At 35.4% G+C, this 72089-nt stretch overlaps 5 protein-coding genes and 1 long non-coding RNA gene across 9 annotated transcripts in view; 3 read left to right on the top strand and 3 right to left on the bottom strand.

Annotated features, from left to right (window-relative positions):
• Positions 1–17915: 17915 nt before the first annotated feature.
• Positions 17916–18263, top strand: LOC132644574 (uncharacterized). Its single transcript, XM_060361165.1, has one exon. The coding sequence runs from the start codon at positions 17916–17918 to the stop codon at positions 18261–18263; it is 348 nt and encodes a 115-aa protein (XP_060217148.1).
• Positions 18264–18268: 5 nt separating this feature from the next.
• Positions 18269–20639, top strand: LOC132598537 (uncharacterized). Its single transcript, XR_009566596.1, has 2 exons — positions 18269–18744; positions 19802–20639. It is a non-coding gene; the product is annotated as an uncharacterized LOC132598537 (long non-coding RNA).
• Positions 20640–33682: 13043 nt separating this feature from the next.
• LOC132598535 (glutamate--tRNA ligase, cytoplasmic) lies at positions 33683–42977 on the top strand. Its single transcript, XM_060311465.1, has 6 exons — positions 33683–33972; positions 35459–35534; positions 35679–35832; positions 36569–37665; positions 38000–38467; positions 42510–42977. The coding sequence occupies exons 1-6, from the start codon at positions 33839–33841 to the stop codon at positions 42753–42755; spliced, it is 2175 nt and encodes a 724-aa protein (XP_060167448.1). The 5' UTR covers positions 33683–33838; the 3' UTR covers positions 42756–42977.
• Positions 42978–45223: 2246 nt separating this feature from the next.
• Positions 45224–47666, bottom strand: LOC132598534 (nectarin-1-like). Its single transcript, XM_060311464.1, has 2 exons — positions 47414–47666; positions 45224–45946 (listed from the first exon to the last, which is right to left on the bottom strand). The coding sequence occupies exons 1-2, from the start codon at positions 47529–47531 to the stop codon at positions 45408–45410; spliced, it is 657 nt and encodes a 218-aa protein (XP_060167447.1). The 5' UTR covers positions 47532–47666; the 3' UTR covers positions 45224–45407.
• Positions 47667–56970: 9304 nt separating this feature from the next.
• LOC132600110 (nectarin-1-like) lies at positions 56971–57964 on the bottom strand. Its single transcript, XM_060313221.1, has 2 exons — positions 57779–57964; positions 56971–57644 (listed from the first exon to the last, which is right to left on the bottom strand). The coding sequence occupies exons 1-2, from the start codon at positions 57906–57908 to the stop codon at positions 57109–57111; spliced, it is 666 nt and encodes a 221-aa protein (XP_060169204.1). The 5' UTR covers positions 57909–57964; the 3' UTR covers positions 56971–57108.
• Positions 57965–61385: 3421 nt separating this feature from the next.
• LOC132598533 (flap endonuclease 1) overlaps positions 61386–72089 on the bottom strand; it is a 12561-nt gene continuing 1857 nt past the window's right edge. The window contains exons 4-19 of one of the 4 annotated variants that reach the window (XR_009566594.1): positions 68639–68698; positions 68496–68549; positions 68359–68407; positions 68114–68161; positions 67348–67413; positions 67127–67177; positions 66637–66756; positions 66477–66561; positions 65814–65895; positions 64735–64849; positions 64587–64643; positions 64432–64478; positions 64138–64189; positions 62926–63091; positions 62250–62370; positions 61386–61658 (exon numbers count right to left, since the gene is read on the bottom strand). Coding sequence is in view for 2 of the 4 variants with exons in the window: in XM_060311462.1 (XP_060167445.1) it covers positions 62930–63091; positions 64138–64189; positions 64432–64478; positions 64587–64643; positions 64735–64849; positions 65814–65895; positions 66477–66561; positions 66637–66756; positions 67127–67177; positions 67348–67413; positions 68114–68161; positions 68359–68407; positions 68496–68549; positions 68639–68698 (1048 nt within the window). In the remaining 2 variants the exon portion in view is untranslated. Of the gene's footprint in view, positions 61659–62244; positions 62371–62925; positions 63092–64137; positions 64190–64431; positions 64479–64586; positions 64644–64734; positions 64850–65813; positions 65896–66476; positions 66562–66636; positions 66757–67126; positions 67178–67347; positions 67414–68113; positions 68162–68358; positions 68408–68495; positions 68550–68638; positions 68699–72089 lie in introns of those variants that run through there. The other 3 variants (XR_009566595.1, XM_060311463.1, XM_060311462.1) reach the window with 3 other exon arrangements.

Raw genomic sequence — 72089 nt, 5'->3', positions numbered from 1 at the left:
TTGTGAAAAAATTGATACTACTAAATATATGCATCTTAATATATATTGGTATAGAGTGTGTTTGGTATGAAGGAAAATGTTTTCATGAAAAACAAGTGGATTTCTAACTTATTTTCTAGTGTTCTTTTTAAAAGGTGTTTTCAAACTGTATTATAGAAATCAAACGCAAGTACATCGGTAATCAGAGACAGTGGGATAGTATCCCACTCCATCAAATCAGACATAGAAGCAAATGTTCTAGCAAGACAGAGGACAAAGAGAAAAATGGTAACTTTTTTAGAAGAGTTGCACATTCAAAGACTAATGGATCAAAACAAGAGTAATTCACCAAGTTTCCTTCCAGAGCTTGCTTCACGAGTAGATTATCAGTTTCCACAACAAGTCTCGCTGTACTGAATCACTTCTTTAACCAAGTAAGAGCCCCAAGCACTCCTATGACCTCGCCCAGCAAAGGGCTAGCAACACAACCGAGGATTATTGTTTTTGCAGCAATGAATTGACCTTAGCGATGGCATAGCTCATGTCTTTCCCCGCCAAACCTGTATGGATATCGGAAGAGGCATTGGTATTACATTTGATTGTGGAAAGCGGAGGCAGTTTCCATTTTCTAGTATTTGGTAAGTAAACAAAAAGTTATTATTCTAAGAGCATTTATATGTAACTTAGCAAAACATCTTTGGGGTGGAATGACGTGGGAGTAGGGGTTCGGGGGTGGCGAGTGGTGGAATGGTCAAGGGGTGGGGAGTGGGGGCTTTGGGTGGGTGGTTGGGAGGAGACAATGAACTTGAAATATTCCTTACTTATGGAACTTGTTTTCCTTACTTCTATTAGGGAAGTCTTTTTCCTCATTTCTAACGAACTTGTTTTTCTAGAGAAAATAATTTCTAAAGCAATTTGGTCAATCAAACATGGGAAAACTGAAAAACGTTTTTTGGAAAATATTTTCCTCCATACCAAACACACCCATTATCATCCAGTATTTTGTACTCTTTGACCCGACTACCTTATCTAATTAATTAAAAAAAAAAATCACGTTGCATATGACACATTAAAAGAGAAAGCGCTCTTTACCACGAGTTTCTTCATCCCAAGGATCAAACTAGAAGTATCTGGTTTAAAGTTGAAGGTAGAGATGTTCAAGAAAAATCGAACCACACTTACAAAATCAAATCAAATCAACGAAAAAATCTGAAATAATCTATTACTTGGTTTGGTTTGATTCAGAAAATAACAGTGTTTTTATTTTGATTTTTACATGACAAACCCACACAGTAAGATTGCTTTGCAACCTTAGTGAAAGAATTTTATTCATTCTACCACATCCCTCATTAAAAAGTTGAATAAAAGAAGGACCCTACCGGGTTCGAACATGTGACCTCTTCATCTGAAATCAAATGCTCTACCATTGAGCTAAGGACCCTTATTAAATTTATTAAATATTAATTTCTTCTCCTATAATCATCTGTTATCATATACATATTAATTAAGTCAACCACAACTAAGACGTTCTAAAAGAAAGAAGATACTACTTTAGAGCAGAAGTATCTTTCTTTAGCAAAATAGATGAGTGAGCAGTCCATGTGACTATTGTATGACAGGGCTCTACAATAAGCTAATACTCCATTACAGCTGGTTTAAACTTTGATTAATTAACAAGATGCAGGCATGCTGTCTCTATAAGGACTTTTTGTACAATATTTATTTGAAGTCTCAGTAATGATGATCTAACCGTAGACTCGTGTCAATATGCTATTCATTATTTGATTAATCATTTTTATTCCTGAAGTTTGCTTTAATTATCTTAATCTGGCGATAGATTACCGATTAGCTATAATAAAATAGCAAAATCCCCTAATTTAAAAGGTTGCGGGTAAACCATTGAATCTTATAAGTGGTTAAGAATATTTTCAATTCTCGAACTAGGGTCGGACGATCAAGTGAGTTGAGGTTTACTTCTGACTACAGTAGTTCAGCTCAAATGAATTTGAAAAAAGACAAAAACAAAAAATAAAAATTTTTGAGGTCATAATTCCTTCAATTTCTTGACGATTTACTGTTGCACGCCACAGTGCTTGCGTAACACAAAAAGTCACGTGGAATCAGGATCTTTATTAAAAAGATCTAAAATATAAAAAATAAATACGAAAAATCGAAGGAATTCAACATGTAATATATATATATATAAAAAAAACATAATTTTAATCATGTACATATGTAATTTTCTGGCAAAATAAATTCGGATGAACTCCTTGCACCCCTTTAGCTCCGCCGCGGAATGCCACGATATATTTCTGGATGGCTTTCTTAATTAACCTACAAAGTTTCACCTTTTTAATACATTAGAGGAGGACCATGATACAGCGTGTACGTTTGACCAAATATTGCTAATATATAGACTTAAATAATTAAACCAAAACAAATTGACTTAAAAAAATAGTGAAGGCATAGAAGCTATTTTAAACCAGCTAGGCTGAAGCAGCTTGTATTGTACGTACATTATGGACAAGGGCAGTGTAAAAACTTAATTGCGTGTGTTTTATTTTTTCGTGGTCAAAGTTGTTAATTAAAAATCTGTAACTAGCTGTCTTACAGAGATGCCTATGGCCTACTGGGAGAAATAGGAAAAAAAAAATGGTGTTTTGACTGTACGACAAATATCGGTCGAATTGGAAAATCTCCCCCTTTCGATGGTGAAAGTCAAATATGTCAGCTAAAAGCTTTAGGAAAAAAGTATTAAGCATTTGGACATCCGATTTGAAATCATGAGATAAAATCAACATTTAGACATACATTACATCTCATAGTTTCCAATCATGGTTTGAAATTTCAAATCATCCAAAAAGACGTAATTTGGGGTTTCAAACCATGATTTCAAAATTTTTAAATATAAAACTTGACCCACAAATTTATATTTTATAAAAAAAAAATCCATAAGTTAATAAATATTTTTAATAATTACTCTCACCAACCATTTACCAACCTTTATTTATGTCTACCATGTGGGATGATTATATTAAAGACTATTTACATTACTATTCATGTTAAATTATCTTTTTTATTGAACTAAAGTTTGATCAATTGATATTGCATTTGTTAGAAAGACCTTCTAATAGCGTATTAATTTTATTATGAACTATGACTTGCTCATTTGGTAAGATTGTATAAAAATTGAGAATATTTTAATAGTTTTCACAACTTATAGGGTTTTTATGTCTATAAGAAAAAATATAACTTAAGAAATCCAAATTGCATGTCCAAACATGATTTCAAATCATGATTTCATCTTATGATTTCAAACCATAATTTCAAACCATATTCAAACGTCTCCTTAGTAAATTTTACTCCTTTCATCCCAATTCAAATGTCTTATTTTTTTTTTATTTTTTTTTTGGTTTGTCCCTAAATCAACGCCCTTTTCTATATTTAGTAAATTGACAAGTAAAACATCCTACATGACAAGTTTAAAATTACAATATTCAATTAACATTTTAGTACATTAGACACATCTTTAATTTAGAAGCAAAAGATTCAAAAATTTCTTTATATTCCTTAAATTATGTTTCCCGTCAAATTAAGATACTTAAATTGGACGGAACTCGAAAGGAGTAACTAAAGTATACAACAACAACAACAACAACAACAACAACAACAACCCAGTGAAATCCCACATCGTGGGGTCTGGGGAGGGTAGAGTATACGCAGACCTTACTCCTACCAAGGTAGGACGGCTGTTTCCGAAAGACCCCCGGCTCAATAAAAACATAAAAAGAAGTCAGATAAGGTTAAGAGAATCAAAGCGATATGAAATGAAATAATGCAAGCGACACAGATAACACAGGATAATCAAAGCACAGGAAATAACAGATAATAACAGAAATCTGAGCAGAAGAAATTATATTGCAATAATGCGACTACTAATAAGAACGGAAAACGAGACTATCTACTAGCATTCTACCCTAATTTGGGTCCTCCAAACCCTCCTATCTAAGGTCATGTCCTCGATAAGCTGTAGTTGCGCCATGTCGTGTCTAATTACCTCTCCCCAATACTTCTTCGGTCTACCCCTACCTCGTCTGAAACCATCCATGGCCAACCTCTCACACCTCCGCACTGGGGCATCTGTGTCTCTCCTCTTCACATGCCCAAACCATCTTAATCTCGCTTCTCGCATCTTATCTTCCACTGAGGCCACCCCCACCTTATCCCGAATATGCTCATTCCTAATCCTGTCACTCCTGGTGTGGCCACACATCCATCTTAACATTCTCATCTCGGCAACTTTCATCTTTTGAACGTGAAAGATCTTAACCGGCCAACACTCCGCCCCATACAACATAGTCGGTCTAACCACCACTTTGTAGAACTTGCCTTAAGTTTTGGTGGCACATTCTTGTCACATAACACTCTGGAAGCAAGCCTCCATTTCATCCACCCTGCCCCAATACGATGTGTGACATCATCATCAATCTCCCCGCAGCTTTGCAGAATAGACCCAAGGTACTTGAAACTACTTTTCTTCTGGATGGCCTGGGTACCAAGTCTCACTTCCAAGCCAGCCTCCTGAGGTGCTTCACTGAACTTACACTCCAAGTACTCTGTCTTGGTCCTACTCAGCTTAAACCCTTTAGACTCCAGAGTATGTCTCCAACTCTCCAGCTTAGCGTTAACTCCGCTACGAGTCTCGTCGATCAGGAACTAAAGTATAATGAAGGGTAATTTAAAATAACAATAAAAGTTAATGGGTAAATTTAGACCTTTTCCTAACATATTTTAACATGTGAAACCATCTGTTAAGATTTTGACTATGCTTAAAGATTCTCATTCGTGTTGGAGTCACAGTAAGGTCAAATACAATGCGATTGTCACGACCCGGCTAGGGAGCCGCGACGAGCACCAGGTGCTACCCCACCCGAGCACCCCCTTATCGTACATAACATAACATCTAGGTGAACCATAAGTCAATTCGTGTTTTTCTTATCGTTAATCATATTGATCCCATTAGACGACCATCATCATTTAACATATCATAGGCATCTATGCCACATCATAAGTACAAGGCCGACGTGGCTAACAAAAGATATACAAAACATGGGCCGACATGGCCGAACATCTCTACCCACATACACATGACTACGAGCCTCTAAGAGTATGACATATCGTATGAGCGGGACAGGACCCCGCTATGCCCATAATTATATACACAAAAGAATAAGTACCCAAAAGCTACGGCTCCGAAAGAAATGGAGCTCTGCTATGCAATCTCTGAGTAAGCAGCTATGGATCAGGTCTGTGTCCCTGTGCACCTGCGGGCATGACGCAGCGTCCATAAACAACAGGACGTCAGTACGAAGAATGTACTGAGTATGTAAAGCATGATCAACATCAATATAGAAGCATAATAGATATCATATGAAAATAGCATAGGAGGGGAGACAATAATATCATCATCATCATGTCGCTTACTTGCATACATCGTCGTTCGTATCCCATAATAATACTCGTACCATACTTGTGCTCATATTCGTATACATGTCCTTATTCGTATTCTTATACATAGTCTTATCACATTCATATTCATATTATATACATAGCCATTTCATATACATAGCATACCCGACCTCATAGGATCGGTGTCTTATACATGTTTGGCCAACCAAGGCTCAAGGTCATACATACCTGGCCCTACCAAGGCATCAGGGTTATCCGTACCATCTGCAGAGGTGTGCGCTCATTTCGTAATCGTATACATACTTAATACATAGTCATATACATATAGTCTTACCCGGCATCATAAGCTCGGGGTCTTATCATAGCCCTTCATAGGCATACATATACATATATCATAGCTCGTAAGCATCTCTAATCTCATTTTACTCTCATCATCATTACCATCCTCATCATTATCGTTACATCTACATTATAGACTTACTCGTCATACGAGGAACATAGTATAATCATAATACATATCAAGGGTCGTGAGCTTATGAGCTCGGAATGTCAACCATGTGAAGACAACATACTCATATAGAGGAATTAGGAATTTGGCCAAGAACCATGCCTTATGAAAGAAGGGTTAGCCTTACATACCTTTCCGTCGAACTATTCTACACTTGCACGTTCCCTTCCAATGCTAGCGTTTATACCTTCATTAATATCATAACAATGGTCATTAGTCATTCACATTATCCACATTATCTAGATTCCTCAATTTGCTTCTAATTCACCCACATTCATGGTCATAACACCCATCTTCGTCCATTCGTCTAAAGTGTTTAGTTCATGATCTTAATACCATTTATAACACACTCATATCACAACACAACAACATTCATAACTCAATTCAAACTATTTCTCAAAATGTCACTATTCATCATTCATGACCTAGTTGACCACATTTTCTACAATCCATGTATTTTAATTCTCCAATACCTTAAACATCTTGTAAAAATCATGAATCTTACCTTAGAAGTTATAGGAACAAGCTTTGGTTGATAATACTCCTCTTTGAGCAAAACCCTAGTTTTTCTCCATTTGCATTTCTTGACTTGAATGTTCCTTGATGATTCCCTTATCCTTGATTCACTTGTCTTAAAGTTATTGATGGCTTATAATCCTTGAAAACTCATATAATAAATGTAGAGAGAAGTTTTAGAGAGAAGTGGTGTAATGTTGTAATGAAATAAAATAAGTCTTGATCCTCATATTTAATGAATTGGAAAATCTGTGCTGGGTGAACAGTGGTCGTCCATGGAGGTTTACGGTCCGTATTTCAGTTTACGGACCGTCCCTCGTGGTCGTCTTTAAGCTTAAGCAGGACCAGAAACTTTGGCCTGCATGCATGGTGATTTACGACCATGGTTTACGGGTCGTAAATCACTTTACGATCCGTCCACCAGGTCGTGTTTAGCCATTTCCTCGGCTGGCAGAAAGTTGAAGTTGGGCATGCCAGTTTACGACTTCAAGTTTACGGACCGTATTGCACTTTACGGTCCGTATTTTGCACTATACGACCACTGGGCAGTTTTTGCCAACTTTCAATTTTTCTCATTTCTCGACTTTTCATTCTAATCATCCACATCCCTTTACATACATTTCCCATCAAACATTATACACTCGCACTCCTCGCACACATCATTAGTTCATTTACTTAACATTCAATGGCTCAAAAGTATAATAGTGGTAATTTAAAACATTCTATAGTAAAGGGTAAATTTGGACATTTTCACTATATTTCTTCGAAGAGGGGAATAGAAACTGATAGAAGAAAAAATTAAGTAGATCCAGATCATTTGTCTCAACCTTGGAGTTAGATAGAAATAACAGCAGGATGAGCTAAAGTTAGGCCAAATTAAACCTCACTAGTCACCAACTACCAAGAAGTAATAGCTTGTTTTACCAAATAAAGTTAGAAATTTACCTACTTGGTATGTCACATTAGCTTCATCAAATCAAATTCATTGGACACAAATTCAATACTAGCATCCTACTCGTGTCCAGACAGTCCTATTCCGAGCTACTACCACTAGTCCACTACCTCGTCCAATTTATGTGACGTTCTTTTTTTTTGGTCAATACAAAAAATGACTTCTTTCTATATTTAATATGCAAAAACTTAACTATTAACTTCCTATTTTACCCTTAATGAGATGATTTATAGCCGCATAAATATCTATACTTATTTTGAATCACATGTTTGAACAGCCTTTCTTTAATTCTTAAACTTTTTGCCTAATATCTTGACGTAAATTGGGACAAAGGAGTAATTAAGACCATTATTGATCCCATAGCTTGTACCTTCGCTAAGGCTATTAAATCTTTACAACAAAGTTGCCTTTTATTAATTATGTTAGAATAGCCTAACTAGGACAGCTTAAATACTTAACGACCTTTTAATCCATACTTAACATTTGTAATTTAGACCTCAATTGCATTATTATCTTAGCTAGAAGTGAATCCCTTAAGCTAAACTACATTCAGAAGATCTCGTTGTTTATCAAATAGATTGATTAGCTCCTAGGCCTTGACCAATCTCTGTCCATGGACGAAAATTTCCAAACTAAAACTCTGCCAAATACATAAAAAAAAAAAATGACTAGATCTTTGTCTTGTTTCTGAATATAAAGCTGCAAAAATTCCACATCTTCCAATCAAATCATTGGCATTCCATTTTTTAATATTTTTCCACATTAATCATTGCACATGCCAATAATATTCCATTCATCTCATCTGCTAATCACACTACCAAAAGAAACAAACAAAACTCTGTAAGAGAGGATGATAGTGGCTATGCAGAATATTGAGCTGGTATGTTAGTTTAAAACTTGAAATCCATTGTGCTACCCATGTGTCCAAAAGAATAGGATAGCATCTTTTTTTCTTTATATATGCAACCTACTTAGTAGTTAACACTATACCTTATATGCAATGCAGTGGTTCTAAAAAAATGTTTTCTTTTCCGTTATTTCTACCTCTTTGAAGTAATACAAGAGCAAGATTCTCCATGTGCTAACTGACGGCGAATTCTTTCTCTTTTGACATTTTGTTTTGCTTCTTTCTTCTATAAATACTTTGAGGAAAATGTTAGTTTTTGCATAGACCAAGAATCGTTCAAATTTTGTTGCTATTTTTGATAATGGGGTTTCAAGGAATTAGATATGAGAGACTTGTTGAAGAGAAGGTTACAATAAGGCCTAGAAGGTGTTGGCTTATCAAGAAAATGAATGGAAGATTTAGAGGTTTCAAGTTATCAAGGTCTAGAAAGTTGAATTGGAAGGCATTTTCTTCTTTGGTAAAATTTCCAAGGAGGATTGCTAGAATTTATGGGGAGATAGTGAAAAGAATGAAGAATATGGAAGATGTATGTCCTGCATTTGTATTGTCTTGTCAATGGGGATTTCCTGTCCTCTCTCATTCCCCTGTAAAATGCCCAAAGAATATCTTTTGATAAGCCTACTTTTAACAACAAGAGTTTTACAAGATGAATTCATTCTTCTTGCATTTGCCCTTAGTTTCTATACAATTTGTCTCCTTTCTTTTCTGGAATTTGTTTAAATATCACTATTACAAGAAGTGGAAAGTTAAAATATTTAAAATGGTGTCTCTGTGTAATTGCAGCTCCATATTTCAGTCACAGCAAGGTATGGATACATTCACACCTCGACACTTTCTTTTTACACCTCGAATATATATGTAGAAAGTGTTTTATAAGTTATATAGATCATCGGTGTAAATAATTTTTGTATCATCAATCTAACTTTATTTGTTGTATCAGATAACCTATCTTATATCATTTAGATAACCTAATAGTGTAAAAAAAAAAAAAAAACTTTACTTTCTGGATATCTACAATGATCTGCTAACCCTCAAACTTAATATAGAGGGAAAGTTGTTCCTATGCCAGTAGCTAGTCAGTATTTGGGATGAGGATAAACTTTATTTAATTCAAAAGGGATTTGAATGTTGCTCGTTGGATTGAGGTATTGAATGGTTTAGATTGTTGTTGAACACTTGCACTACAAGAAAAAGAGCGTTAAGTATTTCGCCACATGTTCTCTTTTAAGTTTAAGATAACCGTCGCTAAAGTGTATATTCTCAATCGTTCGGTAAAAGTTTCTATATACTACTACAAGAAATTTATCGAATGGTTTAGTAAATCCAGAGTTGTAGAATGGACTTTATACTTCAATCAATGGCCCCGTTCTGCCTAAGATTGTTTTTTTGTTTCTTTTCCAATGTTTGAGTTGGACGAATCCAATTTGACTTTCAAAAACCAAGTTTATTGGTCTTTCACATGAATAATTTAGATGACATAAGCAAGTTGAGTGACAAAGTGATTGTGAGGCCATTTTCTAGTGTTCCCAATTTATTTGGCAAGAAACAAATGATTGTGTGAGGATCCTAAATGACACTATGCACTTGGCCCATGTTGTCAATGTTTTCTGGACTCAAATGTCAGACCAATGACAATTGATTCATGCTGCTAAGTATACGCTTGTCTTCGTGCTCCCTCCATTTTTCATTATTTAAACTTTTTTCCTTCCTACCAGATATGCAAAGGGGGAACATAATGGCATAGAAGTATGGACAATGGACCTAATCATTCTGCCACTTATTTCTTGGTTGCAGATATGCCAGTTAGATGTTGTAGGAATTTGTGTAGTTGATGATTAGCATGAGGTTTAATTAACTGACCCTGCTTCCACTACAAAAGAGGAATAAATTGCTCCAAGTACCTCTATAATATAATTTAATTGCAATTAGTCCATGATTTCATGTATTTCAATATCAAATACTATCTCTATGTGTTTGGAGAACACTTGAGTTCGAGTTAAAAGTATTTGGATGTTCAAGCTGAAAATTTTTTTTGGAAGTTAAAGTTATATTTGAACATGAACTTCACTTGAATTTTTTTTGTTAAAAGTGATTAATTTTATTAGTGGAAGCAGAAGATTTGAAAAACTTCACTGAAAATACACATCCAAATCAGGATTCTTATGTTTCATTTGATGTTCAAATAACATTTCACTTTTTTAAAAGTTCTATTACATAGGGGACCAAGGAAGAAAAAGAGAAGAGTGTGAATTTTGAATCCACATCTATTATGCGGAAACTCTCAGCAGTACCACTAACCTAAAAATTCTAAACGTCATTGGTAAAATAGTAGTATATGCATATACTGACTTCTGTGTTTCCACACTCCAATTGCAGCAGAAAAAGGGCGACTAACCGTTATATTTGTAAACGATTTCTTTTATATAGGAAATTCTGGTTTTGTCGTGACTTAATACTTATATTTAGCAGAAACAAGAACTTAAGCTTGATAAATATCATAGGAAGTTAGCAACTAAAGTAGGTTAATTGAGGGGCTTGGGAAAGGCTAAAGTAGAAATAGGCAAAAGTAAGTGATCGCAATGTTAATGAGTACAGAAGGCAATTCACAATTTCAAGATGTACAAATACTTATGTACAAAAACAAAAGGAAACCCAGATTGCTGCGTTAAAGTATCCGTCCCCTTAAAAAGAAACAGTAGCTTTAACCTAGATAATTCATGATTTAAAGTCAGTGCATTCAGAATAAGTATGTATGAGCTTATTTTATTATATGTATACATTTAATTTTTTCTTGCATATGTAATTATGTATACATAGTTCGAGCGGAAAGCAATCAGTGATCCAAGTGAACTCACATAACATGTTGTAGATCTGCCTCTGAGTTTGAATATTGATTGATCATCAAAACATAGCAATACTAATCTTTTTTCCGGGTGGATAAGTACATACTTAATATCTAGGAAGACCATTTAACGCACCTTTAGTAGCCAAACCAGTCATGCACAAAACATAACTTTCTTTAAGGCTAAATTTAGGCGAAAAAATGTGACCCTTCTTGACTTTGAGCTGAATCTTCTTCACTAATTTCTTGCTCATAGTATTGCTTCGATTCGTCTTCATCAACTTGCCATTTTCTTCACAAATTTCTGGCTCTTCTTTAATGGTTTCGAGTTTCATCTTCAGTATCTCTTCAATATCCATTATTGGTTGTGTCTTGAAGCTCTTTGATCTGCTTGTACATGATGGCACCATCCACCACATTTTTCTTGACCCTTTTCTCATTAATTCTTTTTCAACTCAAATATGATCTCAAGCTAACGAGGCACTTAATTAACTCCACGAACAAATTAAAGCTAGCTCTCCACTTTGATGAATTTTAAGTACTTTCTTTTTATATGATGATGATGAAGCTGAGAAAGGAACCAGACCAGAAGGTGGTCAAGTTTTTTTTATTGATTGAAAAAGTAGCCAGAGGGCAAAAACAGGGGACCAGTTCAACTTTCAAAAACTAATATTTACTGGTTATCTTTACAACTATAGGTGTGATCATAACAGTGGTTTTTATAACACATTCAGCTAAGCATAGTAGTTTTTCTTTTGTATACTTGATTCTATAATTTTATAAAATCATCCGACAAAGATGACCTACAACATAAGTTAACATTTTAATTTAGAGTACTAGTTCTAATTAATTAATCTAAAAAATACAGTAAATAACTTGCAATATTGATAAAATAATATTTCTTTTGAAGTATATAAAAGTTAAATTCTTGGTGTATTCACTATCAACATAGATTTACATTTTATTAAACACAGACAACATTATCATGGATAAGATCATGCCGCATTTCTTATGTCTCAACATATAATTGTTATTGTTCCTTCTTTCTTTTTTATCATCCTCTCTTTTTCCCTTTTTCTATTATTCTGATATTTTTTTGTATTATCCAAAATAAAAGTATACGTCAAAAGTAGAAAGTCGAAGTAGCACAATAATTAAGAATGGGTTGTCCTTATAAATCCGTGCCTAATGTCCATTGAAGATGTCAAGAGAAAATACACGGAAACAAATTAGCTCTCTCTAATATATACAGATATTACTAACTTCTTTTGAATTCCACGTTGATATTTACTTGTACAATACAAACTTATATTGCAATACACTTGAGTGTTAGGTATTGAAGCCACCAAACCTGGATAAAAATTATGACCAGCTTCAACTCCTTCCAATTTTATTACGAAGCAGGCGACTTGGTAATTCGTTGAACCTATCAAACATATTTTAAACGACTTATATTTTGAACGGTACTGAATTGAGCATTGAGAAAGACACTTTATGAAATGAGCGTTAGAGTGGCTAATTCGATTTTTTTTTGTTAACCAAGTCCACCACTCAATTGTCAACGGAAAGTTCTGCAGAATCTTATACTATTAAAAATCTTATAATACTGATGTGAATGGCCTCTTTGATCAGGGGAATTTGTACAAATGACATCTTTGAGGTCACAATTAATACTTTGTGCTCGTTAGTTCGGTGGATTAAATTTGTATGAAAGAAAAATTATAAAACCACCTTTAAAGGTTGAATTTATCATACTTAACTAATGGGGACAGAATTTAAAGAGAACATAAAAAAGGGGAAATTACACCCAATAACCTTGAAAATAGGTGGCCTTAAACTTTTGACCTTTGTTTGCCTTATAAGCAAACTTTAAGGTCAAAAGTTAAAAATTTGATCAAGGGGAAAAATTTCTAATTTTGCCTATAAGGTAAGAGTTCAAGATTACCTACTTCCAAGAAGGGGTGTATCCAGTCTTATAAATGGGAGTTCAATTGAAAATTTATGTGTAAAAATAACTAAAATTGTAATATATAGTAGATATCAATCCATAACTTTAAAAATATAATGCGTTCAATACTAAAAAATTTAGGATTGAACCTATAGAATTTAAATCCTAGATCTGTCTCTGCTTCCAAGCCTATTCTTGTAAATTAACCCCATAAAAAAGGGCTATGCAATGCAATTAATCCTTTTGATCGAACATGAGAGTAAGCTTTTCAGCCCTACAGCCTTATCTCATACCAAAAACCCAAACTAAAACTAAAGTTAAGCCCAACTCGTTAAGTAGCCTCGCCAATCATTTTCACATTTGTAGGTATAAAAATATGGTCCAGCAATCATCAGCCGACCCAGCTATTCAACTGAGTTGGCAAGGGTCCACTTTCGAACCCACGTGGGCCCATACCTTTTTTTCCCGACCCGGTATTTGGTACCTGTATCGAAGCCCAACTATATTCAAATTCTAGCCGTGTAGGGTTCCCAAGGAAGCACTCTCTGTCAAAGATTTTTTTCATACCCAAGACTTGAACCCGAGCAGCTTCATCCAGCACCACATGTTTTGGTGGTATATGGAGCCATACCTCCCAAACATATTCCCAATTGCTCTCTTATTTCTTTCTTCTTTTGGAATTTCTAGACGGGTCGCTGCTTTCCCAGGGACCCAACATAAAGGAGGAGAAGGACCTCCGTTGTAGAAATAGTAGTTGTTGAATCAAATAAGTAACTCTTTCGTACTTGCAATTTATATTAAGCCATAATAATTTATCAACTTAGAAATAACAAAATAAAAATAAATATTGATCAACTTTAATTAAGTGATAAAAGTATTTGTGAAAAGTACAAAATGTGAATTTATTAACTATTGGATGCAAGTGATTTTTTTCCATGAGAAAACGGTGAAGTATATCTTTCAGAAGTTACGTTTCATCGAATTTTAATTTTGTAGAAAAATAACATCTTAAAGAATCTAACAGAGAAAATACTTGCGAGTTAATATGATAGTTTTTTTCGTCATCTTTGTACCATCGAAACAAATTTCTATTAAAATTTTAGATGTGTTTATTTTCACTTTACTCCAAGCTCCTATTTCATGTAAAATTTATTAGAACTTAATTCCTGTAAAACATAACAGTACAATTTGAACCAGTGAAAGTAAATCAATGTTCCCAATATTCTAATTCAACGAAACAATCCCTTTATCGTTGTAATAGCGTTTAGATTTGAGAATAGGGTTGGTTTGAGTTTTATTGTCCTTGAATTTCATTATGAGATATAGTTAAAAGTGCTGGATTTTTTTTAAAAAAATAATCAATATATTGGAACAAAAAAGTTATTTATTTGTCACAAAACATATTTTTGAATTATTGAGAAAAAGACCGACTTAATTTTCACGCTATGTTCTAAATTTAATCCTAAATAAGTATCAATTACATTCATTATCTTATTAGGTGTATGAAACATGACATTTGTAAATTTTGACCACTTACGTAACGCAATATTTTTACCATGCGCTCTATTTTGGTCCTCCCCATTTAAGTAGTATCCGTCTTAAGTTTTTTTTTTTTTTTTTTTTTTTGCACGAATATCCAATTTTTAGATAACTTTCAGACATTAGTGACTGCTTCTTCTCCCCTCTTCTAGCTCAGTCGCACGCAGGGGTGATTTTAGGTGTAAAAAATGAAGCACGTGAACACATGATCTCGTTGTAAAATTGTGTATTTTATGTATATATTTTCTAAAATTCGTATAATATTATCTACTGGAACACATGTTATTAAAAAGCTAAATGGTGTACTGGGTTGAAGATTAAGTTATATACTTAGAAGTCTAGGGATCAAGCCCCACTTAATACGTTTTTTCCTCTTTTTTTTTTTTTTTTTTTTTGCGGTGAACCCATGTTCCAGAAATCTTAGATTCGCCTTTGGTCACACTTGTCTAGAATTTTAGGTAATTTTTACAAGTAGTCCATGCATGACTGAAGTGCAGGCATGAAAAAATTAAAAGGGTGTTAAATGAGTTTCTTAGATTTGTTGTGTATTGACAAATTGATGATTGAGGTTTGTTGTTTATGATATAGGGAATTTATGTTTTAAATTTGAGCTTCTTTAGAGTAGATTTGGTGTTGAATCATGTGTTGGATTATTGGAATTTCAAAGACAAATTATTAATTTTTTGTTCAGTCGCATATGTCTGAAATGTCGGCTCGTTTTTACATGTATTTCGATCATTTATGACTGAGGTGACATACACGAAAAAAAAATTGATAAAGAAGATTCGGACAAACATAATTGAATTGTAACCAATTTTTACAGAGCAATTTGCAGGATTGCCCTTCGCTGGGGGTGGTCTTTAATTTTTGCCATTCACTAAAAATCTCTTAGTTTCGAGTTCGAACCCCACTCTGTCAAAAATTTTAAAAAAATTCGCAAGATAGAGTTTGGATTCGCAAGGCTTCAAAACTCTGCCTTAAGGCAAAATTTTGGCTTGAAGGTAAAATTCTGCCTTAAGGCAGAGTTTTGCTGAATCCAAATATTTTGCTTGCGAAAATTCCTTTTTTTTTTTTTTTTTTTACTGTGCTGGGATTTCGAACCCAGAAACTCGGGATATGAGGCGAAGGACAAAAATTAAAGACCACCAATTTGAAGGGTAAAAATTAAAGACCGCCCCAAATGAAGGACAATCCGCGCAAAAAAAGATTTTTACATGCACCTCAGTAAAAAATGTCTGAACTTTGCCTTAGCAAGCCATATCAAATATCAGGCGAAAAAGTCTGATGTTTCACCTTCACAAGACCACACTTTCAGACATGAATGTCTGAAGATGCTTCAGACGTGACTGCCTCGAAGCGGCTAGACTTGCAAAAAAAAAAAAATCACAAAGCGGACATAAGTTAAATGACGACCCAAAAAGCAGATATTTGTGCACTCCGTCCTTACGTAACTTAAAAACTATACATAGCGTTCTCAGGACTTTTGCATTTTTATTTTAAAACCGTTAAACATACAATAAAATAAAATTTTGTATGTTAAATTCAGCAGTTATTTTCAAGTAAAATTTATAGCCATAGCCGACCCTAACTTTATTTCAAAGTCCTAAAAAATTCTTTCAGTTGGGGCTAAAAATTGGTCACTTGATAAGGGGGATTCATAATTGATAGAATGATATCGATAGGTAAGTGCAAGGCAAGAAACTGTTCCCGTGTTCCTCCCGTCAATTATGGAAGAAAAAAAGAAAAAAAGATTGAAGTTGCATTCCGCATTTTCTTTTGTAAAAAAGTACAAAATAAGCAAGAGAGAAATAAACGAATATTTCTCGTCCAATCAACTCAAACAACTGGAACAATTATTACTCCAATTATTATCAAATAAAATGTTCTATAATAATACTAGTAAAACTTCAGTGGAATTTGCTTTAGGTCTAAGGACACGGTTTTCCTAGGTTGTTTAGACTTTCAGGCAAAAAGTGATAAGCTAAGCAAGCACGTTAAAATGGATAAGTTTAAATTTGTTTTATTGTTTTCACAAATGACTTGCTAGTTATATATTCAACTTAATAAATTAAAAAATTTAGAAATTTAGATTCAAAAATTACGCTTTTATTTTAATTATTATTAATTCTACATTTAGTTCGTATTTACTCAAAACATATTATTCTGAATTCATTTAGAAATATATGGGCATAAATATTTTGTTAATAAATAAGAATCTTTCCATATGAAAAATAGAAATCATAAAGGTACTCTTAATTTTCTATTCTTCTTTTATGAACGAAGATCGTAAAAGATAACTATCAATAAAGTTAATTCCTTATACAGTTCTACACTCATAAGGATACTTCTATTAACACAATTTTAATATTGTTTATCAAATACTTGTAGGATTAATCCGCAAAGTAAATGATCACTAAGTGAATCAACTAAAAGCCCTAATTGAAATAAATGATCTATCGAGTTCTTATTCATTTTCTAAGAAGGTGAATATCTTATTTTATTTAGAGAGTATTGTATCTTCGAAATACTCTTTTACTTAATTTATATCTTGAAGTACCAAAACGTGTTATAAATTATTGAAATCATATACGAATCTATTTTTAGTCAACCATATAGAAATAATGTATCCAAAATCCCCAAAAACAAAAACAAAAAGCAAAAAGAAACTTCATGTATGCTTTAGGAGTATGTACAATGTGTAAAACTATTTGTTTCCACTATGAAGGCGTAATAAACCAATCCTAATCTCCTAGATGTGTAAGCAACGTGTGGCACCAGTGTAGCTAGTCAATCTATATTTATGAATGACTTCTACACAACTTAAACAACTCCTATGAGCCTATCAAGTAGTATCAATAAAAACAATCTCCGTCAATAAAAATTGATAAATACCTACCAAGAAAATATATAAAATGAAAAATAAAAATATAACACGTAATGAGTGTGGTCCACCTGTCAAGTAATGAAAGGGTTACCCGTGAGTAGAACCCGAAAAATTTGTCGTCAATAACCATATCCTGCAAAACTCCCGAGTCCTCTCTTTTCTCTCCCTCCTGTATTTTGTATCAGAAATCAATTCAATCAAATTCAAATCAAATTCTCACACACTTTTTTTCTCTTTCACCTGTACTCACTCTTCGTCATCTACTATCTGCACCCACTGTACATACCAGATGCTTTGCGTCATATCCAAATACACTAGAGGTCCCCCTACATTTATCCTTGTGGTCCAATCCCCTGTAATTTCTTGATTTTATGTCTGCTTCCACCAAGAATCAGAAGATTGATGATTCTAAAGAGGAAGATGATCAAAGTAAGGATTTTGGGAAGAATAAGGAGAAAAGGGTGTCTTGTTTTCGGTTTAGGAAGGTTAAAGAAAAGTTTTTTAGGAAGAAAAGAAAAGGGGTTTCTGGTAATTTGGAGAGAAGAGGAGGAGGGTGTTATTTGTGTTTGAAGAGACCGATTACTTCTGATTCAGGTGGTGAGTCACAAACGAGTGATCCTAATAGCCCCAATTTTACTAATGATATGTTAAGAGTTTTTATTGAAAAGAATGATTTTTATTCTAAAGAATGCAATCCCCATTTGGATGTAGAGTCTTAGCCCTCCTCTAATCAAGATGGTAAATGAAATCACTGGATGATACAATTTACAGTTTGGGTGATAGAAATCTGAGGCTTCAAAATGCCAATAGTTTGTGCAATGAAGCAAGAATTATTATCATGGTCTAGTAGTTCTTGGTTTGGTTTGCCTGATTTAGCACTGTATTTGAACTCCGAGGGGATGAAATAATTCTGTAGTTTTAAGTTTGTGTTTATTGTTTCTGGTGTATGATTCTCATTTTGTGGAGTTGAAAATCATTTCTATCTGATTGAGAGGATAGCTATTAGAAATTTGGAATTGAAATCCGAAGGAAAGTTACGTTTGTGGATAAGATTTTTTACTTTGGGGGAATTTCCCTAAGTGGAGGAGAACATTTTTCAGAAAATGGGGCGTATTGAATGTAAATTTGAAAAATGATGAGGAGAAGCCCGAGGAACTATCCATCTAATTGTTCTGTGGTAGATGGCAACTCGAGTCCGAGGTATAATGAAACAATTCTTTATGCAAATAAATCAGATTTTGCATTGATCACCTTACTTCAATTGTGTTCATCATTCTATTCTTATAGCCATAATTTGTAAAGACTACTGGCCACAGTTCACATTGTATATGAAGGTGGAAATATTGCATATCAATCAATTATGTGATTGAGTTTGATGTTAAGCTTTCCTTTGAGAAATTCTGCTAGTTTCCTGTTCTGTTATGTCTTCTTTTGTTTGTGTCTGTACTGATAAGATGTCAATGACTGAACTTTCTTGAACTTGATAAAACACATTGATGGATATAAATAGTATCACGGTGAAGCCAATATTAGAGCACCATGGCCTTATGGCAAAACAGATGGACCTTAAATGTCCGAAACACTTTGTACATTCCTTCCTCAATGTGTTTTGGTATCGAGTATAAATTTGAAGTATGATTGATTACTGAACTGACCTTTGCGACCTTATTTGAGATACCGTGTTTAATATGTTTAAAACAAAAACTGTATTGTGATGGTATATTAAGAACTTTAGGCAATCCCATATTCAGTATTCTAAAATTGATGGATAACATAATTGATGGCGACTTCAAACTTTGGCGAGGGCATGGGTAGGAGATAACGGAAATAAGAATGCTTAGAAGATAAACGTAGGTATGCCTGTAAGGATGATCTTTGCCTTATTATGTACTATGAAATACAGCAAATAAAATCGAGATGACAAAGGAGAAGACACACCGATTTGTTGCAGGTGGGTTATTAACTGGAAGGAATTGGTAGTGATGTATAATATTTTGACATTTCAGTCAAATTTCCTTAATTCTGTCTCCATGGGATTTATATAATGTTTTCGCCAATTTAATCTTTGTGGAGGTCTTTTTATTTTCTGTCACATGTTTGCCAGTAAATATTCTGGTATTAAAATGTCCATGTTATCTTGTCACTCCTCAATTTTGTCACTGATTGTTCTGGAATACCTTAAGTCTGGTTTCAACTTACCATTTGACAATATCTATGGCGAGCCTGTTAATGGACTCACGGGAAACAACTGTAACAGGGATGTCGATTGAGTCAATTTTTGTCTATGCTATTCATAATAAAGGATTGTGCATTTCAGCTATCAATATTTTAAAGAATAGCAGTAAGCTCGTGTTAGCATCTAGTTGAAGGGTGGCTACTCATGAGTCGTGACGAAGTTTGAAAGCACCAGTATGCAGGTCTTTCTTTTGGCTTCTAAGGTTCTTAGTTTCTTAAGGGCAGGAATTCTAGGACCCTTTTGATGAAGCTGTTGTGACCCTTGTAATGTTATTCGAGGAACAATGTTGTTTTTGAGTATTCGGAGAAGCTGCAGATCATTCTTAGGACCCTTCGTAATGAAGCCATTGTGACAGATTGTCATTGAGTTATATTAAAGAGACATCCCATTCCAAGGTGTTTGAAGTTTGAGAAAAGACATTCCTAGTAAGATGCGGTGCTGTTGAATCATCGCATTTTCTTCAAGAGAAGTATGCTTTCAGTCTCTCTTCTTCCCTATGTGTTATTTGGGGTTGGAGAAGTTGCATTCAGTCTTTCATCCTATCTTCCCAATTGTCCTGGTACCGATGTTAAAGCAGAAAGAATAAGATGCTCTAGCATATTTGATTGTGCAAGCATAAAGGAATATCGAATAGCACTTTGTTAAGAAAGATACCTTAAATGTCAAAATCAGGATGCTCGGGATGCAATTTCAGGACTTCTTTTCATTTGTTTCTTCTAAATTTTCAATCAATTATCTTATGTTGTCAGTTAAATTTCTGTTCCTGTAGCGTTCACTTACTTCCTTACATTGATTCCTGAAATTATAGAAGAAGATCGAAGAGCAAGATGTAGGAAAATAAAATAGAATGGTTGTGTTCTGTAACACGTTTTGATAGCTTTTACTGTTCTTGAGTGTAGATTTCTAGTGGTCATTTTCTCACAGTAGAAAGCAGTTCACCAAGTATATAGAGTACAGCATATCCTTAAAAATATTCTTGGACAAGTGTAGGAATTAAGTTAGCTTTGTCCATAATGCAATAGAATTAATTATGCTTCTTCAATCTTATCTAAACCCGTCAACCGGTTCGGTTTTACTGGTTCAAACTGGTAACCGGACCGGTAAAACCGGAACCGGTTAAACCGTTAACCGTTTATTATATACCGGTCCGGTTTTAATTTTTTTGGAACCGGAACCGGACCGGTTAAACCGGTGGATTTTTTTTTTTTTTTTTTTTAAATTGTAGCTGTTGGCAGCCCAATGGACCGTTGGGCAACGGTCCATTTGCAAAAATGACCGTTGCCAAACGGTCCCCAACTCATTTTTTGCCCCCCAAACTTTTTTTTTAACACTTTAACCCATCCCTATATAAATCTCTCTCCATTTCCATTTTATTCCACACCATTTTAGTCTTATTATAGTTTCAATTATTAATTTTACAATTATAATATTGTTGGTGGAGTTCGTGATTTTGCAACAATCCGAAGTAGCTTTGGTGGATTTGCAATTCTAGCCGCCTTCATTTTGTTGAAAATTAGTCCGGCAATTTGGTACCTTCGTTCCAACTCTATCATTATTTTTCGCAATTTAATTTACGCAATTTAATTTGTTGCAATTCATTTTCTTGTGATTTATTTGAGTGTGATTTAAATTAATTCTATTTAATAATGGCGAAGAGATTTAGACGTGGTGCCGGTAGTAGTGGTATTGTTAGGCGTGAGCCTAATGAGGAAACATTTGTGGAAGAAACACCTAATTTAGGTATTGATATTGGTGGAAATAATCCACTTTTAGGTCATGAGGCAATGAAACAACATTATACCGACACTTTTAATGAAATTGATGATGATGATGATAAAACACAACCCCCCGAAAATCCCATAGGAGATATATGTCCTGCACAATCACATACACAAGACAAACCGCCTAGAACTCGTAAGCCAACCACTAAAATTTGGAAATTTATGACTAAGGATAGGGAAAGCCAAACAGCTAAATGTACCCTATGTGGACAAGTATTTACTTTTAAGCAAGAAACTAGTAAGGATGGTGGAACGGGTACACTAAATGGTCATATGAGAAAGAAACATATGGATGTTTGGGGAGAGCAAGCGGGTTCAAATGTGGGGGGTTCAAATGACGATAGACCCACGAATCGGTAAAAATTTTAAGTATGACAAGAAAAAAGAGCGTGTAAAAATAGCTAAAATGGTAGCTTATGATTGTTTACCATTTTTCTTTCCTTCGGGTTTGGGGTTTGTTACTTACATTCAACGTTGTTATAATCCGTTATTTAAGGGTATTCCTAGAAGTACTTGTAGAGCGGATGTTATAGATTTGTATAAAAAATATAGATTTTATTTGCGCCATGTATTTAATTCTTTAAATTGTAATGTTTCTCTTACCGCTGATTTGGGACTTAGTCTAAACAAGTTAGATTTTTTTGCTATTACATGTCATTGGGTTGATGACAATTGAGTTATGCAAAAAAAGAATTATAGCTTTTTTATATGATGAACGAAAAGGTGGTCACGATGGAAAGTTTTTAGTGGATTCAATGTCTACTATTATGAGATTTTTTAACATTTATAGAAAAACACTTTGTATTGCTTTAGATAATGCTTCTAATAATACAAAGGCGATTGGTCTTTTAAAAAGAGAACTAAACCCTCCGTTAAGAAATATTTTTCATGTAAGATGTAGTTGTCACATTTTAAACTTAATTGTTAAAGATGGTCTTGTGCGTTTTGACGATTCTATTCAAAAAGTTAGAGATGCGGTTGCGTTTCTTTTTTGTAATGCTAATAGGGGAAGAATTAGAGATTTTAAGAATGCTTGTGTGGAAAATAACCTTAGACTTAGGAAAATTCAAGTAGAAATTGAGATTAGGTGGAACTCCACTTACATTATGCTACAACAACCATATGAGTATAGAATTCCCATACAACAAGTTCACAACAAATATAATATTAATAGTGATGATTGGTTAAATTTTACGGATTGGGAAGATGTTAAGGAATGTGTTGAACTCTTAGAAAGTTTTTATAATGCAACTCTTGCTTTTTCTAAACAATTCCATCCCACGGTAATCAGAATTTTAGCCTACTTAGCGGAAATAGCTAGAGTTTTACAAGAGTATAAATATAAACCCGGTTATCAAGCAGCTATTTTTGATATGACAACAAAATTTAAGAAGTATTTTTTTCCCATCCCAACTTTATTTATATTGGGTTCTCTTTTAAATCATTTTTTAAAAGTGTCTTATACTAAAACATTGGTTGGTCAAATTTATACATTTTTAGAAATTGAACAGAAATTGAACAGGGAGTTCAACCATCTTTAGCTGAAGCCGAACTCGCTATTGATGACGAGTTTAGAAAAGTTTTTATTCATTATTCTAATTTGGAAGAACATGCTACACTCGCTGCTTCACGCCCTACTACTTCTCAAAGTAGCAAAAAAGACTTGTCGGGTTTAAAAGTTTTACATTCACATCCAACTCCTTCTTGTAATGCAAACTTTGATGAATATCACTTTTATTTGATGCAGCCAAATGTGGATATCAAAGAACTAGATGAGTTGGACGTCTTAGCATGGTAGAAGAAATACAAGGCAAGTCATCTGATACTCTCAAGAATGACTCGAGATATCCTTACGGTTCAAGTATCAACCGTGGCTTCGGAGTGCATTTAGCCAAGGAAGACAACAAATTGGAGATCATAGACACTCATTATCCGGCTTTAGCTTGCAAGTACTAGTGTGCATTCGCGATTGGATTAGATCGGAGCGACGCAATCAAAACTTAGAAGCAGAGGAAGGCGAAGAGGAAGAGATTGAAGATTTGATAGCAAGTGGACCGGACCAAATGGAAGACTTTGAAGATATCTCCATGGCCGAATATGATATGGGAAAATTAACCAAATGATTGAGAATTAGTGATTTTATTATTTTACTATTTCTTTGCAACTCATGTATTATTTACAAGTTAAAAAAAACTACATCTTGCAAATAAATGTTATCCAAGAATGAATAAAATATATGGCTCATTGAGCTTTCTTCTATTTACTTGTGTTCATATTTTTACTTATAGTAAGTTAGGAATATACCTAAAATATACTAAGAATATACTTATAATATATATCTACTTAAATTAAAAACTAGAAAGTTATATACTTAAAAAATAACTAAACTATACTAAGAATATACTTATAATATAAATAAATATACTTAATTTATAAAATACGAATTTATAAACTTAGAAAAAAATTAAGCTATAAATAACTTAAGTTATAATATATAAGTATATGCTGCCTGTATTGCTGTTAGTCAGTTAATATATAAACCTTACTTATAAATAAATATAACATATGTAAATATACTTACAATATACTAATAAATACTATAATATATATATAATATACAAAAAACAAAAAAAAAAGAGGTTTTGCCACTTTGAACCGGACCGGTCCGGTTTCGGTTATTTAACCGGTAAACCTGAACGGTGGCCGGTTCCGATTTTTGAACCGGAAACCGGCCGCTTTGTTAACCGGTTACCGGTCCGGTCCGATTCAAACCGGTTAACAGGCTTAATCTTATCACATGTGGTTGATATAGGTTTATTTATATTCAGGTGAACCAAGCTTTGTGTCTGATCTTTTGAACATGTCCATCTGCATCTAGGCGATAACTATGTCCCCACTTCGAGCAATTTCGTTAAGTTGACAATTATGCTTGAAGTTGGAATAATTTTTTTTGACGCATTTTGCAAACTTGGTGTTTGCTTCAAAAAATTGTAAATGATTTTTGCAACTTTTTTTTTGTTCCTTCTTCAGTTCTTTTAGCAAAAATTCTCTCTCAATCAGAATTTGAGAAAGAACAACTCTCTCTCTCTCTCACATTAGAATTCATGCCAGTGAATAATTTATTCACGCTAAGTTGTTTTAATGCTTTCATCGTGACAGTTAAATAATATTTTGTAAAGATTTTAACCATGGTCTATTTTGTTTCTGGAAAGTTCTACAGAAATAGAGAACACGTCCGTTTTTATTTAGATGACAAAATAAATTTTTGTCACAATAAACTAGATTCGAAAACAGACTTAATATGTAACTCTTGTTTGTGTAGTAACATAACATCAGTTTGAAATTTACTCTAGTTATTAGACACTTTTAATTTTTCAAGTTATTCTGGATGAGCAAACATAATAGATTTTATTGTTAGACTGAATGGAGATAGTTAACGGCAAGGTGACTCAATAAAATTGGTGGCCGAAAATCAATTCTTAACAAGAGATCTCAAGTATATTCAATAAAAATAACTCATGCATGTGCGTCTCGTGCGCCGCGCATCCATGAAATTCTTTTCCATTCCCTTTGGTCGAATTTTTAAAATCTTTGCGGCAGCAGGTCGGCCATTAATAAGGTTATCTGTATAACCTTTCTATAACCCCCTTGTCAAAGTTTCTCTCCAAGTGAATTTGTCATTTTCTTAATGTTACAATAGTTGTATGCCTTAGGGGCTAGGGATCCGTATTGCCTGAGGCAGGCCTCAATATTCTCATATACTTTACCCTTCTTTGATAAGAAAAGACATGTACCAAGTTTCTGTTGGAGTGAATTTGTCATTTTCTTAGTCGGTGTTTGGCCAAAAAAAACAAATATTTTTCACTTTATTTGATATTTTGAAGTGAAGTTGAAGATGGAGTTGTGTTTGGTTATAGTTTTTACAAAGAATATTTGATTATTTGAATGTATTGAAAGTGAAATAAGTTTTTGGTGTTTTTCAAATTTTAAATACAACTTCAAGTTGTTTTTTCATAGCCAAATATTATTATTTAAATAAAGTGAAAATATTTTCCCAAAATAAGTGAAAAATTTTCATGGCCAAACGGGCCCCGAATAGTTGTATGCCTTAGGGGCAAGGGATCAATATTGCCCGAGGAAGGCCTCGTTATTCTCATATACTCTCCCCTTCGTTCGTTGATAACAAAAGGCATGTACCGGATGAGTTCTTAAATACCAATCAGTAGATCATGTAGCAGGTTAATATTGTTCCTAAGACTGCTCGATAAAATTAGAGGGCTAAAGCCAAATTTTAACAAAGAGGTCTCAAGTATATTCAACAAAACTAGCCCAAGCACGTACATTTCATGAAATAAGCTTAGTTGAAATATGACCAGTGCGACTTCTCGTACAACAAATGTATACATCGTTGTTTTTACCAACCGATTTCTGGACAACACCAATTATATTTTTTCATATGCTTCGAATTGTTCAAATCTATTTTAAATCTTCTTTTATTTTTGAATTAAAAAATTATACTTTTTACTTTAAAATACTCATTTTTTTTAAAAAACTAATTTATAAACCTATAATGGCCTGAAAACTTGGGGGGGCTGAGGCCTTTGCTTTATTAGCTTCACCCTAAAGCCGACACTGGTTGATAGGCTGATTAATATGAGGAGTTCTGGAAAACTCGTAGCACAGTACCTTACTTATGCAGTTATGTGTATCTGGATGGTCCTAACTTGATGGCACACATATGGTCTGCTCAGTAGGAAGGAAAATGTTTTTCATGAAAAATAAGTTTTTTTTTTTTTTACTTTTTTTCTTTTGACATGGGAATCTTAAGCTGCTACCTTTTGCTGGACCGAACTTACTTATTTTCTTGTATTTGATATATAAGTAAAAAAACATTATCTTAAAAGCATTGTATAAAATTTAGACAAATACTATGAGAGGGGCGTGGGGGCTTTGGGATCATCGATCTCTTCCTTAAAGATTGGGATGACTCGATGTCGATCGATAGTGTGAAAACACTTCCTAATATCGAATTTCAAAAACTAGCGAAAATGTTTTTTTTTTTTTACATGACATGTTAAAATATAGCGCGACCTTTTTTTTTTTTAACTTAACTGGATGAATTCATAAATCAAACAGTTCAGTACACAAAAAGGAGGAGATAAGTCTCCTCAACCTACTAAATGGAACAGGCTCCATTTGTACAAGAAGTAGGATTTCAATTTAGCTCCCAAAAATATTATGTGCAGAGGGGTTATATATCTCCCCTACAAATTATGTACATATCAAGGAACATCAAAGGAAAAATTTCTATCCAAGTTCCTATCAATGGAGAAAGTGTTTCTGGATTCTTTCAATCTGATAGAGGGATATTGCATCCTATCCAAATTAAGCTCTCCCCTAGCTCCTTCAGGAAGTTGCTCAGGATTGTCAAACCAATATGTACCCCTAATCTGTGTGGCATGATTAGCCAGAATATCTGCAACTTTATTACCCTCTCTATAGCAGTGTTGAATTTTGAATAAGTCCAGGAGGTTCAGTCTTCTCTTAATATCTTGAATAGCATCATATAGGTTCCATGGGGGCGGATATTTATTCAAGACCCAATCTATAAGTAGTTGGGAGTCACTCTCAATTTCAACCTTTTTCCAACCATATTCAAGGCACCAGTCAATCCCAATTTGCAAAGCCACTGTTTCAGCAAAGTTATTGGTTTCTAAACCAAGATGTGCACTGAAAGCTTTTATCATTTTTCCTTGTGAGTTTCTAATGATTCCTCCACCACCACTTGGCCCAGGATTCCCTTTAGAACTTCCATCAGTGTTTAGTTTAACAAATTCCAAAGCAGGAGGAGACCATTTAACAGTAATCAGGGTCATAGCAGGTCTGGCATTTTGAATGAGATCCCATATGTGATTACATTGCAGAAAAGGGGGAATTTGCTTGAATTTTTTGTGGGCAATCATAATGAACTGTTGTAGAGTGTTGTTTATGATGTTAATGGTGGTCATTCTCTTGTTATCGAACCTACTGCTGCATCTAGCTTTCCAAATTTGCCAAACTATAATACAGGCATAATATGTAAAACCATTTTCACAATAGGAGTCTTTCCTTTAGTAGTCCACCATCTAAGCATCATTTGTCTAATGGTAGTGGCCCCATTAAGGACCCCCATTCTGTTATTGAAATGTCTCCAAACATTTGTACCAATATCACTATTCATAAAAAGATGTTCAGCTTCTTCTTGTTTGAAATCAGAGTGGCAACACGAACATTTGGATGGTATAGCAATCCCAAATTTCAAAATACTTTTATCTACTGGGATCTTGTGTTTCAAAAGTCTCCAGAGGAAAAAGGATACCTTGAATGGTTCGTATTTGTGCCAAATCATTTTACTCACTAAGGATTGAGCCTGATGAGTCCTGATAAACTCCCAGGCTGAGCTGCAGCTGAAATTTCCATCTGAGGATGGCATCCAAATAGGTTGATCTTGGTGCTCAAGAGAATGGATCTTAATCCTTGTAATATGTTGAACTATCTCTATAGGAAGATGCTGGAACAGTTTGATAGTGTTCCACCTTCCTGCATCAATAAAAGATGAAACATGAATTTTAATAGAAGTTGATGCATTGCCATAGATAGATAGCTTACCTTTTCCAGTCCAGTTGTCCCACCAAAAGTTAGAATCTCCTTTATTGACCTTCCATAGGATATGGTGATCAACTCTGTCTCTGATTTTCATAAGTCTCCTCCAGTTTTGTGATTGATTATAGTTGAATTTTCTAGCCATAGGGTGTATCCTTCTACAATACTTTCCTTTAAGGAAATCAGTCCAAAGGGACTGTTTGGTCCTGAAGGTCCACCATAGCTTTGCTCCAAAATTATCAGTGATCTCATGTAGTGGTCTAATGCCTATACCCCCTTCCAAAGTAGGATGACATAATGTTTCCCACTTAGCCCAGTGGTACTTCTGCTTACCATCAATGTTACCCCACAAAAAATTAGCAAAAACTTTTTCCATCTGTTCCAGCACAGTTTTGGGGGGAAGATAGATAGATAAGAGGTGAGTGGGCATAGCAGAAAGAACATGCTTAATAAGAATAACCTTACCACCTGGGGATAGAATAGTGTTATTCCATGAGCTAACTCTCTGTATAATCTTAGAAGCAATGTCAGTAAAGTAAGAATTTTTTTTTCTTCCTACAAATAAGGGGCAGCCAAGATATGTAATTGGAAAATCTTTTCTTTGAACCTTAAGGCATCTAGCAACAATATTGGTCCTTTTAGAAGACATAGATTCATCAGTAAGGAAACAACTTTTTTTTCTGTTAATCATCTGTCCAGAGTTGGATTCATACTCAGTCAAGCATTTCATAATAAGATTTAGGGTGTAAGTCTTACCTGAGCAGAAAATGAGAAGGTTATCAGCATAGGATAAGTGATTGATCTTTTATCATATAGAAACCAATGAATCTAGGATCTTGGTACATTATGTTCAAGTTCCTAGATAAGGCTTCAGCAGCAATAATGAACAGATAAGAAGAAATGGGATCACCTTGTTTAACCTCCCATTTGGGATTTGAAAAAACCATTTCTCCTTCCATTAATATTAACTGAGTACCACATGTTAGAAATCAGGTTCCAAATGATATGAATCTAACTCTCAGAGAACCCCATTTTCCTCATTACAGCACAAAGAAATTGCCAGGATAGCCTATCATAGCTTTATTCATATCTAGTTTGATGGAAATATTCCCTCCTTTGTTAGGCTTCTTGATATCATGAATAATCTCTTGTGCTAATAGAACATTCTCTCCTATTGATCTACCTTTAACAAAACCAGATTGGTTTTGAGAAATTATTTTGGGGATAACTCTAGCAAGTCTCTCATTGATAACTTTGGAAACAATTTTTTGAGACACGTTACTAAGGCTGATAGGCCTAAATTCAGAGAAAGATTGGGGGGAATCCACTTTAGGAACTAAAATCAAACAAGTAGAAGTAAAGTATTTAGGCATAGGAATACCAGCAAAAACAGCTTTAACCATTTCAAGTAAGTCTGGTCCTACTATGTCCCATGCTTTTTGAAAAAAACAACCAGTAAAACCATCAGGGCCTGGTGAGCTGTTGGGATCAGAGTTAAATACTGCATTTTTAACCTCTTCTAGAGTAACTTCCTGCAATAAAAGATCATTATCATTAGAATTAATTAAATTAGGGATATTATCTAGTACCTGCAGGTCAATGTAGCATTGGTCTTGAGTGAGGAGTTGTTGATAGAATTGGACTGCAGCAATAGCAATCTGCTCTTCATTATCGATCCAGTCATTGTCCATTTTGATTCTGTCTATCTTAAGATATTTCCTCCTGCCTCTAACAATATTGTGAAAATATTTTGTATTTTCATCTCCTTCAAGATGCCATTTAAGGTTGGCCTTTTGTCTCCAGAACGAATCAACCATTTTATGGTGTCTTATCAGCTTAGCTTTGGCTTTGTTCAAAGCTATTCTGTCAGATTGATTCATTGTGTAAGAGTATTGTTCTTCAAGGGATTTAACTTGATTTTCCATGATTGTGACATGCTCAAAGATGTCACCTATTTTAGATCTAGACCATTCACCCAGGGCTTTGCTAGTTCTTTTCAATTTCTGTTGGAGTTTCCAGAAAATATTCCCAGTAATACCAACCTCCCACTGCTCTTTCACAATGTTAAGAAAATCCTCTTGTTCAGCCCAAAAATTTAGAAATTTAAAGTATCTTATAGCATTTACCTCCTCAGTCATCATATTAATCAATAAGGGACAGTGATCAGAGCTATATCTAGCTAAATGTAGTATGGATGTTTTGGAGAAACATTCTTCCCATTCCTCATTGGCCAAGAACCTGTCCAACCTCTTCCATATGATATCTTACTCCTTTCTTTCATTGCACCATGTATATTTGCTTCCAGAATATCCCATATCAGACAGACCACAATCATTTATGCATTCAATGAAAGAAATACTCTTTTCCAGTCTATGAGGAAGCCCTCCCAGTTTTTCATCACCATTGAGAATGCTATTAAAGTCACCACATACTGCCCATGGGGAGTTTAAAGTGGTTGCAAAAATTCTCATGTACCTCCATAAGTCCTCCCTTCCAGAGGACCTTGACTTAGCATAGATCACTGAGATATAAAATTCTTTCCCAGTTTTATTGTCCATGATCTTACAGGTAACCATCTGATCTTCATTGGCAAATACATTACATGTAATATCAGAGTTCCAAAAAAGCCAGATTTTGTTACTACTATTGGCAAAACAGTCAATCATATTGAGCTTATTTTTTAAACTAATAATTTTTTCCTCCTTAATGAAAGATTCTTGTATAGCTAAAAAGGAGATTTTGTATTGAGTAATAAGGAAGTTTAATTTCAGTAGCCGCTTGGGACTTCATGCCCCTTATATTCCAGTTTAGAGCACTAATCATTAAGATTGCTGGAAGAGGTATTTTGTGATTTCTTCCTTTGACTCATTGTGATAGGTGATTCTCTAAGTCTCCTCTCGTTCTTAATTTTTTTCATGCCTCTTGGTGATGGATCTCCTAGTTTGGAAATATTTTCCAATTCTTTCTGCATATTCTCCATTTCTTCATCCCGGATATCAAAGTCTTGATCATCTTGATCTTCCTCTTCACTAGATGATACTTCTGAAACATCTTCTTCTTCAGTAGTAGAGTCTTCATTCCATTCATCCTTGTTGATATTTTCATTGCAAATCTTCTCCTTAGTGGTGCTAGTGTCAACATATTCCAGGTTATTCCGCTTAGCATCACTGGTAAATTTAACTTCTTTATTGACAGAATCCAAAATTTCCTCCTCAATCCTCAAATTATCAAATTTGTTAGGGGACATAATGGTATTCTTTGTTTGAGACTGCGGTAGAGATATCTTCTTGTTTTGTCCCTCTTTTTGTTGATTCAGCTTCAATTGTTCTTCCTTCTTATCCATAGACGCAGCTGTCTTGTTGGGGGTATGCCACTTTTCTTGGCTTAGTACGACTTGAAGATCACTGGGGTTCTTGATCATAATAGGTGCACCACCAGTACCTCCAACACCATTCCTCTCATAGGCCAAGTCTACATTCAAGCTTAGCATCTGAATGGGCATTGGTTCAGTAAGATTAATAATCTGCTGAGAATTAACAGCTTCAGATACTTCACATCCATCCTTCTCCACATTATCCTCCTTATCAAGAAAAATCTTATTCTTGTTGGTCCCTCCTTCATTTGTTGGAGGCGGCTTATCCACACCAAAAATAGCCTCCTGTAGGCAAATACACTTTCTTAGGTGGTTCACTCCTTCCTCTTCTGTTCATGTTAATATTTTTGTTCTCAATATTCAAGTTTCTTCCCCTTGTTGATTGATCATTTTGGCTTTGGGGTTCTGGAAACTTTCCATTATTAAAGTTAGGCTTTTGTTGTTTCTCCTTTCCATCACTTTTTTCTTGTGATTGTTGCTTCTCTTTTGTGACATTTTGGCTTGTACCTCCTTTCTCTCCTTCTACTTTCCTGTTCTGATTTTGTTGCGTATTGTTAGAAGTTTCGACCTTTTCATTCTGCTTTCCTTGATCTCCTCTTTTGTTGTTCTGCACAAGCTCCTCGTTTTTTTTCTTTTCAACTAATTCCCTTTCTAATCTCCTGCACTGATTTATGTAGTGTCCTTGGAGCCTGCAGTGATTGCAATATTTCGGAACTCCCTCATATTCAATCTGCTGATCAAAACCCTGTAAAGGGTTGTTAGCGTTTCTCGACCCAATCCAAATTTTATTGATTCTAGGTTTGGACAGATCTACTTCTACTCTGACCTTAGCCATGCTAGGTCTGGTTCTGTTTTTAGTGGCAAGGTCCATAGCCATGGGAACTCCAATAGTACTTAAAATTTGCTTGATGTAGTGCCAAGTATGGAGATGGAAAGGAAGTTTGGGCAAGAGAACCCATACCGGAGTTAAGGGACTATCTTCATCGAGCGTGAATTCCGGCGACCATCTACTAAGCCACATGGTTTGCTCATCAACTTCAATTGCATGCCTAAAATATACCTTGTTGAAATCCTCCTCATTAAAAACGTCAATGAAGACATGTCTGTTATCATACACTCCAATTCGCACAGATCCTTTTAGGGTGAATGATTCCTTGATTGTAGATCGAACTGTTTCAATTTGGGGTCGAATCTTGAGAAATTTTCCCACCATTGTGAATTTGCATTCCTCCGCCATCACACCATAAAATTCATCAGCATAAAAAATGACAGCCGGGTTTCCGTTGTGGTTAGAAATTAAAGCATTTACCAATTCCCGGCGGTGGCCGAGGTTCGAGGATTGAGGGTTTGAAATAATGTTACTGTAAGAGATTTTGGACGAATTGGGGTCTGTTGGGGCCTTCGTAGCATCTATAGGGTCTGGGGGACGCCGACCCGCTGGATTGAGGCCAGCCGCCGACTCCATAGGGAGAGGCGTGGCCTGAGTCTCTGATGAGCTAGCCGTTAACGAAGAAACGATAATGTTGTACGGAGAGAAATATTTTAGAGAGAGAAATATTTGTTCCCAAGCCAGTTAGGACAGCGAAAATGTTATTTTTCACTAAGAAAGTCATTTTTCTCATTTTTACGAAGCTTATTTTCTTAGAGAAATGTTGTCCAAAAAATTTGACCAACCGTACATGAAAAAACTTTTGCTTGGGGATTAAAAGTCTTCATAGTTCCCGTCAAATCTAATAGCAAAGTTTGATAAATATCTTATTATAGACTAAAAGTGTTAACTTTTAACGATGATTGAAACTGTTAAGTGCAACTTATGGGACTATAACCTACCTCAATCATAAGTCATCATTCTTATTAACTCGTGGCAATTTAAAACACTATTTGAACCTACCCTCGAACCAAAGAGACCATTTTTGTCATTTTATCTGTTACTATGTGATGAGAACCTTTTTTTCTGTTTAAAGTTCACAACATTTCCTTTCAAAAGCAAATCAAATAAAGAGATTTTTGTTAACAAAATAAAAATAAAAATAAAAAAATTAATCACAATTCCAATCAAAATTAATGATAAAAAATTCAGGGCAAACAAGAAAGAAGAAACCCATCAAAAAGAGGAAAATAGAGTAGTCATATTCGATCCGTAAAGTAAAAACCCTGCGTCGGAGTATTCTCTTTCCCATTGGCGGCCGCTGGTTTAGTTCCCCCCTCTGTCGCTCTCTCTTTTATATATAGTCCCTCATTCCTCACTCAGGGCGGCGAGAAATGGAGATTGAGCTATCGTTTCCAGCGGATAGTCCGCCTTTGGCTGTCATTGCTTGGGCCAAGATTTCCGGTGTTACGATCTCTACTGATCCAACTCTTACACCTGGTTCTCCTCCTATTATACATCATAACCAGTAATTTCTCTATCTCTCCCCTTTCCCTTTCCCTATTCATTTCTTTTCCCTTCCCCCTCCAAGTTTTTCCTTGCTCTCCTCATTCTTTTCTGCTCCCTCCATCCAAGACACCTGTTTTACCCAATTACTTGAGTTCGATTGATTTTAACTATTTACATGATTTATAATAATTAGGGGGTGATTTAGTAAAATTGTCATTTTATTTGTTGTTCCTTAGGGTTTGTAACAAATCAAACATGGACATGTAAAAATGGATGCATGCAGTAGTTTTTTTTTTTTTAAAAAGACCAAGGGATCGTTATCTGATGAGACATCAATTTAGTAAGTTTTACATAATAATAGTGTACACTGCTTACCAACCAGAGATGTGGTGTAATCCCTCCATCCTTAAACGGAGGTTTCTGGTTCGAGTCAAGCCCTGGGTAAAAAAATCTTGTTTGGGAGCGGTTTCGTGCAGGGTGAGAACTCGGATTAGTTGGGCTTCAATGTGGATAGCGGACACACCGAGTGGGAAAGCTTAAAAGTATAGACTGTTTTCTGGCAAAATAAATTCCTAGCTTTTTTGATCAAGGTAGGGTGAGTTAACCTTGGTGATAGGTTTCAATGGTGTTGTCTGAACATATTATGCATATAAAGCAACAGTTTTGCTATATTAGCTAATAGAGAATTGTTTCCTTCCTTTTCGAGAATGGTGATTACACATAAACTTCGGGTGAAGTGAAATATTAGCACGTTGTTATGCTCGGGCTGCTTTGACCTGTCGTTGAGTCCGGGAAAGGTCAAAAACGAAAATGTGAGAGTTAACTAATGTAATAAAGGTCTCTTGGTGGCTTGCTTTTGTTTAAAACTATTTTCCTGAGCCAAATAATCCATTAAACACTATTTTGAGGATGAAATTGCATCAGACTTATTGAAAACTTATGAGGTTCTGTATTTTCATGTAGGATGTGTTCGGTGTGAAGGAAAATGTTTTCTAGGAAAATAAGTGGCTTTCGTACTTATTTTCTTGTAAGCAAAAAATATAATCTTAAAAACATTTGTATATAATCTAGACAAATACTATGGGAGGTGGGGGTGAGGGGTGGGGGTGTGGGGTGACGGGTGGGGACTATGGGAGTGGGGGTGAAGATGAGAGGTGTTGGAGGGTGGGGAGGACTCAATCAATGTGGAATGCCACTTGTGGAACTTGTTTTCCCTACTTCCACTAGGGAAGTCATTTTCCTTATTTATAAATCACTTACTTTTCCTAGAGAAAACGTTTTTCAAAATTTGACCAACCGAACATGAGAAATTAAATGTTTTCCTCCATACCAAACACACCCGTAGTGGGCACTCTTTTTTCTAAAAGCACGTGTCACGATTTAGCTATGTTATAGATGTTTGTAGTAATATCCAACGTAAAACATGATGTAAAACTGTTTTTTAAGTGTTTCCAACTTTCCTTCTTCCAACTTCATACAGTATCTTAACTCAACATAATTTTCAGACTGAAGCTGCAGGGAACTAGTGAGCTTCTGAGGCACATTAGTCAGGTTGCACAGATACCTGCTGAGTCTGGCCAGGTGGTCTTTTAAACTCTGCATCTCAGAGCATTGACTTAGATCTATTTGCTGTTTTCAAATGTTTGAGCTCCTTTCCATTTGCTAAATTTATATTTGATTTTTATGCTTCTCTCATTTTTATAAAATTTCTCCATCATTTTGCAGATAGACGAATGGCTAGACTATGCTCCTATATTTGCTTCTGGCTCTCAATTTGAAGAAGCATGTGGCTACGTGGATGGATATCTTCTGCAGCGGACCTTTCTTGTTGGACATAGCCTCTCAATTGCAGATATTGCAGTTTGGTCTGGCCTTGCAGGTAGCTGATTTGAATATTTAAAAATTTTAGTGCCTTTATGGTGAACTTATCAAGTTTTTTTTTTTTTTTTACTATCATTTTATCATATGTGAGGCTGCTATTAGGAATTGCAATTAGATTTCTGTGGACTAGCTTCCTGAGTTGGGTTAGATTTTTCGGGCTGGCTGAAAACTGCATGAATTAAACGCCTATTGACTATCAAGCTCTGCTGTGTGTTAGAAATGAACACTGTGGTCTGTATTGATTCCTTAAAAGTAAAAGAAACTGTGTGCAGCTTAACATTGAATCTACATTGGTGATTTTCAGTGCTGGTGGATCTGTTGTCAAATACATTAGGGAAAAGTTAAGATGCCTGAAAAACACCGAGTGGTAAACTTTTTGAAAGGCACTAAGCTGACCAACACTTGGACTCTTAACCTTAATGCTTCGTTGAACGTACTTTTGGTTTGTCTTTGGGAAAAAAGTTCTCTTTGGTTTTTGCTCCAGTTTTTGGGGCATCACAAGACAAGATCATAAGTTTAGACCATGTGAATACAACATGAATTTCTTACTATTGGGCTCATAATTGAGGGGATATATTGGAAAGGTTGCGTTTTTTGTCGACACCTGTCTATCCTTTGCCAGTAAATAGACCCTTAGTTGGGCCAAATTTGATGTGAAATTATGCTTATTTTATAATTGATCGAGAGCCCTATTCTATTTTACTTATTGTTGCTTAAAACTTCCTTGCGTATAGGTACTGGAAAGAGGTGGGAAAGCCTACGATCATCTAAGAAGTACCAAAATCTGGCAAGGTGGTTCAACTCAATATTAGCTGAATATGATGTTCTAAATGAAGTCACAGCAACATATGTGGGAAAGAAAGGCTCAAGAAAGCCGACTGTATCAAATGCTAATGTGTCCAAAGTAAATAGTGATGCCACTGACAAGGAAAAAGCAGGCAGCAGGTCAACATTTGAGGTAGATCTTCCAGAGGCAGAAGTTGGAAAAGTGAAATTGAGGTTTGCACCAGAACCTAGTGGTTATCTCCATATTGGTCACTCAAAAGCAGCATTACTGAACCAGTATTTTGCTGAAAGATATAAAGGGGAAGTTATTATTCGTTTTGATGACACAAATCCTGATAAGGAAAGCAATGAATTTGTGGATAATCTACTGAAAGATATTAAAACTCTGGGAATTAAGTATAGGACTGTGACATATACATCTGATTACTTTCCACAATTAATGGAGATGGCTGAGAAATTGATTCGTGAGGGTAAAGCCTATGTGGATGATACACCAAGGGAGCAAATGCAAAAAGAAAGAATGGATGGAATAGAATCAAGGTGTAGGAACAACAGTGTAGAGGAGAATTTGAAACTATGGAAGGAGATGATTGCTGGTTCAGAGAGGGGAACAATGTGTTGTGTTAGAGGGAAATTGGATATGCAGGATCCTAACAAGTCAGTTAGGGACCCAGTATATTACCGCTGCAATCAGACTCCTCACCACAGGATTGGTGCTAAATATAAAGTATACCCAACTTATGATTTTGCATGCCCATTTGTAGATGCTCATGAGGGTATTACACATGCACTTCGATCTAGTGAGTATCATGATAGGAATGATCAGTACCATTGGATTCAAACTGATATGGGTTTCAGAAAAGTTCATCTTTATGAATTTAGTCGGCTGAATTTGGTCTACACACTTCTTAGCAAGCGCAAGCTGCTGTGGTTTGTGCAAAATGGACTGGTTGAAGGGTGGGATGATCCTCGTTTTCCGACTGTACAAGGGATAGTGCGCAGAGGGCTGAAGATTGAGGCGCTGATACAGTTCATTCTTGAACAAGTAAGATATTTAGGGTGTTGCTTTATTGTTAATCTGAAAAAAAAAGTAATATCGTCAGCACAAATACGTGTTTTTAAAATCATTCAGAATATAATTGTGTATCTGGAAAAAAAAATTGTGTATCTGAGAAGGCATCCTTTTGGAACAACTGCTGATTTCATAATCTAATTAAGCAAAACCATCTCTGTATTTTCCGTCATAAGCCTGAAATTAGGGATGGGCAAAAACCTTTTCATTTATTACTTACATTTGCAGTCTGAAGCACTGCAGAGCAAGTCCATGACACTGATATTGTATCTTGAAGCCTAAATAATGTTCTTCATAAAATCTTTAGGGAGCATCAAAGAATCTCAATCTAATGGAGTGGGACAAGCTATGGGCCACTAATAAGAAGATCATTGATCCTGTATGTCCTAGGCATACAGCTGTTGTTGAAGAAAGACGAGTCCTGTTGACTTTGAGTAATGGGCCAGATGATCCCTTTGTACGTATTGTACCCAAGCATAAAAAATATGCAGGCGCTGGGGAAAAAGCAACAACTTTCACCAAGAGAATCTGGATAGACTATGATGATGCTGTATCAATCTCTGTCAACGAGGAAGTAACATTGATGGATTGGGGTAACGCAATAGTGAAAGAGATACAGAAGGACCAAGAGGGTAATGTTACTCATCTGTCTGGGATTCTTCATCTTGAAGGGTCAGTTAAAACAACAAAGTTAAAGCTCACTTGGCTGCCAGAGAGTGATGAACTTGTTAAACTCTCTTTGGTTGATTTTGACTATTTAATTACAAAAAAGAAGGTATGGCTCTTTTCACTTCAATATTTTTTATATTCAGGCGGGGTTTCAAAGTCCAGCCTATGCTTTTATTAAACTTATCTATGGTCTTTTTTTCCTCCGCATTAAGGGTGGCGAAGGGGACGGGACGGGGATGGTAGGGGACTACCTGGGGGGACGGGACGGGGGACTTTTTAAAGGGGGATTTAGGGGGAATAGGACACTGGGGGGACGGGATTATAGGGGATTTTTTGGGGGGCCCGTCCCGTCCCACCTGAGGGGGGGGGGGCTTGGGGGGTGGGGTTGGGGTTTTTTTTTAATTTATTTAAATATTTAATTTTAAAGTATCAAATAGACACAAATTTAATATAAAACTTCAAACTTAACATTTAAAATGATAAGCTATGTCTAAGGCTTCATTTTGTAATTTTAGATCTTCTGGAATAGGAGGAAAATCGGGGGGAGAATTAAAATCAGTTTCATCAACATGAGTGAAATCGACCGTATTGTTTGTAAATTGAATTTTAGATTTACTAGAAGAAACACGTTTACCCTTACTACTACATCGATAGTTTTATCTATGACAGGGATCTTAATTTTTTTAGACATATTTTCAAAGTATAATAAAATAAAATATGAAAATTAATTGAAAAAAAGACGCAATTAAAATGCAAGAATTAAATAAATTAAAGGATGGAACAGGTGTACCAAACGTCTGCTTAAAAGCAGATGTAATCGTAAACGTTGAAAATGAAATTTTGTTACTTGAAGCTTGAAAGTTGCTCCAAAATCCAAATATTGCCCAATTCACCAAAATAATAATAATAATATTTCACCAAATATTAGAGAGAGATAATTGATAACAAATATTAAAGAGAGAGATAATTGATGGATGATTTGTGTGAAAATGAATAAGAATGAAGACATATTTGTAGTTTAGAATTTGGGTTAAAATGCAATTTATTAAATTTTGGGGGGTGATTTTTTTTTATTTTTTTGGGGGGGGGGGGGGGGGGGGGGAAGGTGAGACTCCAAACAGTCTGATTTTGTACTCAGCCATTGGAGTCCCAACGTTCTTATTTTTGGGGAAGGGGGACTTCAACGGTCAGATTTCAATTTTTTTTTTTTTAAAACCGGGGGGTAGGGACCGGGTCAGTCGGTCCAGGCCTGGCCGGACCGGGACTGACCGGGATTTCCAGGCCTTCCTTCCCACTACCCTTCCCCCTACTCTCCTCTGCCCGATCCCCCTAAACTGACCGGGACTGACCCGGCCCCATTGACACCCTTACTCCACATCTCCAATTAAGTTTTGAGTTCTATGTAATCAAATTTTAAGAACGTTTGGCTGTTTTATGGTATACCATATTGCTGGACTATAAGAAGTTAGGAAACTGCAAAATAATATTGTTCCCATGTAATAATAAGAAGGGGCTATTACTTTTTGTTTATGATGGGTAAGAAGGGGCTATTACTTCTTGAATAATAAGATTGATACAAATAAATTAAAGTGTTCCTTCTACGTTTGGATAAGTTCTTGAAAGTATTGGTAATAGGGATGATTTGAGTTTTCTTTCCCAAATGAATTCGAATTTGGGGGAGGATGAGTATCCTATTTATGTATAGCTCTGTCAAGCATTTAAAATATCGTAAAGACTATTGTTCAGTGTTCACATTCTATTACTGCAAAACATGAAATTCTAGCTTTTCTTTTAGTACACTATCTCTAGTCTTTCCTTCCTCCAAATGGTCAATTAAATTTGTTTTTGTTGCTGAATTCTCAGAACATTTGAATGTTTTACGATATGTGATATTAGTTAACCCTGCCAAGCTTCTTAGGAAATTATAAATGACATGATTCGCCATATAATGCTAAGAGCTTTTGATACAGTAATTAGATTGATCTAGAGATAAGTGAATTTTATATGGTTTGAATGGAGCTTTTGGAAATATCGGTGATGAATTACTTGGTTTGTCTATAACATTAGAACTGTCACGGGCCGCCTCGCCTCCTTTATAGTGTCTGTGGTACACTAATGGCCCGTGCGGCGCCCGTAGTCCAGGCGGACTACGAGCCAGCCTAATGATAGTCCCAGGACTCATGGCATGATCTTATGTCCATGGCTTTGGAGGCTTAGCTTCAACGGTGCTGCTGAGACGATGTCAAGGCTTTGGCCTTCCCTTGCTAGAATGCCCCTGTGGCAGGTTTCATATGTTCTGTCTTTGCCTGCACTCACACTTGGGGTTGGCTATGGACATGACAGTCCCTCGCCAGGAGCTGAGCGTCGCGGGTGCGCGCACAGTCCAATCCTCTGGCTTGACACTGGTCGGGTGCCTGTACGCCCGAGCGGTGCGACGCCTGAGTAGGGCAACTCTTGAATCCTTGGCCTATGTCATGGGTGTTCTTTGTAGTATGCCTATGATGCGGCTTTGCTAAATGTAGCCCTCGCGACATACTTCCATCTTGCACGGTGCAGCGTCGCCCTACGACTGCACGTCTAGGCCAACGGACCCTTGCTCGCTAGGCTGAACCTGAGCCAAGCTCACAAGTCAACACACGAGGCTCTTAGGATGGATGCCTCGAGTGTTCAATCGGCACGGAGGGATTTCTTATTCCTAAGGATAGCCCGCAGGGCATAGTCGGTTCATACGTCAAGCCTCCGGCCCTCGTTGGGCGCCCAACGCTGGCCTGTGGCCGAGCGCCGCCCATAGAGTTGCGTGACTCGTATGGGTACCTAGGATCCAATGGGGATGCCTAGGCAGGCCCTTGAGGTTGTCCCCCAAGGATGCTCACTTAGTACGGCTTGATGGTGGCACGTACGGGGGAGGCTGGCTGAGCTGAGACACCTCTGCCCCCCTTATATATGCTTTAAAAAGAAAAGCCCAAGGTTTAGCACTGGACATGATTCTGCCCGAGAATCACACTTGGTCTTTCTTGATGATTCGAACTCCAAATGAAGCGCCGCCTGTTCCTAACTCTTTCTCTTGACTTCCTTCACTCCTCCATGAAGTTTCATCTCATTCCCATGCTCGTGGAACGCGATATGGCCTTAGGAGCTTTGACACTGACACTGCTCCTTGGCTAAGTCAAGCCCTTAGGTAAATGATGTTCAAATGACGCCAAACTTGGTATGCATATTCAATAACATCCTAGGAAGGGTGTGTTCACCCGAAATCCCAAGATTCCATCTGTGGCTCGGAAATGCTCGGGACTGACACTCAGGCTCGCACGGGGTCGCTCGAGCGTCGACGACCCGTGGGCTTATCTCAGATCCTTGCTACACTCCCTTGCTGCTCCTAGGATATGCAATGGAGCATATCTATGATGATTGTGGACTCTCGTCCTTCGGCACCCATGTTGGTGCACGTCGCCCGCACGACTGACACTGCCTGCGGGGCTGACACTGCCTGTGGGCTGGCACTGCCTGTGCGACTGACACTGCCTGTGCGACTGACACTGCCTGTGGGCTGGCACTGCCTGTGCGGCTGACACTCGTTTGGCCCAAGGCACAATTAAAGCAGCCCGTAACAGAACTTATGAATGCTGAAGTATATTATTACTGTCGAGGTATGTCAAACTTTTAAACAATTTTCGAGATTGGGTTGTCTATATGAAAATGTTATTAGAACTTAATGAATGCTGAGTATGTTATTACTGTTGAGGTATGTCAAGCATTTAAGCAATGGTGAAACGACATTTTTTCCATACATTGAGCGCCCTTCTGAATAATAAGATTGATTCAGAGGTTAACTTTATTATATGTTAGTATTGATGATAGGGATGGTATGAAAAAACAAAAAGTAATAAAAGCACCAAGTATGATGACCTCTCCCTACCTGTTTGTAATCCATTACAACGTAATTGAACGATTACCCATTGGGCCTTACTCATTGGTAATGTACATTCGAAGTAATAGAATGCCGTTTATAGTATTCTGATTTGGAGTTGTATTTGTTGTCCACCTGAACTTGGTAGTTCCCAGAGGACCTGTGAAGGTGTTCTCTGCAACAAAGCTTTTGTTAATAGTGGGTTGATCGCGTATTGAATTGTTCATTTTTGGTGTTGCAGCTCGAGGAAGATGAGAATTTTGTTGATGCTGTTAATCCTTGCACGAGAAAGGAGACTCCAGCACTTGGTGATTCTAACATGAGAAACTTGAAGCGTGGAGACGTGTTGCAGCTGGAGAGGAAGGGCTACTTCAGATGTGATGTTCCCTTCTTAAGATCAACAAAACCCATTGTTCTTTTTGCCATCCCAGATGGTAGACAGCAACCAGTGTTGCGGTTTGCTGTCCCAGATGGCAAAACGAAATGAGGAGACTAGTGCAGGGTTTATGAAAACAAACTGAAATCCTTCTAATGCATGTTGTGATTGGGCTACCAATCTTTAATTTTCTTGCTGTAGGCTTGCACTAATTTATGATTTTGTTGTGTCACAGACATAGCTCTGGCGATTTTTTGTCTGCATATTATCTGGAACATGTATGATGTTGATATCTAACTCTATGGTGAATTGTAGTTTGTCATTTGGATAAAATTGTGGTTACCTGTCTTTACCTTTTACTTAAAACATGTATGATGTTGATATCTACCTCTTTGGTGAATTGTAGTTTGTCATTTGGATAAAATTGTGGTTACCTGTTTTTACTTTTTACCTAATGGAGTTTTGTTGTCCTTAATTATGTCGTGATTTCACTAAAACAATTAGCCGTTTTAATACTTCCAGAATCACATGGGTTGTCTGATTGTCTCCTTTTGTGAAACCATATTTGCATAGGAATGACTGTTTTCTGTATTAAATCAAAGGAGCATGAGGATCAGATAGATTTTACACATTTGGAGTCCTATTCTGTTCAAACGAGGGAAAAGGGTTAAAAGCACCCATGAATTTGGAAAAAGGATTAAAAATATCTTCCATTATAAATTTGGGTCAAATACACCTCCCGTCATTCAAGTTTTCAAATATATCTTAATGGAAATTCCCAACGTAACCTGATTTAAATTTTAAACCCGTTTCATTTAAATCCAATCCCACCAAATGAAAAACCAATAATATGGAGCAAACAAAGTATTATACATATCAGACCATTAAGGCATGTTTATCAATTTATCTGCTCCAGAGCGCCTCATGTACCATCTTTCCCTATGAAATGCTACATTCTTTTTTTCCTTAAAATTTTAGAAGGACCATGCTCTATTGTTGGTAAATGTTTTATATAGCATTTTCTTTAGAGTAGGATATCGTCAATGATTAATCGATAATCTATTAGGAGTAGGTATTATCATCATAATCAAAAAAGTATGTAGGCAATAAAGTTAAAACACGTGTCTAAGTTCGATTTCATGATAATAAAAGAAAAATAAAAGCTACAAGAATAAGGAACAGATCTTGTTCACTCGTTCGAAAGACGAGACACTATAAGAGAAGTAGGTCAACCAAACCTTTTAAAAAACCTTTTTTTTGCGCGGATTGCCCTTCATTTGGGGTGATTTTTAATTTTTGCCCTTCAAATTTGTAGTCTTTAAGTTTTACCCCTACGCTTAACACTCCGAGGTTGTGAATTTGAACTCCAGCTTAATAAAAAAAAAATTCACAAGGCAGAATTTTGCAAATCTGTCCAGCGAAATTTTGCCTTAAAGACTACATTTGGGCCGTACAGGCAAAATTTCTGCAGCCTAAAGGCTAAAATTTAAAGACAATTTTGAGGGATAAAAATTAAAGACCACCCCAGCGAAGGGCAATCCTGCAAATTGCCCTTTAAAATATCACCTATTGTACTTTTAACTTGATCTCTTGTTGCCTAGACTTTACAAATCTCACTACTGATATCTTATTTCATCGCTTTTTCAAAGAGCAAAATATTCATTCCTTGTCCACAGTGATGCATTGGATCAATTGTCGTTATCTGATTTGTAAAGCGTGTTTGCATGATGTGGCATTATGGTGTTCCTCAATTGTTACTTTTTGTCCAGCAGATTGATAATTGGTTTGTGTTATTTTCAACCCCCCCCCCCCCCCCCCCCCCACGCCACGCGGTTAATTTCTTGTTCCTGTGTAAGTCCTTAAGTAATTATTAAGCAAACCCTATTCGCTTGAAAGACATGACCAAAAGAGGTTGCTGATCGACTAAAAATCCTAAATTATTCATCTAACTCCCTTTTTAATGTGAGTACCTACCTGCTTTTTACACTGTCATCATCAATATCATAACTATCTTGAAATTGTGATTTGAGAATCCATGATTGGTACAGTTGTTCTTCAGTTCTCCCATCCCATTATCCAATTTTCGTCTGATGATAGAATCATCCCTTTTTGCCCTCTTCTTTTGAATATATTTTTCAAATCTAAATTGCTTTAGACCTAAGTGATTTCAGAACGGGCAGTTTATTTAGTAAGTTTCATGCACTAATTACTTAGTTGCGTAAAGACATTAGACAAGGACAGGTATGTCGTTCATTATTCTTTTCAAAACCCCTTTTGAAGATACAAATTACCTAATCTATCAGTTGAGATTAATATTCTCGATGAGTTATTTGACATTAAAGAACTTCTTAGTCGAAAATTAAGTATTTAACTTATACACTGATAATGTAAAAAGAAATCAGTACTATTCCCGTAATTTAACCCATTTGTTTTACAAGTTATCTGCCTTATTTTCCAGGTTTTTAATTTGTTTACTTAGTTATGAAATGTATAGTTATCATTCAAGTCACTTAATAGTGTAAAGAATTAATGTATTTTTACACTGAGGTAAGTCTACAGAAGTTTAGAAACATATAAGATACACAAAGAGATCACATTTATTTTTTACCAGTAGAGAAACAAAGTTCTCATAAGACTGTTACAACATTATTGGAGAGAAAAAAAAAATACATTCCCCATTGTCTATAAACCCACAAATCATTATCACTTAACAAGCTCATCACCAAAGTAAATTATTGTCACAAAGAGCATTTAATGAAAAGTCTATTTCTTAGGTGCCAGCCTTGACTTAATTTTCTGGACTTCCTTAGTACCAACTTGGAATGTTTTAGTCAAGACATGATCAGGAACAGTTGGTGATGAAGCAAACAACGTTGTGGCAATCGATTGAGTCCCTGGAAACTGGCTGTTGAATGCGACGATGACGGCTGCTGGAACTTTCCCATTGTTCTGCTGGAAATGCACAAGTCCTCTAGGGAAAGCAAAGACTTCACCTTTAACAATATGCTTTGAAATAAAAACATTTGATGTTGTAATAAAGCCAACGTCTAGTTCACCCTCTAAAACAAAGACCATTTCAGTGGCACGAGGATGAGTGTGAGGTGGGTTAATTCCACCAGGGGCATAGTCGATACGAGCCATTGACACACCAAGTGTGTTAAGACCAGGGATTTTCGTGACAAATGCACCTGTCACTGCGGAACCAAATGTGTTGTTTGTTGCTCCTGGTTTGGCTATGACCATTGATGAAAAGTCTATTTCTGAAAAGTTCTTCTTGCACAAATATCCATTTATGGTTAAAGCTGTTTCATGTACATAACCAGAAAATTGCATTAGTACCATGTCTTACTTGAATCGTAAAAGCAATGATTAAACCATTATGTGCAAGACTTTTTTTTTTATAGATTAGTCCAACTAGACATTAATTACAGCCCTCTCAAATAGCCTACCTCTTTTTCCGAACTGAGACAAAGATAAATAGTGTTAGCTAAGCAGTGCTCCTTTTTTGTCCTTTTTTATTCGACACTTTACCCAAAAAAATTGATCCAAAATATTGGTCACTTCATAAAATAATTGTTTTCTTCGATTCAAATCTTTTTAGTACTGTAAGAAGATATAGAGCCCGTTTGGATTGGCTTATAAGTTGGCTTATAAGCTGTTTTCAGCTTTTTTGAGTGTTTGGCTGGCCAGCTTAAAGTCATTTTATGCTTAAAATAAGCTCAAAAAAATAATTGGACCCATTTGACTTAGTTTATCTAAAGCAGCTTATAAGCTGAAAACAGCTTATAAGCCAAAAAAAATAAGTTGGACTACCCCAACTTATTTTTTTCAGCTTATAAGCTGCAAACAGCTTTAAGCTGTAAGCCAATCCAAACGGGCTCATAGTCATTAATATACTCATTTGAGGAGGAGATCCAATATCCTTTATGATTGATAAAAAGTGGGTGTGCCAACTACTCTGAACGACAAATAGAAAAGTCAGGAGGGATTATATTTGGTGGCCATTGTCACCGCTGCTAATAACTAATATGATCAATTTTCTATGTTTAGCCAGCTAATAAATGGATATTTGATTCAAGACTCCTAGTATATATCTTATATATATGGCACAAGGTACTAATTGATATAGTCAATTTTATACTTTAGAAAATCTAGAACATGTTAATTACTAGTAGTATTAATATTTTAATTCAATTGTTGCTACTACTATAGGATATATAGAAATTTATTACTCATTAAAGGAAGAGATTGGTTGATATTAGTATTGAACTCTCAACAGCAAATAAAAAAAGACAGGAGGGATTATATTTGTTCGCCATTGTCACCAGTTGCTAATTAATAGTAGTAACTAGTATTATCAATCTTCGATATAAAAGCCAGCTAATAATAGTTGTATTTTGATCAAGACTCCTACATATTAATTAAATAGCACAAGTTGCTACTTGATACGGTCAATTTTCTACATTTGGATAGCTAATACTATATAGTTGGATCTTGATTCAACAGTCATAATAAATGCTATAACAAAGTAAGCAAGAAGACCAAAAATTTGGACAAGTAGAAAAGTCAACATTTAGTACAAATGAAAAATTAAGGCAAAGAAAAACCACAAGAATACTAGTGAGAGACACAGAGATCCACAACTTCAAGCACAACACAGTGATCAAGAATCTACCTTTCTCTAACTCAAAGAAACCAAAAAAAAAAAAAAAAGAGGGGGGCGGGGGGTGTGGCGGGGGGAGCTAATTAATAGTAAAAATGGAGCTTACTTGAAGTAAGATCAGCAACACAAACGTCTTGAAGCATATCTGGATCGCCAGCAGAAACTTTGTCTAAGCTAATGGCTAACATAGCCATAGCCATAATTACAAGCAATTTTCCAGACATGGTGGGAGAAGAACAGAATAGCAAAAACAATTCTTTTTTTTAGAAATAGCCAAAAAGGAAGCAATCAAAGAGGAATAAGAGAGGCACAGAAATTGAGGAAGTGGTAAATACTCCTTGCTGCTTCGGACAATGGAGAGAGAGAAATGTTATTTATAAAGGGAAACAAAGACGTCAGTATTAGTGGACTTTGAAGTCACGTGAGGAACGCGTGCTGTGTAAATGCAAGGAACCATGCTACCTTTTTCTCTTCGACCCAAAGCAAAGGCTAATATGGGCCCACAGATGGGGCCCAGAAGAGTCCTAAATCAGGCCTCAGTTTTGGTCTTAATGTATACTTTGACTTCATTTTTTTGTGCGGATTGTCCTTCAAAAGCACCGGCCTTTAATTTTTGTCACTCAAATTTAAAATCTTTAATTTTTTTTTCATTGCTTAAAATTTCATGGGTTCCAAATTCAAATTTTTGCTTGATAAAAATTCGTAAGGCAGAGATTAAATTCGCTAGACAGAGTATTGGGCATAGTTTGTCTTATGCCTGAAGGCAAACTCTGCCTTAAGGTAAGATGGAGTTTGCAGGCAAACTATACCTGATGGTTGCAAAATTATGCCTGAGGCTTAACTTTGGCTTTCAAAACTCTGCCTGCAGGTAGAGTTTGCAGGCAAATTATGCCTGATGATTTGCAAAACTACGCTTGAGGCATAACTTTGGCTTGCAAAACTTTGCTTGCAGGTAGAGTTTTGCATTCAAAATTCTGTCCGAGACCTAACTTTGCTACAAAATTCTACTTTGCTATTTTTTTTTATTAAATCGGTGTTCGAAACAAAAATTAAAGAGCACTAATTTGCTGGACAAAAATTAAAGACCACCCCAAAATAAGACATTCCTGCGAATTGCCCGTCCCTTTGACTTCGTGACCTGAATAATTTAAGGGGTTTTTATTATTGTTTTTATATTGTTTAAACATTCAAGAAAACCTTTATTAAAGGAAGCACCTGGCTCCATTTGTTTGATGGATAATATTTTATAAGCATATCTGAACCACTCAAATTACAGGTAGATACAAACAAAATTTCTTTCTTTTCCAACAGTTACTCATTATTTATAGTAGAAAAAACTGGAAATGGTTTGATAAAATAGTTTTCATTGCATAGGATTTTGGATTGAAACTGATTGCTCAACAAACAAGAGATAAAGGCAATTATGAGGTACTATTTGAGTTATAGCATATTGTTGTAACTTGTAAGTCTGTCGTATTTTACTTAGAATTAGTTTAAATTCCAAGTAAAGTTCTCCTTCTGCTTATTTATTGCACATCCTTCCCAGAGAAACTATAAAAAAACAAAAGGTAAAAAACCAAAAAATAAAAAGAAAAAGAAGAAGGCAACAAGACGTATATACTTTGAATAGGGGAGGACATACCTTTTACGCTTATATTTTAATCTAAGCTTCTACTATATCTTTTGTATATAAATTCTAACTTAGCTTGAATACTTCATTGTTACGAAGTTTTTGCGTATGACTTATCCAAAAATAGAATTTCAACAAGGTCGGTTGACCTCAATCAACTCTACGCGGCATTGCAAATGTCCATATGTCATGGATGACATATCTATTTGGGATGTATATAAAATTCACATTAAATAACCCTAATATACTCATATAAAAACCTTTTTTTTTTCAAATACACGTACACATCACGTTATACATTTCAAATTAATCCATAAAAGGAACTTAATTATTGCTGCACTTTGTTTTCAACTTGTCGCAGAGAATTGTTCACCCACTCGAAGTGAAAAGTGAAAACAAATAGTAATCTTCTTATATAGTTGTAGCGTCCTTCTTAAATTAGGCAAAAAATGTTATTCCATCCGTCTTACCTTCACCTAACTTGATTTTGATGGTCATTTTGTCTATTTTTATCTTGATGTTTGAACTTGATTGATTAAAGTTTTTAAGAATAAACAACGCATGTCGACACTGGAAAAAAAATTAATACTACACCAGTAAAGGATCATTTCTTGTACCAAAGCAGTAACTACGTTTAGAATAACCTGATAGTTAAACTTCAAAGTGATTGGTGTTTATCAATATTGAGTTATGAATCATTAACGATTGGACGATCAAATAATTAGGTCTATATGGCCAAAGGGTGTTTATTTTGTCCTAACAAAAATCAACAACAATGTAAAGAAGCTTACACTATTTCTATTGATGACAATATATATAACAATAACCTATAATTAACATGCTTTATATTGTAGCATTTGTATTTCTCCCACTGGATATTCGCTAAAATAAAATAAAGAAATAGTTTGAAACTAAAAAAGATATAGTGTCAATGTTGATGGAGGTAGGATCTCAAAATATTGGATCAGGTAACACATTTACTTCTACGGTCCGTGGCGTAGTGTAAAACTTAAATAAAAACGCTTGTTTTTATGTCATTTTCTTGTAATCCTTAACCACATTCTATAGTATATGAAGAAAATGACAGGGTTTACTGTTCAAAATTCGAGAGCTACTCAACAAAGAGCCATTGTCAAAGTTGTTGGCTAAAATATTACAAAGCTAAACAAGGATATGCCTCGTTATCCCATAACTAGATGCTCTGCCTCGACTTGGAACCTGCCCAAATTTGTTAACGTTTTTTGTTAAAGTTATTTCTTCTTTTTCATTAATTCGACTTGTTTTTAGGACATAATCAAGATTTTTATTACTAACTATAGAATATATCTACACCTTAAGTGTAATATAAGCCTATAATAGTAGACACCGACTTAGTGTCAATGTATTTATATTTCTAAACTTGTTAAACTTTATATAGACAAAAAGAGAGTTGCGAGTAATAGGAAAAAAAAAAGGCGGAAAGAAACTGTGACACTTACTAATTAGTTTAGTGATGATGAGGGTAATCCACTTTGGCTCGGTGTTTTAGCGAAGTCAAGTTGAAATCCTACAGGGGTTTAGGTTGTGATTTTTACATCCATTCGAGCCTGAATGGTTTTTCACGTATAAATCTCTTGCGCAACTAAGTCGGAACACACTTGTGGAACAGAGTTTACGATTGTTCCGTAAAATCAGAAAACTTTGTAAAAGTTTAAGTCATGCGAAAAATGTTGGAGACCCAATTTACCCCCGCTCCCTGTCTATTTAGGAGTTAATTCTATCGCTATGAGAACCCGTAGCCGCTACCCTCTGAATGCGCTTGCTAAATCCTGCTTCTAGTGCAATAGTGCATAAACCACACTAGGCAAGACCCGTGTGACGAGCTCAAGAAAGTTGTTGGCAAAGAGAATCGGTCTCAGATCTCTCACATAGGAAACCACTCGCCGAACCAACTCAACCACTCTTACAGTTCATGAGCATGAAGTAGGAGCCTAATTTGCTCCAACTGTAATCTATAGTAATCATGGTTACAATTCACAAGAATTTACAATTTTTTGTAAGAATCACGGATAATCTCAAAAGAAAACTAACTACAGTTTAATTCAACAAAATTATGCAAGTGAAAATATTTTGATTTCTATTTTATACACAGGGAGTGCGGTTCTCGAGTAAAAAGGATTTCTTATACTTTCTTAATATATCCCATGGTTAATACTAGTATATATCCCAACACCAAAAAAACGTAAGAGATTAGCAAAGTAACAATTTGTAACTATGGAGAAACAATGAAAAGAGCAAGGGTAATCCTAGCCTTCTAGACTATGATGAGGTGCAAAGGCGAATCTAGAATTTCTAGAGTATGGGTTCACTATTAAAACAAAAAAAAATAAAAAACCTTCATTAAGTGGGAATTGATCTTTAAACTTCTAGGTAAATGACTTAACCTTCAACCAAGTGCATTATTGAGTCTTTTGTAGCATGTGTTCCTAAAGGTAATACTGGATATATCTTAAGAAATATACATATAATATACCGAGTTTAATCGGATGATCATGTGTTCACGGGACCTTAATTTTACCCCTAAATTCGTCCTTGATGAGGTGATCTTGAGAATAAGGTCAGGGATAGCATCGTGAGCATCATTGCCATGAATGAATTTAAGCCTAACTCAATTTCGAAAGTTGGCTCATAAAATGATAATTGTCCAATACCATATAAGGAGACAAACAACTTATTCCTCAGCCAGTGGACTCTATCAGAATCATTCCTCTCTGTTTTTTCTTCCCGTATAAAAGGGTTGTTGCCTTTTCGGATATATATTGTTAAAAGGTTTGCTAGCTCCTTTTCAACTAGGTAAACTTCATAACAGACTTTGCTATCCAGCATCTTGTTGTTTTTTTTTTTTTTCATGGGTGGATCACTAGTTGAAAACCTCTCCTTTGTGACCATAAGGTTATGAGTTCCTGTTTTGTATTTTTCCAACTTGGAACTGTACAATATAGCTATGATGAATAGGAATCGATGAATTGGTGTAACCTTTTAGCCGTGCTTTTATTTATGTGGCATGATCTAATAAGTGCTTGAAATTGTACCCAGATTAAGAAGTTTACTGGTTAGATTTCTGCCTGTGTTATGTTTAGAAAGTTTCGTATCTTTGTGTATTTTAGATCTATAGTTCGGATTGCTATCTAAAGGTGTATTTTTCTTATTCTTTTTGTCCAATTTCCATTTAGTGAAGCTCACAACCTTTTCTTTTTGCAGCAATGAGTACATCCTCAGGCATTGAGAAGAATGTGGAAGATCACATAGAGAAATTAGAGAACGGATTTAAGACTCCAAAAGAACATGACAACTCAGTAGTCCGTGATTTTAACGAACAGTTAGACGCTAGTGGTTTGTTCACTCTTAGTTTCACACTTAATGTCGGGTTTTAATTATTCTTATGTAATAGGACAATTAAAATGTAGAACATTTGTTCTCATGGTGGAAACTTCTTGTGTGGAATTTTTTGGAGTTGTTCTCACCCTCAGCACCAGGAAGAGGATAAATTTGTTGAACGAGAACGTAAAGAATTTAGAACAAAAGAGGACATTGAAAGACAGACATCCAATGTGCGATGGATGAAGTATTTTTGGAGTCTAGAAGAGAAAAGGGAAGTGACTGGACAAATAATGGATGTGGCCACGATGATGAAAAACGAAAGGCTCGTGAAAATACTGAAAGAAAATGTGGGAGCAAGGTTCGTATCCGTGAATTTTTTTATTTTGAGTGAGATATGCCAAGTAATAGTTGTGTGAGGGATGTGCTTTTTTGCCAAATGGCATTGTGAGTCCCACAGTGAATAAAAGAAGCCCTTTCTCTCTCTCTGCATCAGCGCCATCCAATCCCCTCATATGAAGAAACTCAACTGTAACTTTTCCTCAAAAGTCAATTTTCCTCTCATCTTCTCTGGTCTTCCTCTTTAACGAAACAATTATATGCAGCATCAGAAGAAAGAAAGAAATTATCCTTGATTTCCTCTAACATAATAAACATCGAGCAAAAATAATATGCAGTATTCATACTCGGATTGATTGTTAAAATATAGAACTAATTACTACTCTCACATTCCTCGTAAGAAAATCTGTTCACCCTCACAAACCCATCAAAAAGCTCTTATACACGCAACACAGAGGACACACACAAGAAAAGAAGGGTTCATACATCAACAAAAAATAACTTGCTCTATCTTAAATTATGCCACCAATATTTTTATGGGCTTGTCTAAATTGTTTGTTGAGGAGCCCAGATTTTCCAATTCTGGATGTGGTCATGTTGGTGTGGATTTCAGGGATGAAGGACGAAGGTAAAATTTGGCAAAGGAGAGAAAAACTGACCAGCGAAACCCACTATTCCATTTGGCAAAATTGAGAGGTCTCACACAACCATTGTGAGGCATGTCGCAGTTTGTTTTATAGAGCTGAGACACATGACCTTGCTGTTCAACGGTTTTTTTTTTTTTTTTTGGTAACACAGTGCAGCATAAATGACTATGAAGCTGGCTCTCATCTTAACATACAAGAAATAAGATAATTGATTCATCAAAGCTAATGTTGTTTCTGACAGCATATCTTCAAAAATTTGTGCTAAATAGGCAATTTCATGCTTGTTAGACAAAATATTCAATAGGCACGAAGCTAGAGTTTCGAAACAAATGGGGTGAAAGGCCAAAAATATGTAGAAACACTTGAACTTGAACCACTAGTAGCAAATATATCGACAATGCTAGGATCTTTTCCATTAATTACCATCTTTGCATATAAATTTGGGGAGGATGAGAATCAATGGAGCGACGTTGTTAAGTAATACAAATATGCATGCAAGTGAGTAGATAAATATAGCAAATTGCGACGATAAACGATGGTTGATTTCGTCGCCAAGTAGGTCTACGTCGCAGTTTAGGGCGTCGGCCTTCTTCTTCATCTCATCTTCAAGTAAAGAAATCTTCTCTTCCCTAATAGTTAAATTCTTATGTTCCTTGGCGGCGAGAAATTTCTTTTCTTTGAGTAGTGCCTTTAGTTTCTTTTCGTTGCCGTTATCGTCTTCCAGATGACATTGAATAACATATTGGCTAATATGACCTCATGGCAGATTAGAATATTGGATCCTTGTGCCTTACCCGACAACTTCCAACTTCCCCGTTTAGCCCAATGAAATGCCATAGACCAATGGAAATTATTTAATATGTCTCTTTGAGTTAAAGTAAAAAAATTAGTATTCCTTTATTCAGATTAAACTAGTCATAAAACAAGTGTTGTCTAAATTTCTTTCTGATTCTTTTGTATTTTTTTTAATTCAATCACAATTTATTTGAGAAATGAGGTGAAAAATAATTTTGAGTTGACAGAATATTTTGAGATGGTTTGACATCTAATATGTACCAGACCATATGGAGCTCAAAACTCACAATTCATTACGTATAATTAGTCACTAGTGCATATTTATAGTTGTTTGACATGTGGAAAAGTAAGTATCACATGTCTTATTATATAACTTGGGGAAGGTTCTTTCAAGTTAATAAAATGTTAGCCATTTGTTGCAATACAATACTTTGATTCTTGTTGTCAAAAATCTTATTGGTAGATATGAAGATTTTAAATAGTTTAATTTAAAGTTCCAAAATGTCAGACAACTTCTACCATCATTTAACTAAGAACTAAAAATTTGAAAAGAAAATTTATTACATTTCAAATGTCACGACTAGAGGTGGAACCAGAATTTGAAATTTATGGGTTTAGAATTCTAGTTCTATGAAGTGTATGGATTCTAAATTAATAATTTGTACAAATTTAATGAATTTCTTAAGACAAATATAAGATTTGGACCAAAACTATTAGGTTAGGCCGAAGCTGTAACTCATATTCTAGCTTCGCCCATGGTCATTACCATATAAGAAAATAATAAACTTTACTAATTATTAATTTGTAACTTTTGACACATTTAGTTATTTTTTAGTGGTTATAAGGAGACTTTTGCTCAGGAAGTAAAAACTTATTGTAACTTGAGAGATTGAAATAAGAATTTGAAAATATGGAAAGAAGATTTAATGATTCATATGTCACTATACAAGAAATATATAAATGTATAGACTAAAAAGAATTGAAAATGACATTTAATTCTATATAACATATAATTTTTTAAATTATCATAAATAAAAAGTTTCCATTGTTTTAAAAAATTTAGTTTTGGTTGTTCAAATGAATGAGCAAATTAGGTTAAGTTTTTATTTCTCAGTAATTATTACATATACCTACCCCTTTGATCTTGATTTTTCTTTCTTTCCCGTAATTTTGTTTTCATTTTTTCCCCCTATTTATGCAGTTTTATATTCCATTTTAAACTCAATTTTTCTTCATTAATTATTTTTAGATACTTTGTGCCCCAGGTTGTCTTTTTATTAAACGAAATGTTTGAGTGGATTAATCCTTAAAAGGATAAATTTATAGCTTTGCATCTAAAAAGGTTAAAAGAGTGAATTTCAAAAAAAGAAATTACATAAATTTGACTTTAGATCACAAATTATTTTATTGAGCTGTCCTGTCTAGAAGAGAAAAGAAAAGTGACTGTGGCCAGGACAGTGAAAAATGAAAGGCTCATGAAAAAGCTGAAGCTACTGAAAGAAAATGTAGAAGCAAGCCTAGCATCTGTTATTCCATCAACTCACTAAGTGTGGTTTGTCTTTGTGATGGCAGTTGGTGGTTGTGTCATCCCAATTTGTCTTATAGTTTTCCAAAAATTCCTCTTTAATGTAAGTTCTTTTGTGTCCTTTTTTCTTTTTCTTTCTTACTCTATTTATTTTTATAACCATGTCTAATTTTGCAGGGAGATCTGAGCCGAAAGACATTACTTTAGTGCTTCCAGTAATATTTAATGGGATTTATTTAATATATCTTTGAGTTAAAAAAAAAAATTAGTATTCCTTTATCCAGATTAAAGTAGTTAGAAGTACTCATAAAAGAAGTTTAAATTTCTTTCTGATTCTTTTGTGTCTTCTTATTCAAGAACAATTTATTTGAGAAGTAGGTGAAAATATTTTTGAATTAAACAAAATATTTTAAGATGATTTAACGTCTAATATATAACCAGACCTTTCAGAGCTCAAAAGACGAAAATTCATTGTCTAATTATTACTTAAGACTTCGAAAGTAATTTTGAATCATTACTTTTTATTGTGCATTTCATATGGAGGATATTGGTTGTTTGCAACATTTTCCATGAACAGTATTAGTTGCATCTATATTCAGCATTCAGAGTGATGAGGATTAAAGAGTATATATCTACACAAGTCTGGTCTGAGTGAAAATCAATGTTGGAAAGATACTGAACGTGAATATTGCCAATCGACTTGTACGGTGTAACCCTTTTTAAGCAATAATTTGGTGACATGATTGGAATTTGGAAGAGTAAATATAGATACCTACTCTATATTTGCTGTGTTTGGGTTTTGATTTGGTTGTTCCAAAGGATTTTGAGTGACTCTTTTGGGTTAGACGTTGACACAAATTTTCAATACCCCACAATTTTCAGTTTTTTGTATGTCTCAATTTGTTATCCCATTTTTCATTTTGTCACTTTGGCTTCTCTTTTACAGAATAACATCTGTCCATATTTAATAGGAGTAGTACTAATAATTTAACTTCAATCTTCCTATTTTACTTTTTAATAAAATAATTATAGCTATATAAATATGTATGACTTATTTTAGATTATATATTTCAAAAGTCTTTTTTTTTTTTTTTTTTGCTAAATTTCGTGTTCAATCACACTTTCGCATAAATTGAGACCGAGGGAGTCTGTTGACTCTGGCATATATATACTCCGATTGATTTTTTTTTTTCTCGGAATGAAACGAAATCAAAAGAATCTTTTTATTTTTTAATTCTCTTGCTTATTTGTACGGCCGGCCATTAACTTCATAATAATCAATTTGGAGATAAAAAGACCCGAAGAGCCATTCGAAACTTGCACCTAACAAGTTAATTCAGAGATATATAACGATAGGAGATCGAAGCCATTATTGTTACATTAGGAGAAAACACTAGAGAGAAAAAAATCTTATTGAGATTACAAAAAACATCACGCATTTAGTAACGTACATAACAGAACAACATATGTCAACACACCCAAATTATTGTTGAGAGAAAACAATTCTATTACTTGGGGGCAAATTTTGACTTAATAAACTGAACTTGTGGAGTTTTAATCTGGAATGCTTGACCCAAGACATCATCAGGAACAGCTGGTGAAGCTGCAAACAACGTTGTCGCAAGAGACTGTGTACCAGGTAACTGGCTATTAAAGCCAGCAATAACAGCTGCAGGAACTTTACCATTATTCTTTTGGAAATGAACAAGTCCTCTAGGAAAAACAAAGACTTCTCCTTGTACAATGCGCTTAGAGACCAAGACATTGGCTGTGGTAATGAAGCCAACATCCAATGTACCATATAAGACATAAATCATCTCGGTGGCTCGTGGGTGGGTGTGGGGTGGGTTAATGCCACCGCGAGCGAAGTCGATACGAGCCATTGACACACCAAGTGTGTTAAGGCCAGGGATACCCTGAACGTTTGCTCCAGTGACTAAGGAGCCAAACATGTTGGTGATGGCTCCTGGTTTTGAAATGACCATTGACGAGAAATCAGCCGCCGAGAACGTGTTCTTGCATGTAAATCCGTTCACCTTCGTGGCTGTTACGTACACAATCAGATCACTTATAAGTAACATGGTAATTAATTATAAGTAAATTTCTATGATATCCAATACTAATATTTTTGAAGAAGTTTGTCCAATACTTATTAGTTATTGGAGCCACTTCACTTACTTGAGTTAAGGTCAGCAACACAAATATCCTGGAGCATATCTGGGTCTCCAGCACAAGCTTTATCTGAGTTGATGGCTAATAATGCCATAATTACCACAATTAAAGGAAGCATCTTTCTAAAGGCAGCCATTTGGGATTATATGAAGCAAGTAAATAGGGGAAAAGGACACGAACAAAGAAGATGTTTCAAATTTGTATGGATATATTGCAAAGACAAACTAAACTGTTTATTTATAGGGAAAGTATGAAAAGCTTTAGGTGAGAATTCCTAGCTGGCCAAATCAAAGTGATGTAATTGGAATTTTAGTTGGCATGAGATAATTTGTGTGTAAGAGCACGAAACATGCCATTTGCTAATTGTTAATTTGACCATAAATCGACTAGGCATCTAGTCTCATTGGTGCCTCTGAGGTATAAGCTGACTCGCATTATTCGATTTGTTATCAAGTTTATCCATTCATGTGCTGTTAATTTCTTTAAGGAGATCAATTCCTTTAACGAAAAAGCTTGAATTAAGAAATAGTTTCCATTATATCACAATTTGACACGTTCTAACAAGCTTGAAGCACCCTTTGACTTGCAGAAAAAAATGGTTCTATACATAATTAACGAGCGTGAATAAGTTTAGGCCGGAGCTCATACATAGAATAAGGAATAAGTTGGTAACTACCGAAGAAGAAGAAAGAATTATGTTTGTTTATTGTTGAGCATATAATATTTGAGTTTAAGTTTTGTGCACCGTCAATTTAAATAAGTTTTTACACTATTTGATCATCCAAAGGATATCTAGTAAGCCTCCATAAAATTTGAGATTTGAAATTTAAAAAAAAAAATAAGATAGATTACCTGTTAGAACATGTATAGATGACCTAATTATATAAAAATGGTTTACCTTAACATATTTCCATTCTTCCCACTCTTTAAGGAAAGTCAACAAGCAAGAGAATTTGAAATGGTCCGTTATTAAGAGAGGGGAAAGAAGGATATAAAGCAAGTAACTAGTTGAATATATATCGGGACAAAACTGATGGTTGTCTGTCGGTTATAGGAAAAAATCGAGGAAAAACCTACAAACTTGATAATATCAGAAAATAGTGTCTCGGAACACAAAGACCGACGGATTCTGTCAATTAAAACCAAGGGAGTCCATCGGCTAAGTAAAATACGCTAGACTCGTTTTTATTGAAAACCCGGTATAAAAATAAATACTTCCATTGTAGCACTTCTTTTAAAAAAATAGTTTCCGCACATTTTTCCTCGAAAATAACTGACGGATGTCAGTTGGTTTTTGTAGAAAAAATAGTGTCCCTCGATTTCGTCCATCATTTTTTCGCTTGTTTTTAGTAGTGACAATTTTGTAGTCTCTGCTATTTCTAATTTATTTCTAAAGTCTGGTGTATTTTACTTAGCCGATGGACTCCCTGGGTTTTAATCGACAGAGTCCGTCGGTCTTTGTGTTCCGAGACACTATGTTCAGACATTATCAAGTCTGTAGGTTTTTCCTCAGTTTTTCCCTATAACCGAATGACATCCATCAATTTTGTCTCGAGGTATTTGATCTTTTCTTTAATAATGTCTCGAGTTAAGGGACTATTTTGAACCTTCTCTCACAGTTAAGGGACCATTTATGTCCTTTTCTCTAGAATAAGGTCTAAGTTGGTAACTACCGAAGAAGAAGAAGAAAGAATTATGTTTGTCTATTGCTGAGCATATAATATTTGAGTTTAAGTTTTGTACACCGTCAATTTAAATAAGTTTTTACACTATTTGATCATCTAAAGGATATCTAGTAAGCCTTCATAAAATATGAGATTTGAAATTTTGATAAAAATAAGACAGATTACCTGTTACGACATGTATAGATGACCTAATTATATAAAAATGGTTTACCTTAATATATTTCCATTCTTCCCACTCTTTAAGGAAAGTCAACAAGCAAGAGAATTTGAAATGGTCCGTTACTAAGAGAGAGGAAAGAAGGATATAAAGCAAGTAACTAGTTGAATATATATATATATCTTGGATGGCATAGCTCTTTGACATTTGCAGAGACTCCTTCAATTTTCCTTTGTTGGAACATGAAAATTAGAGATACATACGACCTTTACCTCTTTAACAATCAAAATTTGGAAACGGAAAGTGCATATATCAATCATAAAGATTGTCCAGAATTCATGTGCCTAATTTATCTAAAATTATTTGATTAGCGATGGCTTTTGGCCTTAGTAAACACTAAACAACTTGCACTTTCTATAGATTGCACTCGGACTCGGTCATTATGCAAATATGATTGAAGGCATCCAAAGGGACGACGTCCAAGTCAAATCTGAAGGGAACGAATAAATATTAGGATTCAACATTGTAACTAAGATCAAGTAAACAAAGAAATATCTCACGAACATCAATCACACATACAAATATTCGTGAATACTTGAATATTTATCGATTCTTAGATCCGTTGTTTGTTGCCGGAAAACTTTTTCGTTATTTGGATCAGTCTTCTCCTTATGTGAACAGAACCTAGCTAATTATGCCATCCTATTTATTTGACGTCTCATTTGTCAAGAATAATTAAATAGGAGGCACATAATCATCTTAGTTTGTGAATAACAGACCACCCACCTCCAAATGACGTATACACCTTTGGATAGGAAGGTCGAGTTCTAGTAAATTTATACAAGGCATGTGGATGCACGCTTCTTTTCCCCCCATAAAAAAACATCGAAGTAGTTTAGATTCTACACTGACCTTTAAAACAGGGAGAATATATTATAATTATAATGCTAAAAAAGACTAATTAATGAATTACACAATTGATTAGACGACCAATCTACTAATGTATTTCCGTAATAGCCAACGCCCTTTACGTTAGGCTTTCGAATCTAAATGAGAGCAGAGCACCAGGAAATTGCACCCAATAACTCTCAAAATAGGCGGTCTTAAATTTCTGACTCCGCTCGCCCCGTGGACAAACCTCCAAAGTCCAAAGTCAACTTCTTGTTAGATTTCTCCCTGATGTTGTCCAATGGACAAACCATCAAGATCAAAAATCAAAACTTGTAAACTTGAAGTTTCATCCATGAAATAACAGGTCAAAAGTTCAAAACTTGTTTGTAGGAAACGAACATTCTGCACATTCATTCTTTAGCTTGTTGAGCTATATTATACTCCGTGAGGTCATGAAACAAAAAACAGAACTTTCTCGTTTACTTGTTACCAGAGACTTTTGTGGTCTGTATCGACTGGATTGTTACATAAGCTTAGTGCTCCGAGCTGTCACTATTTGCAAAAGAAACATAAGAGGAGCTCCACAAGCTTTCTACTGAATTAACAAATAACAATTGATGAACGTTTAGAAAAATCTTTTGTGCTAACTAATTAGACCTATCAGCTTAAAATTGGAAGCTTCCCTAGATGCCAAATTACGAGCTTCTTCCTCAGTGACAGACACTAGTCTCGATCTCCATTTCTTAAGTTGCAGTTTTATTATAGCGATGTGATAGTGGCTCGTATGCAGTCTTTTCAAGTCTGTTATTATTTATTGACTAACACATCTTTCTGCTATTTCGGTTTAATGCCTAAGACTCGAGAGAACTAAAGCAGTGCATCAACCACCAAAGGGCTAGATTAGGATTGATTTATGCATTAAATTGTACATGCAACTGACAGAAATGCCAATTCACACAGGATGGTAACCTCAGGATAATCTAGATTTATACATTAACGGGGAAGAATACGGGACAAAGGAAAGGAAGGAGACATTTGAAAGGAGGCCCGACTAATCGGAATATTTTCTTCCAGAAGAACAAACAAAATTGAGGCACCAGCTACCAAGGACTCCGCAAGCAGCAATATGACTAGACCACTCTGACTGTCCTTCCTATCAGATAAAGGAAACCGCAATGCATTATTGTTTCCATGAAGAGAACAAAAACGAAACAAATGAAGGTTAAACCAGCGTCAAGTTAGATCAGGATAATAAGTGAAACGAACATCAAGCTCAGATACACACTGCTAACCGAAGTTCGGAAGTACTACTTATCAATAGATGGATGATCCAATTCATCTTCTTTTCTTCACTTGTAAACTAGGGAAAAGAAAAAAAAATTGATCTTTTCTTCCATACATTCCAACTACAAATCCCTGTTCCTTTCTTCAATCACAAACTTCAATTCGTGTCTGGTTTAGTTAGATCTTGAAAATTGCACGTGATATTGGTGCATTGAAAGGACAACAAATTACTGTACAGAAACCAAAAAGATTTCTAAATCTACTTTTTGAAGTAGAGAAAAAATCCAAAGAAAACTCATTAGCCACTTCAATTCAGTTGACATCTTATACTCCAATTAGGCTGGATGCGTTGGACAATGGTATTTGGGAAAAATTATCAAAGTGGCATCAGAATCTATGTTGCAGACAATGTCGAAGTACACAATGATCAAATCAAATAGATCAAAGAATCAAACCTTACCAAGTACGAAACCATCACATTACTGCAAGCTTTGACTTGATGCTAACTACTTTTTCTTCTTACCACCACCAGCCTTTGATTTCTTGTTAGCACCTCCTTTCTCAGCGGTCTGAGCTGTTTCCTGTGACCAAATAGGGCATCATATTAACGAGATCCCATCTTTAGCCAAAGATTCGTCATTTAGGAGCACACCCCTCTAGATTTTCATTCTTCACAAAAAATTTACTAAACAAAAAGCCAACGTCACAAATAGAAAATAGTACCAAGAGTACATAGCTTAAAATATAGTAACTGCTGTTTTTTTGAAATTAAAAAAGTGGAAGTTGATGAAACAACTTCCAGCACAAAGTTGGAAGAAATTTTGCAAGTTGCAGTTCTCAACAACATTACCCTACTCCCCAACTCAACTTATGTAGTCGTTACTTTAAAATTGATGTTTGTGTGTTCAAAAAGTAGTTCATGGGACACAATTTTTGGGAGGATGTATTTCAGCTGCACCACCTGTATCTTCATGAATAAACAAGTTCTATTCTAAATCTTCTCCAATCAATTTCTTTCCCACAGGTTCAGTATTCACTACTCAGCACAGCATTTTTAGCAAAAGTAGTACCTAAATAAGAGCATTTTGAACTATGGCAGGCAAGAACTTAGAGATCAAGGTTTATGAGGGGTTTACAGCATCATGTGCCGAAGCAGACGTGTCTGGATAACGGCACGGAGTAATTTGATCCCAATTCTAAAGATGGGAAGATTGGTCTGCCAAGGACCCCGGGTCTGGATTGTATAGAGAGTGTCTTAAACTTGGTAACGGGAATTGGAGATACAAGAACACATTTAGTTCCCTGTCAGCCAACGTACCAAAAGTTATGGGAGGAAACCAATCATAATTTGGAACAAACATTAACAAATTCTATATCTAGCATGGGATGCTTTTTGGACTCCCGGTGAGCCAACGTATGGAAAGTTACGGCGGCAACCAATTAGAATCTGGAACAAACATTGACAAATTATACATCTAGTATGGGCATGCTTTTTTGGACAGGACTGCCTGCAATTTGTATTCTAAAAGAAACAAACATTTTGGGTTATAGAAAACACTAAAAATGAAAGATAATTGATATTCTATCCCAAGATATATAGCTGGTTTCCAGAAAGATCAACATAAGATGCACAAGATATGATTAAAAAGAAAGAAAAAAACAACATAGCCAACTGCTGTTCTCACCACACGTAATTTCCAGGTGTTAATCTAGTGAACTGAACTACTCATATATACCCCCTCCATCTCAAATTACTTGTGTTTTTCATTTACTTGTCCCTCAAGAAGATAACAATTAGTAGGGGTGCTTGACTATTTTACCCTTATTTATATCTTAAGATATAATCTCTCGTGATTGAATATTTAGCGGGAGCTTAGTGCACCGGGCTGCCCTTTTTTTTTTTTTTGTGTCAATATTGAGATGTTTGTAGTCTTCAAGAACAATTGCTACAAAAGGTAAAATAGGAAAAAACTAATTAATTTTGTCTTCAACTTCTAAAATGACATGTATTTTGAGACAAATATTTTTAGTAAGGACGACAAGTATATTGAAACGGAGGGAGTAATGTATAAATGATAACATCATCCAACTCTCCATCGCCAAAAAGGAAAAGCAATGCAATAATGTTGGCTAGCATTAAATTTTTTCCTCACAATTAATTATTAAAAAAAAAAAAAGATAATTGTGACATCACACTAAACAAGGGTCAGAAAGTTAAAATAACAAACCAAAAAGAGATGCCAGGGAGTTCAGGGGCCCTATTTTTCTTTTCTTTCTTTTTGTGGGAGGTGGGGGCTGGGGGGTGGGGAGGACGGGGGAGGAGAGTGGAGGGAGTTCATGAATGGTACCTTTCTTTTAACTGGAGCAGATGTGCTAACTGGTTTAAAGAATGATTCTAACCTGTTCAAACAAGAGATGGCACAAATTCACAATGCAAAGCTCATGGTTAGAACATACCACAAGAAATACAAATATACTAGAACATCATATATATATATATATATATATATATATATATATTAGTCTTTTACAAGGTGAAATAGTATTAAAGGGCCCATGAACCACTTTTTAAGAAGTTAAGGGAATGATAGTCTTTTCCAACATTATTAACCGTCAACAGATTTATTCTAAGCAATTCATACCTCCCCTGAGAAGACTTGTTCTTGGCTGTCTTGATCTTTTCTATTGCCTGAACAAAGCCAGATGCAAAGTAGTTCATTGTGTCCTTTTAAAAAAAGCTAGAAGAAATCTTTCTGTCAAATAGTGGCAAAAGGTTGAATGGGAAAGGGAAACGCACCTTTGTAACTCTATCAATGTTGAATCCATTTTCCTTTACCAGAAAGTTAACCAACCCCTGATAAGAATAAAATATAAAAATGAAAATTCTGTTAAAATTCATTAACAACCAATCAAAAAAATCAAAACTTTCTCAGGTAAACGATTACTTCTTCATCCGGAGCAGCCCATTTTAGTTCAGTGTGCTCATCATCTGTAACAACTAATGGTTCCTTGAAGAGCCGCCTAGCCTCTTCATAAGGCCAATCATCAGGTATTTGATATCTGCAATAGCATCAACAATGAAAATACTTTAAGCAACACATGATGTAATCGTGGTGTATTCAACTGCCCAAATAATAAATTAAATAATGTTACAGGCAAGACCACCCACTCCCCCAACCACAACCCCAAAAAAAAGGTGACAGAGAGACAGAAGAGATAGAGAAGAGGGAGAGTTCTCAAAGTATTTCAATTACATAGATTTACTTTTCTCTTTGATTCTTTTTTTCGTAACAGAGAAATCCTCGAGGGCCAGAGGCATATGGTTCGAAACTAATGGGCCCGCACTACTACCCTTCTCCACTTAAATACCAGGCTTTTGTTTGCAGCAAACCCGTGGCATAAGCCTAACCACACATCACGAGTTGCCTTTTTAATTACTAGACCAAAGCTCTAGGGGCTCTCGAAAATTTAACTTCACAAGATACCATGTATTCTGCGATAAATTATAAATAAAAGGGCAGCCCGGTCTAGGCTGTGTACAATAGATCCAACATGATCCAGGGACTCCACAAGTAGCAGGAGCTTAGTATACCAGGATGCCCTTTCTTTTATAATTTATCTTACAATATATGGTCCCTTATGAACTTTTAACTTTCAAAATCTTACCCGAGAAGAGTATGCTAATGTTTTAGAACATTGGGTATTGTCTGTGGAGGAAGTGTACAGTCCATCAAACAGTGCTAACCTATAACCTCTCCAGTAGCAATTGCACTAAAAGGTGGAAATCCCTTTTTACATATACGACAAGCTCTTTTAGAATGAATTTCGAAATTTTCAGCATCTCCTCACTTTTTGTGTCTTGAGAAACAAGAGAAATCAACTAGCTTCTGGAAACAGTTTATGTTCATTTTATCAAGATTCAGGATATCTGAACACTGCTGGCAAAGAAGAGCTAGTTAACACCCAATGAATGCATGCATACATAGCTGATGAGCTCAGTTCCATAAAACATCAAATGAAGTACCTTTCTTTGTTAATATTCTCCAATATGCTCTCCATTGACCCATGTTGGCGTACAAGCTTCAAAGCAGTCTGGGGCCCTATGCCTATTGCGTAGATAAATGATTAGATACCGAAAACTGTTGTTCAAATCACTCAAAATCATATTAGTTTCAGCATAAGCACATGGAGTTTAAACGGTTCCTAGATGCTAATGTAAGATAGATTATATGAAGGCAGGATCTGGGGGCTGGGTAAAACTTTTGCGAAGTGCAAACCACAAAAATGGCACTTACTGTAGCATAACTGGGAACAGATATTGCAGAAGGAACACGAGGAGACATAGGGGACTAAACCGGGGGGGGGGGGGGGGTGTTAAGGTATCTCAATTTCCACATGAAGGCAGGAGTTTTAACAGTGCTTGGTTATTTACCACCCTAACCCAGGAAGCAAAGATGAGAATAGAAGACAAGGATGCTACTATATTTTGACAGACTGTATAGAAGGCTAGAAGCACACGCACATCTCCATTACAACAATCAAAGCACATATGCATTAGGGATCGGACTTATATACTTATCCCCAAAAAAATGGAGAAAGAAGCTATATGGACTCTTAGATTACTGCAATCTATATAATGCAGTAAAATGTTTTTTTTAGACAGGGATCTAACTGACAAGCATGGTACCTCGGATGCTATCGCAGTAATCACATCCACAAAGAATGCACAAGTCTATGAACTGATCCATACTAAGTTCGAGCTCCTCTAATACCTGCGATACATATATCAAGAGATTATACACTTGACATCAAGACATCAACCAAAACAGTGTTCACGACCATTTTACCTTGGAGATATCAAATTCCATCACTGGTATCTTTTTGGAGCTAGGATCCATTAAATGGCGAAGAAACTTTGGAGCTCCAAAAGTTAAGGAATCCATATCTTCTGAGGCCACAGCATAGACCTGACAAATAGAGGAACTCTTTCTCATCTGATACTTTTCTATTATGATGCCCAACAAATGACTGGGAAGTGAAAAATCTGACTCAATTACACATCACTACTCTTCAGATAAACATTTCATTGTCAACCCCCACCCCAACCTCTGAAGTTTTTATTATAGCATATGTGTGAAGGACTATACATACCATGAAGAAACTTAATTTTGAAAATGCAGGCCCTAAATATATCCTTTCAAATATTATAGATTAGATATTCCAACGATATGAATCATCAAGCAAGTTATCAGGTAATCTGAGCATTTCATAAGTGATATTTGCTCTAATAGACGGGCATAGTACTAAGCAATTAACTATTTGACAGGGAATACATGCCTTTTCTGCCTTGCAAAGTGCAGCACACTGAGCCTCTGCTTCAGAAGGAGCCTAAGGAAACCATCAAGGAAAAAATTCAGACTTTCCATCACATTAAGGGCAAAAACTGTACTTTGCAGACATACCATTGCGTGTAAATTTCGTGCATTAAGGTGCAGTGAATGCCACTTGCCATCTAAAAGACACCCTAACCAGATTGTCTATACAGACTCCCAACTCACCTCAATAGCAGGTACCCCCATCAGTCTGAGAAGCTTTTTGCAATCATCATTGTGTTGCGGTGTAACCTGAAAATCAGATATGTGCCATTCAAATACATGCATAGGTTTTGGCTAAATATAATGTAAAAAGAGGGGTAGAATCCAAACATTTAGGGAGGTCTACAAGCCAAAGCATATTTATACAAATAGATATCCCATATTTCACAAGAAGTCATTTTCTTCAAAGTCTCAAACATTTCAGTGGTATTAGTAGCTACTATTGCAGCACACGCTTGCCAAACTTAGAAGAGAAAAGTATTAAAAAGTTATTCTAGAATTATCGCCGAGTGTTGAAACTTCTTTTCTACTCAGAACCTGCAATTCTATGTTGAACAAGGTTGTAAATCATAACTCAATAGCAGAAAATGGATACAAGCTTTGTAGTTTGAGCATATAGGCCACCTGCTTCTGAAACTGTCTATACAAAATATATTAAAGAGTGAAGCTCAACAGATTATGTGTAAAGTGTAGACAAAGGTGCTTCCTTTTCCTGACATTATTAGTTCTCTCTGCATCTAAAGCTGTTGGACTTTTTCAGCACAGTTTTAAATCTTGTATTTGTAGATAATAGAACAATAGCAGTTTAACCATCTACTATGCAATAAGATCAAAGGAGCAGTAGACAAACTGTATTTCTGATATTACACAACTAACAAACTTAAAACCAGTTGGGGAAGTCAAGGATAAAGAGTAGCACTCATAAAGAATAAAGCATTTATACGCCCACCTTTACTGTTCTCTTGCTGAATTTTTCAATATCCTCCTTGTTGCCAGCCTGTAATCAGAATGCAACTATATCAATTATGTGAACATACACACAGATGAGGAAAAATAAGAGGTTGACCAAACACATAGAACATGTCATATACTTTCCTCAATCCCTTTCCTGTGGTAGAGGGTACAGGAAATTAAAGTCAATTAATAATAAGCCCAAAAGAGGTACTGAAAACATATGATATATAACTATCAAACCTCTGTAGCCTTAGCCAAGTCATCTGTGGCATCTTCCCTTCTAGAGTAACTGCATAGACAAGAAACAGTCTGAAAACATGAATAAACAGGCAGGATGCCATGGATATAATACAAAGAGCAAGGGAACTAATAGGTACCGTTTTGCAAGTTCTTGTTTCTTCAAATCAGGGGGCTTCCCATCGAAAACATAACTGTTAATAAAGACATGAAAATTACTTAAGAGGAACAAGGTAATAGAGGGACAATAGGAAAAGTACGAAAGCTTAAAGCAGCAAAGTACACTGGCTTGATTCCAGCTTCCAAAAGCCTAATTGTCCGCGAAAACATCCCAACCAAATGACTGCAAATACATATAACCATCATAATCAATAAAAGCTACAGTTTTGTAATGTCGATTACAAAGTAGAACCGAGTAAAGCAAACCTAACATAAGTAACTATCTAAATGAACTAGAATAGCAGGTACACAAATATTTCCTATTTTACTGTTTAAAGCAACAAATAGGCCACAAAATGTTACTCCTCCTCATTTTATATAGACCACTACAGTACTACTAATAGTAGAGAAACAGTTTTCCCTTTGACTACCATATTTAAAATTCTTTTTATTAAACAACTATGTAGATTATACTCCTCATGTTCCAGTTTATGTGACACACTTCCTTTTTAGTCCGTTCCAAATAGAATGAAACACTTCTAAATTTGGAAACAATTAATTTTACACCTTCCATTTTACCCTTAATGAGAAGCTTTTACACACAAATGTTTTGGCATATTTAAGACCACGAGTTTCAGAAGTCTTATCATCGCACAAATGCTATGACATGTTTTAGACCGCGAGTTCCAAAAGTTTGTATTTCTTTCTCAAACTGTGTTGATTCAAACTATATCACATAAATTGGAACTGGGAAAGTACTACTTCTTATGTAGTTTCCAAATGTGATACGAATCGATTTGGGGATGAAGCCAAACCAATTCAAATGCGGAAAAATAAAGGGGATAAGAAAAGAGGATAAATACTTGACCCGAATGGGGGAATCCTATAGACAAATCTAGATATATGAAACCTAAACCCTTCTAATTTGAATTCAACAACCCAAAAGAACCAAAGCAATATGAATTCAAGGCAAGATATTCGGATGAAATCCACAAACGAACAATCTTCATGAAATCATTGGAAATAAACGGTTCAAAGACCAACAATGGAATCCACCATTAAATCTACTAAACTAAGCTAAACCCTAGCTAAACAAACTATGATAATCTTATCATCACTAAAATATTCATCATCCAAAATCTCGGTGATCTCCGTAATGAAATGAAAGACAAGCTATGTATACAAGCTAGGTAAAGAAGACTAATAGGCAATTACAATGCTACCCTTAATGAAGTAAGGGCCTTGTTTGGCTAGTCTTCTTAGTGTAGTCTTCAATTCAAGAATTGGCCTTCAATGGCCAAACACGCCCCTCCTTGCATAGATGGCCCTCTAATCAACCTTGCATGCATGGCCTTCTTGCAAGCATAACCTTCTTTGCACAAATAGCCAACTCCCGACCTTGTCCAAGTTTGCACATGTAGCCAATTTTCAGAAATGCCCCTATTTGCACGTTTGGCCACTTTGCGCATTTGACCCCCTTTCTAGTAGCTTCTTCTTCAAGCCTCGCCCAAGCCACCTCCCACGCATCATAGGCCTCATTGTGGGGCTTGTATGGGCCTCCAAAGGCCTTCAATGCCATCCTTATCATCCATGCCGCTTGTAGAGTTTGAAGTTCCATATCTTGGCCTTGGATGTAAGTCTTGAAATGAGGTGTGCCAAGTAGGATCGTATCAAAATGTGCAAACTTTTCTCCAGTGTTTTAAAAGGCAAGGCGTAAGCCCCGAGGCATGGGGCGTAAGCCACATGAGTATTTAATTTTTAGTATTTCATAAAATAATATAATTACAATAAAGATTTTTAAATAGGTAAAATTATATAAAAAATAAAAGAAAACTGTAAATAAAGGAAATATATATTATATATATATATATATGCTTGATCCTCACAAAAAACTAATCAAAGCAATCCATTATACGCCACTTACAACTTGAAATTATATAACATAATTTTACAAGTATAAACAATACAATGAAATAAAAGCTATTATGAAATGCAAATCAACTCTAACATCTTAACTTTCAAATAATGAAAAAATCACAATTTCTTAAAACAATATTACTATTCATTTTATCTCCCTATAAGCAAATAATCGATAAACTTTATCAGTATTATAATTAAAATGTAACTCCTTCGTGAATAAAAATAAAATTACTTTCAAATAGCGAAATAATAAAAAATGATAATTTTGATACATAGGATAAAAGACAAATAACAGGTGAAAATGCACACTTCGGATATGCATTTTTAAAAGAAATATTAAGTAATATTCACCCTCACGATGTTCTCAACTAGTAAATATGCAATACTACGAATTGTTATTTAAGTTACACTCAATCTTCTTATTTCTATCGATGAAAATCTATTAAGAATCATTCATTTGTTAGAGATTTATGAGGATCAACGATTTTAATTAAGGAATTTAACATATAATTTGTGTAAGAACTGTTAGGCGAGCCCCGAGCATTGGGCGTTAGGCGTGTTTAGAGCGTACAATCGGGCGCTTAGAGCGTAAGCCTCACAGAAACTAAGCCCCGCACATAAGCCCCGGGGCGTTTTGCCAGTGCATCCTGATACTGTCTTTTAAAACACTGCTTTTCTCATAAAATTAAGAAACCAATGTCCCAATTTAGACTCGATCATTCCTGAGTCCAGAACCTATATGCCCCAAGAAAAAAAGGAAGGAACAAAAATACTCCATAAAAAAAAGTTACATAAATAACTCTAACGCAAGAAATTCCTGCGCTAAAAGTCTTCCTTTAACGCAACAATTTCCTGCATTAAAGTAGTCAATAATTCACTGAATTTTCAGTAGATTCTACTGTCCATCCGTACTTGATTTGACGTAAAGTTGCATGGTGCAATAATTTTTTGCGTTATATGATGCATCTAAGCTCATTCAAACTCTATTTAAAGCGGATTTTGGACTAGGGAAAGACTCATCCAACTCGTAAATTAGTAAAAATGGAGGATCCTCCACTTGTTAGGGTTTCATTGTTTTGGAACGAGGAGATTGTTCATGATGCTAATACTATGCGCTATAGTATTCCACCTAAATACCATATTAGGTTTCCACCTGACCCGAAATAATCAAGATTACTCAAAGCCTTATATTGTAGAATTAAAGTTAATAGGCGAGATTTTAATTTATCTGTAATAGGGAGATATCCAATATCTTTTCCACCGCAAGGTTTAGTCAATTATGGCGAGTGGAATATCATAGACGATGTCTCTTTGACTGATTATTTGAGGGCGATGGATGATTATAGGGATTGTATCACTATGAACGTGTTTGAATTGTATATCGAGAAGATACCTGCAAATCGTCGGGAAGCCCCAACCAGAATTCGTTGGGGAGCCCCGGCTTGAATTTGCCAGAAAGTCCCAGAAGTTTCGTCTGCACCTCGTCCTGAAGTCGCTGAAGTCTGGCCTACTATGCTAACACTTATCCCGACATGAGTTCTTGACATTTTGACGGGTCAAATGTCACTGGAAGCTTTAAATCATCAATATAATCAAACTTATAGGGTAGAGTGTATTATCTTTATTATTATGTGTAGTGAGTAGCATATGTTTAT

The sequence above is a fragment of the Lycium barbarum genome, chromosome 6 (genome assembly GCF_019175385.1).
Source record: "Lycium barbarum isolate Lr01 chromosome 6, ASM1917538v2, whole genome shotgun sequence".
Taxonomy (NCBI): Eukaryota; Viridiplantae; Streptophyta; class Magnoliopsida; order Solanales; family Solanaceae; genus Lycium; species Lycium barbarum.
The sequence above is the reverse complement of the archived record's forward strand: the minus strand, read 5'-3'. Positions and strand labels throughout refer to the sequence as shown.

Bases quoted from the DNA above. Each gene is read 5' to 3' on its own strand.
- LOC132644574 (XM_060361165.1), top strand. From the start codon at position 17,916: ATGTCTGCTTCCACCAAGAATCAGAAGATTGATGATTCTAAAGAGGAA.
- LOC132598534 (XM_060311464.1), bottom strand. From the start codon at position 47,531: ATGTCTGGAAAATTGCTTGTAATTATGGCTATGGCTATGTTAGCCATT. The intron at 45,947-47,413 runs GTAAGCTCCATT...TACATGAAACAG, and splicing joins TGTTGCTGATCTTACTTCAA to CTTTAACCATAAATGGATAT.
- LOC132600110 (XM_060313221.1), bottom strand. From the start codon at position 57,908: ATGGCTGCCTTTAGAAAGATGCTTCCTTTAATTGTGGTAATTATGGCA. The intron at 57,645-57,778 runs GTAAGTGAAGTG...TGTACGTAACAG, and splicing joins TGTTGCTGACCTTAACTCAA to CCACGAAGGTGAACGGATTT.
- LOC132598535 (XM_060311465.1), top strand. From the start codon at position 33,839: ATGGAGATTGAGCTATCGTTTCCAGCGGATAGTCCGCCTTTGGCTGTC. The intron at 33,973-35,458 runs GTAATTTCTCTA...CATAATTTTCAG, and splicing joins CCTATTATACATCATAACCA to ACTGAAGCTGCAGGGAACTA. The intron at 35,535-35,678 runs GTGGTCTTTTAA...ATCATTTTGCAG, and splicing joins TACCTGCTGAGTCTGGCCAG to ATAGACGAATGGCTAGACTA.